The sequence below is a fragment of the Coregonus lavaretus genome (genome assembly GCF_964263955.1).
Source record: "Coregonus lavaretus genome assembly, chromosome: 24".
Classification (NCBI taxonomy): Eukaryota; Metazoa; Chordata; class Actinopteri; order Salmoniformes; family Salmonidae; genus Coregonus; species Coregonus lavaretus.
In genome coordinates, this window is record NC_140011.1 from 795625 (window position 1) to 867713 (window position 72089).

The window sequence follows — 72089 nt, forward strand, 5'->3', positions numbered from 1 at the left end:
GGCCGTGTGTTTTGGGTCATTGTCATGCTGGAATACCCATCCACAACCCATTTTCAATGCCCTGGCTGAGGGAAGGAGGTTCTCACCCAAGATTTGACGGTACATGGCCCCGTCCATTGTCCCTTTGATGCGGTGAAGTTGTCCTGTCCCCTTAGCAGAAAAACACCCCCAAAGCATAATGTTTCCACCTCCATGTTTGACGTGGGTATGGTGTTCTTGGGGTCATAGGCAGCATTCCTCCTCCTCCAAACACGGCGACTTGAGTTGATGGCAAAGAGCTCGATTTTGGTATCATCTGACCACAACACTTTCACCCAGTTCTCCTCTGAATCATTCAGATGTTCATTGGCAAACTTCAGACGGGCCTGTATATGTGCTTTCTTGAGCAGGGGGACCTTGCGGCCGCTGCAGGATCTCAGTCCTTCACGGCGTAGTGTGTTACCAATTGTTTTCTTGGTGACTATGGTCCCAGCTGCCTTGAGATCATTGATAAGATCCTCCCGTGTAGTTCTGGGCTGATTCCTCACCATTCTCATGATCATTGCAACTCCACGAGGTGAGATCTTGCATGGAGCCCCAGGCCGAGGGAGATTGACAGTCTTTTGTGTTTCTTCCATTTGCGAATCATCGCACCAACTGTTGTCACCTTCTCACCAAGCTGCTTGGCGATGGTCTTGTAGCCCATTCCAGCCTTGTGTAGGTCTACAATCTTGTCCCTGACATCCTTGGAGAGCTCTTTGGTCTTGGCCATGGTGGAGAGTTTGGAATCTGATTGATTGATTGATTGATTGCGTCTGTGGACAGGTGTCTTTTATACAGGTAACAAACTGAGATTAGGAGCACTCCCTTTAAGAGTGTGCTCCTAATCCCAGCTCGTTACCTGTATAAAAGACACCTGGGAGCCAGAAATCTTTCTGATTGAGAGGGGGTCAAATACTTATTTCCCTCATTAAAATGCAAATGAATTTCTAACATTTTTGACATGCGTTTTTCTGGATTTTTTTGTTGTTATTCTGTCTCTCACTGTTCAAATAAACCTACCATTAAAATTATAGACTGATCATGTCTTTGTCAGTGGGCAAACGTACAAAATCAGCAGGGGATCAAATACTTTTTTCCCTCACTGTACACTTCAATGCGACTTTTGACATTATCGATCATAGTCTGCTGATGGAAAAATGTATGTGTTATGGCTTTACACCCGTTGATATATTTTGTTTAAAGACTTACCTGTCTAACAGAACATGGAGGGTGTTCTTTAATGGAAGCCTCTCCAACATAATCCAGGTAAAATCAGGAATTCCCCAGGGCAGCTGTCTAGGCCCCTTACTTTTTTCAATATTTACTAAAATATGCCACTGGATTTGATTAAAGCCAGTGTGTCTATGTATGATGATGACTCAACACTATACTCTTCAGCTACTACAGTGAGTGAAATCACTGCAACACTTAACAAAGAGCTGCAGTTCATTTCAGAATGGGTGGCAAGGAATAAGTTGGTCTGAAATATTTCAAAAACTAAAAGCATTGTATTTGGGACAAATCATTCACTATACCCTAAACCTCAACTAAGTCTTGTAATAAATAATGTGGAAATTTAGCAAGTATAGGTGACTAACCTGCTTGGAGTAACCCTGGATTGTAAACTCTCAAAACATGTTCATACAACAGTAGCTAAGATGGAGAGAAGTCTTTCCATAATAAAGCACTGCTCTGCCTTTTTAACAACACTATCAACAAGGAAGGTCCTACAGGCCCTACAGTTGAAGTCGGAGGTTTACATACACTCAGTTTTTCACAATTCCTGACATTTAATCCTAGTAAAAATTTCCCTGTCTTAGGTCAGTTAGGATCACCACTTTATTTTAAGAATGTGAAATGTCAGAATAATAGTAGAGAGAATGATTTATTTCAGCTTTTATTTATTTCATCACATTCCCAGTGGGTCAGAAGTTTACATACACTCAATTAGTATTTGGTAGCATTGCATTTAAATTGTTTAACTTGGGTCAAACGTTTCGGGTAGCCTTCCACAAGCTTCCCACAATAAGTTGGGTGAATTCTGGCCCATTCCTCCTGACAGAGCTGGTGTAACTGAGTCAGGTTTGTAGGCCTCCTTGCTCGCACATGCTTTTTCAGTTCTGCCCACACATTTTCTGTAGGATTGAGGTCCGGGCTTTGTGATGGCCACTCCAATACCTTGACTTTGTTGTCCTTAAGCCATTTTCCCACAACTTTGGAAGTATGCTTGGGGTCATTGTCCATTTGGAAGACACATTTGCGACCACCAAGCTTTAACTTCCTGACTGATGTCTTGAGATGTTGCTTCAATATATCCACCTCATTTTCCTTCCTCATGATGCCATCTATTTTGTGAAGTGCACCAGTCCCTCCTGCAGCAAAGCACCCCCACAGCACGATGTTGCCACCCCCGTGCTTCAGGGTTGGGATTGTGTTCTTCGGCTTGCAAGCATCCCCCTTTTTCCTCCAAACATAATGATGGTCATTATGGCCAAACAGTTCTATTTTTGTTTCATCAGACCAGAGGACATTTCTCCAAAAAGAACGATCTTTGTACCCATGTGCAGTTGAAAACTGTAGTCTGGCTTTTTTATGGCGGTTTTGGAGCAGTGGTTTCTTCCTTGCTGAGCGGCCTTTCAGGTTATGTCAAAATAGGACTAGTTTTACTGTGGATATAGATACTTTTGTACCCGTTTCCTCCAGCATCTTCACAAGGTCCGTTGCTGTTGTTCTGGAATTGATTTGCACTTTTCGCACCAAAGTACGTTCATCTCTAGGAGACAGAACGCATCTCCTTCATGAGCGGTATGACAGCTGCGTGGTCCCAAGGTGTTTACACTTGCGTACTATTGTTTGTACAGATGAACGTGGTACCTTCAGGCATTTGGAAATTACTCCCAAGGATGAACCAGAATTTTTTTTCAGAGGTCTTGGCTGATTTATTTTGATTTACCCATGATGTCAAGCAAAGAGGCACTGAGTTTGAAGGTAGGTCTTGAAATACATCCACAGGTACACCTCCAATTGACTCAAATTATGTCAATTAGCCTATCAGAAGCTTCTAAAGCCATGACATCATTTTCTGGAATTTTCCAAGCACAGTCAACTTAGTGTATGTAAACTTCTGACCTACTGAAATTGTGATACAGAGAATTATAAGTGAAATTATCTGTCTGTAAACAATTTTTTGAAAAATGACTTGTGTCATGCACAAAGTAGATGTCCTAACTGACATGCCAAAACTATAGTTTGTTAACAAGAAATGTGTGGAGTGGTTGAAAAACGAGTTTTAATGACTCCAACCTAAGTGTATGTAAACTTCCGACTTCAACTGTAGTTTTGTCGCACCTGGACTACTGTTCAGTCTTTTGGTCAGATGCCACAAAGAGGGACCTCGGAAAATTACAATTGGCTCAGAACAGGGCAGCACGGCTGGCCCTTAAATGTACACGGAGAGCTAACATTAATAAAATGCATGTGAACTTCTCATGGCTCAAAGTGGAGGAGAGATTGACTTCATCACTACTTGTTTTTGTAAGAAGTGTTGACATGCTGAATGCACCAAGGTGTCTGTTTAATCTACTAGCACACAGCTCGGACACCCATGCATACCCCACAAGACATGCCACCAAAGGTCTCTTCACAATCCCCAAGTCAAGAACAGACTATGGGAGGTGCACAGTACTACACAGAGCCATGGCTACATGGAACTCTATTCCACATCAGGCAACTGATGTGAGCAGTAGAATCAGATAAACAAAACAGATAAAAATACACCTTATGGAATAGCGGGGACTTTGAAGAGACACACACAGGCACAGACACACATACAGCGCATTCGGAAAGTATTCAGACCCCTGGACCTTTTACACATTTTGTTACGTTACAGCCATATTCTAAAATCGATTAAATTGCTTTTTTCCCCTCATCAATCTACACACAATACCTCATAATGACGAAGCAAAAATGGGTCTATAGATGTTTTTTGAAAATTTAAAGAAATAAAATAATAATGGAAATATCACATTTACATAAGTATTCAGACCCTTTACTCAGTACTTTGTTGATGCACCTTTGGCAGTGACTACAGCCTCAAATATTATTGGGTATGATGCTACAAGCTTGGCACACCTGTATTTGGCGAGTTTCTCCCATTCTTCTCTGCAGATCCTCTCATGCTCTGTCAGGTTGGATGTGGAGCGTCGCTGCACAGCTATTTTCAGGTCTCTCCAGAGATGTTAGATCGGGTTCAAGTCCGGGCTCTGGCTGGGCCACTCAAGGACATTCAGAGACTTGTCCCGAAGCCACTCCTGCGTTGTCCTGGCTGTGTGCTTAGGGTCATTGTCCTGTTGGAAGGTGAACCTTCACCCCAGTCTGAGGTCCTGAGCCCTCTGGAGCAGGTTTTCATCAAGGATCTTTTACTGAGGACTGGCTTCGGTCTGGCCACTCTACCATAATGACCTGATTGGTGGAGTGCTGCAGAGATGGTTGTCCTTCTGGAAGGTTCTCCCATCTCCACAGAGGAACTCTGGAGCTCTGTCAGAGTGACCATCGGGTTCTTGGTCACCTCCCTGACCAAGGCCCTTCTCCCCCGATTGCTCAGTTTGGCCGGGCGGCCAGCTCTAAGAAGAGTCTTGGTGGTTACAAACTTCATCCATTTAAGAATGATGGAGGCCACGGTGTTCTTGGGGACCTTCAATGCTGCAGAGATTTTTTGGTACCCTTCCCCAGATCTGTGCCTCGACACAATCCTGTCTCAGAGCTCTATGGACAATTCCTTTGACCTCATGGCTTGGTTTTTGCTCTGACATGCACTGTCAACTGTGGGACCTTATATAGACAGGTGTGTGCCTTTCAAAATCATGTCCAATCAATTGAATTTACCACAGGTGGACTCCAATCAAGTTGTAAAAAACTGTTTTCGCTTTGTCATTATGTTGTATTGTGTGTAGATTGATGAGGAAAACATTTTATTTAATCCATTTTAGAATAAGGCTGTAATGTAACAAAATGTGGAAAAAGTGAAAGGGTCTGAATACTTTCCGAATGCACTGTACACATGCACTCTACATACACGTACACATGGATTTTGTATTGTAGATATGTGATAGTACAGTAGTGGCCTGAGGGCACACACTTACTGTGTTGTGAAAAGTGTTATACAATGTAAATATATACATATAACTGCCTTAATGTTGCCAGGAAGAGTAGCTGCTAATGGGGATCCTTAATAAATACAAATACAAAACTCCTATGCTGTCAAGATCTCCCCAGAACACTGCATATTTTAACCTTAGAAATAAATAAACATCTCAGTTAGCTACTTCGCCCACCTTAGCCATTTGATTCCTGGTTAATTGAATGAAGGAATTATTTTATAAAGACATAAGTATTTGGTTGTAATTGTAATGTTGCAGGGTGGCCAACCATCCTCCAGGATATTCCAGGAGCTACTGGGTGTGCAGGCTTTTACTCCAGCCCTGCTCGAACACACCACATTGTAAAAAATCAGCTGCTCAACAGGACCTTGATAAGCTGACTTTGGTGTTTGAGCAGGGTTGGATCATAAACCTGCACACCCATGGCCTAACAGTGCAGTTATTTTACTTTGTGGGGGGTTAAGTGCCTTGCTCAAGGGCACTATGGCAGGAAATTGTACATGGGATCAGAGACCAGCAGTGGTTCCTTGCATCATTCAACACAATTTTCAGTCACCTTTTTGTCCCATGGCGTTACAGACCATTTTATATTTTTAGAAAAGTGACTTGAGCTTTAGGACAAGTAAAAAATAAGTCCTACTTGTCCAAAGGACAAGTGGCTAAAAAAGGTTAAATGTCAAGCCCTGCATTACCAAGCATTTCACACACATTATACAGATACTTTTAGCACTTGGTCTATAGCAACTTCCCACAAGAATAGACTTTAGGGTGAGGCAGGTGAACCTGCAGCCATATTACTTCAACAGCATTTGACATGAGATCCTCTCTAACCTTTACAGGAATACGGCTCCGAACATATACAGCAACACCTCCCCTATAGCCATTCCTGTGTCTTTTCTGTAGGTATCCTTGTATTGCTACTGCTGTATCATCTAAGGGATTATCTAAGCAAGTTTCAGAGATGGCCAGTATATGAGTGTTATCCAATGTTAGCAAGTTATTGATTTCATGAACTTTATTTCTAAGGCTACATATCTTAATATGGGCTATTAATAGACAAGACATAATATAATAAAAACAATAAAAACCACATTGTCTGGCTTATACAGTCAATCAGGCACTTGTGAGTCTCAATTGGTATGTGTTTGTGTGTGATGTTGGGCTGAAGCTACTGACCCGGACGCTTGGCTCTCTCACTCTTCCCAGGCTTTTGGGAGGGAGGGAGGACAACGATCTTGTCGTAGCGGATGTAAGCAATGTCCCCACACTCTCTGGCAGCTTTCATAGCTGGGATAAGTTAATTCTGCCTCTGGCGCACAGCTTCGGAGAAGTCCTCATTAAGGAAGATGTTGGTTCCACTAAAGTCCTTGGCTCTCTCCAGAACAGCCATCTTGTCCTTAAACTTTAGGAACTTGACCACTATCGGCCTGGGTCTGTCATCTGGGCTGGTTACAGGTTTTCCAGACCTGTGGGCGCCCTACCTCAATCTTCCTATGATCGATTTGCAGCTTTTCGGTTATCATTTTTCTCCCTTTCTCTTCAGACTGTCCCGGTCTCATGTGGAGACTCTAGTATGCCATCCACAACAATGTGGATTGTCCCTCTAGATAGTCTGTTTTCCCAGTCATTTGATGCATGGATTACAGTTTGTTGTCATCTTGCTGCAAGTCTCTTTCAGGACATCCACCTCTCCCTGGGAGAACTTCGAACTGTTCATAAGATCTTGGACCTTTCTGGTCAGATCGTCCATTCTTTTGTTAGTGGAGTCCACCAGTATTTGGACCATGCACTTTAAGCAATTTTGATGTTGCTGTAACAATTGGTTGTAGACATATTTTTGTTGATTTAAAAGATTACGCACCTGTGATAGCAAAACACTGTCCTCTCCATTACTTCCAACTTCTTTAGCTTTGGGCGGCATGATGGTAGCAACGTAGGCTAACGCTGGTACTCAACACAATTCCAGCCAATTCAGCTCACAGGGCCGATGGAAACAGCAATAAACAGCAAGAATTTAAACAGCCACAAGCCCCGGGACTATCCGTGGTCCCAGCCACAAGGGCTAACCACGTCGCGGGCTGTGTTCAAACTGTCAAGGAAACCTTCACCAAGCAGCAGCTCTTCAGACTTTAGGGTTTGGCAGTATCTGGGGACAGATAGTAGCGGTCTCAGCAACTGAGGCTAACCGCGACACGGGATCCAAATTAAACAGGTAGGCTAGTAAACATTTTTTTCCCAAGGAAAAACTTTCAGAAACATTCAAAACAACAAACCGAGTTCTCTCTGGTTCCGCTTTTTTACTTCCAATTTCATGGTTACCTACAGACAAGTACTTTGACACTCAGGATGGGTATATGACATGTACCTAAACAACTTCCACCAGACAAATACACTGAATTGCAATATTTTTCTTCAATAGCCTCCAGAACTGACCTTTTTTTTCACATTCATCAATCTTTTCAGTGATGGAACAAACATTCAGTCCAACATTGAAATCTACACCCCCCCGGCCCCAACAAAAGGGGCCTTGCAACAAAGCCATAAAGTAGTGTTCTTTCTCCAGCCCATTCAGAACATCTGTCCATATCTTGAAGGGGGAGGGCGTCTGAATTCCCCATTCTGCTGCAGGGGGGTACTGTCTCTTCCCTCTGGTGAGAGGGGGAAGAGGGTTAAGGGTGGTGGTAGTGATTAGGGTTATTGATGAGGGTTGCTTTAGGCATCGTCGTCAGAGGTGTCGCTGCTGCTGGTCTCTGTCTCCTCCGTGGTGTCGGTGGCCATTTTGAGGTTGCTGGTCTTCCACACGGCCAGGGAGTCTATGGGAGGGCTGTTCTTCAAGAGGCCATTTCTCCTTAGACCGTTCTTCTGCAGCTGGAGAGGAAAGACGACAATCGGGTGGGGTGGGGTGAGGTTAGGGTGGGTGGGGGACTGGTTTCAGCACAAGGGGCTTGAAATTAGAAATGTAAGCAGCAATGAACTTGGAAATGGCTGTCAGAAAGCATTCAGACAGCTGGAGTGTTAACAAATGCCATGACAGGTGACCGTCAATATGATCATTGAAACTTTTTTAAAGGCGTTTTTTCAGAAATGTAAGAATGGTTATTGTAAACTATCATGATTTGTTTAATGAGGGCACATCACGTGACAAGGTAATGAGTGCTTTATGACAAACGAGCTCAGTAACAGATGAGTACTATGAAGGGAGTGGCCAATACTGTAGTATGAATGGGTGGAAGAGTAACTACCTGTTCACTGATAGCCTGGAACTCCCTCATTTCGTCCTCTGTCAGAGGGGCACACGTCTCATCATTGTCACTCTCCTCCTGCCAACCCATCTCTTTCAATAACCTGGGAGAGAGCGAAAGCCACCATTAAAAGTGAACCTTGAGGATTTCTAATTTTTATAAATTGTGCCTCTGCAATCATGAGCCAGACAAAAGGGGAGCACGCTTCACCACACCTACTTGCTATGTTGCTCCTCCACAACAACACTACTAGCCCCAACCACTTCACTATATGCAGATCTAAAGGGGTCGGATATGTGTGATGTGTGCAGTGTGTGAAACATGGCTCCATCTAGCCATCCAATGGGCTAAATGGAAGCTTCTGCCATATGGTTTAAAAAAAAAATCTATCCAGTTGCTTCAGATCAGCAAACTCCTGACAGAAGATAGGAACTAGCAAGCTAGAAGTGTTACTGTTGTCAGAACAGGCCAGTGTTTACCTATGCTCTGCCTCCAGAGAGCTGGACAGCACCTCCTGCTGGGGGAAGGTGGAAGAGCACAGCACCTGTTGCTTCATGGTTATTGTGGTCGTGTTGCCGTTTTCCTGAGAGACGCTGTGCTCGCACCGGTTCTGGTTCTCGTCCCCGCGGCCCACGTTGCTGTTCTGCAGATAGAAGCCCTCGTCAACCTGAGCGTGAAGAGGGCAAAGGTCAAGGCTGTGTCATATTTCACAACTTTCAGGGCTTGACATTAACTATTTTAGCCACTTGTCCAGCAGTCATGACCGCAGTACAATTCCACATGACCGTTGAGTCACGGTACTCTCCCCTTATGCACTCTGGAAATGCTTTGGTAGTACTGAATTTGCAAAAGACCATCAGGTCCTAATGGCCTGGTATACAGGGCTCTTTTGTCCCTCTAACCACTCTGACATCATTGCAAACGCAATCGAAAATCACAAACACTTCAAACAGTATGCTGCTTTCAAAACTCACCTCAATGTGATGATCAATTTGATGAAAGAAGTACAACAGCAATGGACAGTACTTTCTAAAGATGATGATTAATTCTAAACACCCATAGGCATATTAGAGCTAATGCATAGGCTTATGAGCCAAAGACAGAAAAAACCCTGAATTAAAATTATAATTGTGCCTTACACAATACATAGCCTAACACATATTACGCATGGCAGAAAAACATGAACCAAATCAAATCAAAATTGTATTTGTCACATGCGCCGAATACAACAGGTGAAATGCTTACTTAAAAGCCCTTAACAAACAATGCAGTTTTAAGAAAGAATACCTAGAAAAAAAAAGAAAAAAAAAAGTAACAAATAATTAAACAGCAGCAGTAAAATAACAATTGCGAGGCTAAAAGTTTTGAGAATGACACAAATATTACCGTATTGGTCCGAATATAAGACGGCCTTTTTTCCCCTCGAAATAGGTCCAAAAAAGTCGGGTCGTCTTATATTCGGGGTCTAGTATTCAGAGCGCAGTTTCTCTTCTTCGGCGCTCCCTTTAAATGTCAATACACATTCGCGGGCACAGATGGCGCCAAAAATTCGTTCCGGACGGAGGGAAGAGGCGTCCTTAACAACCAGCCCGTTACCGGTGTTTAAAGATGGAAAGACAGGCTGACCATTTAGAGACAAGTGGCTCAAAAGTGGGCCAGGTCAATAAACAACAGCGGAGGAGCTATGATGCCAATTTCAAAATAATGGTTGTCAATAAGGCAGAGTCATCTAACAACTGCCAAGCTGCCAAGACATTCGGGGTCACTGAGTGTAATGTAAGAAGATGGCGAGCAGAAAAACAACGTCTAAAAGATGCTAACAGTCAGCGAAAATCCTTCCGTGGTCCTCAAAGTGGTCGTTTCATTGAGGTTGACCGGAGGGTTTTTGAATATGTCAGGGAAAAAAGAAGTGAGGGAATGCCCATTACCAGAGCTGTCATCCAGGTTAAGGCCCTGGAAATCGCCAGAGAGCTCAACATCACTGGATTTAAAGCCAGCCTCGGCTGGTGTCGTAGGATGATGCGGCGTAATGGACTGTCACTTAGACGGAGAACGAGTTTGGCCCAACGCCTGCCGTCAGACTTCGGAGAGAAGCTGCTTTCGTTTCAGCGCTTTGTTATCAACCTGAGGAAGAAGCACTCCTACCCGCTGGATCAGATCGGCAATGCTGATCAGACACCCGTTTATTTCGACATGCCAACATCGGTGACTGTCAATAGAAAGGGAGAAAAGTCTGTGTTGGTGAAATCAACGGGCAACGAGAAGAGCCGCGTCACTGTCATGTTGACATGTCTCGCTGGTGGCAGCAAACTCCCCCCGTATGTCATTCTTAAGCGTAAGACTGTGCCAAAGGACCCAATGCCAGCTGGCATTATTGTGCGCGCCCAGGAGAAGGGCTGGATGGAGTCGGGGCTTGTAGTGGACTGGCTAAAGGTTGTGTGGGGCGCACGCTACGGGGGACTGAGGAAGAGGAGGAACATGCTCGTTCTGGATGCGTTCCGCGGACATCTGACTGAGCCCGTGAAAAGTCAGGTGCGAGCAATGAACGGGGATCTTGTGATCATACCAGGGGGAATGACAAGCCAGCTACAGGTGTTGGACGTAGTTGTGAACAAGCCTTTCAAGGATAACCTGCGAAAAAAATACACAGAGTGGCTCCTGTCTGGCAACCACGCACTCACACCGACCGGGAAAATACAGAAGCCGTCAGTCCGTCTACTGTGTGAATGGATCCTGCATGCATGGGATGCTATTCCCTCACAGAGCATCATCGATGGCTTTAAAAAATGTTGCATCTCAAATGCATTGGACGGCAGCGAGGACGACGTGCTTTGGGAGGAGCCGGTGGAAGCGGAGCAGCTGGGGAGCGATGACAGCGAGAGCGAACACAGCGGGGCAGAGGACGTGTGTGAGGGATAGAGAGACATCGGAGGAGAAGTTTGGCGAATTTTTGTTAAGTTTAGTTAAATGTGTGGCCTGTATTTTCTCTGTTATTTAAAAATGTTGCTTTATTATTGCTTGATATTAATTTTGAATCATACTGTACATAGTTTGCCTTTGTGTTTAATTCACTGTGTTTTTAATATTGTTATTTTAAAATAAAATGAAGTTCTTTGTTCGGCAAATCTAGTCTGCAAATCTGTTTTTCTAAATGTTTGTGTTGAAAAACGGGGGGTCGTCTTATAATCAGGGTCGTCTTATATTCGGACCAATACGGTAATGTTCACCAGGTCTGCTGCCTGAGATTTTTGGATGGCAATTTGCATATACTCCAGAATGTTATGAAGAGTGATCAGATGAAATGTAATTAATTGCAAAGTCCCTCTTTGCCATGAAAATGAACTTAATCCCCAAAAAACATTTCCACTGCATTTCAGCCCTGCCACAAAAGGACCAGCTGACATCTTGTTAGTGATTCTCTTGTTAACACAGGTGAGAGTGTTGACGAGGACAAGGCTGGAGATCACTCTGTCATGCTGATTGAGTTAGAATAACAGACTGGAAGCTTTAAAAGGAGGGTGGTGCTTGAAATCATTGTTCTTCCTCTGTTAACCATGGTTACCTGCAAGGAAACACATGCCGTCATCATTGCTTTGCACAAAAAGGGCTTCACAGGCAAGGATATTGCTGCTAGTAAGATTGCACCTAAATCAACCATTCATCGGATCATCAAGAACTTAAAGGAGAGAGGTTCAATTGTTGTGAAGAATGCTTCAGGGCGCCCAAGAAAGTCCAGCAAGCGCCAGGACTGTCTCCTAAAGTTGATTCAGCTGCGGGATCGGGGCACCACCAGTGCAGAGCTTGCTCAGGAATGGCAGCAGGCAGGTGTGAGTGCATCTGCACGCACAGTGAGGCGAAGACTTTTGGAGGATGGCCTGGTGTCAAGAAAGGCAGCGAGGAAGCCACTTCTCTCCAGGAAAAACATCAGGGACAGACTGATATTCTGCAAAAGGTACTGGGATTGGACTGCTGAGGACTGGGGTAAAGTCATTTTCTCTGATGAATCCCCTTTCCGATTGTTTGGGGCATCTGGAAAAAAGCTTGTCCGGAGAAGACAATGTGAGCGCTACCATCAGTCCTGTGTCATGCTAACAGTAAAGCATCCTGAGACCATTCATGTGTGGGGTTTCTTCTCAGCCAAGGGAGTGGGCTCACTCACAATTTTGCCTAAGAACACAGCCATGAATAAAGAATGGTACCAACACGTCCTCCGAGAGCAACTTCTCCCAACCATCCAAGAACAGTTTGGTGATGAACAATGCCTTTTCCAGCATGATGGAGCACCTTGCCATAAGGAAAAAGTGATAACTAAGTGGCTCGGGGAACAAAACATCAACATTTTGGGTCCATGGCCAGGAAACTCCCCAGACCTTAATTCCATTGAGAACTTGTGGTCAATACTCAAGAGGCGGGTGGACAAACAGAAACCCACAAATTCTGACAAACTCCAAGTATTGATTACACAAGAATGGGCTGCCATCAGTCAGGATGTGGCCCAGAAGTTAATTGACAGCATGCCAGGGCGGATTGCAGAGGTATTGAAAAAGAAGGGTCAACACTGTAAATATTGACTCTTTGCATAAAATTTATGTAATTGTCAATAAAAAAAATTGACACTTATGGAATGCTTGTAATTATACGTCAGTATACCATAATAACATCTGACAAAAATATATCAGAACACTGAAGCAGCAAACTTTGTGAAGACCAATACTTGTGTCATTCTCAAACTTTTCAAAACTTTTGACCACGACTGTACAGTGGGTACCGGTACCGAGTCAATGTGCAGGGGCACCGGTTAGTCGAGGTAATATGTACATGTAGGTAGAGTTAAAGTGACTATGCATAGATAATAAAAAAGGAGTAGCAGCAGCGTAATGTAAAAAGGGGGGCAATGCAAATAGTCTGGGTAGCCATTTCATTTGATGTTCAGGAGTCTTATGGCTTGGGGGTAGAAGCCTCTTGGACCTAGACTTGGCGCTCCGGTACCGCTTGCCGTGCGGTAGCAGAGAGAACAGTCTATGACTAGGGTGGCTGGAGTCTGACAATTTTTAGAGCCTTCCTCTGACGCCGCCTGGTATAGAGGTCCTGGATGGCAGGAAGCTTGGCCCCAGTGATGTACTGGGCCGTACGCACTACCCTCTGTAGTGCCTTGCGGCCAGAGGACGAGCAGTTGCCATACCAGGCAGTGAAGCAACCAGTCAGGATGCTCTCGGTGGTGCAACCCCCCACAAAGTAAAATAACTGCACTGTTAGGCTATTGTATGCAACACATGGTTAACCCTCCATCTGGAGAGCTACTGGGTTTGCAGGCTTTTGATCCAGCTTTGCTCCAACACCCAAGTGAGCTTATCAAGGTCATGTTGACCAGCTGATTTTTTACAATGTGGTGTGTTAGAGCTGGGCTCTAACAAAAGCCTGCACACCCAGTAGCTCTCCTGGAGGATGTAAAATATTGCAACATTAAAATGATCAACCAAATACTTTTAAATGTCTTCATAAAAAATAATTCCCTCATTCAATTAATCAGGGATCAAATGGCTAATGTAAGGTACTTCAAAGCAAGGTAGCTGACTAAGACATGTTTACCTTTATCCTTGTAAGGCTAAAATATTCAGGTTTCAGGGGAGATCTACTAAAAGCAGGGCTTGACATTCAGGTAAATTTGCTGTGGCACACCAGGTCAGTACCAAGTCAAAACTACTGGCCCGAATGAGAAAATTACTGGCCAGGCCAAGATCACAGGAAATAAGAGTTATGCACCCAGAATTTCAATCGAGGGTGATTTCATTTTCATTTACAGTCTGGGCAAGTACCTTATATTATACCCAACCATAAAATCTGATATTTACACTAATTGTTTGGAAAACAAAAATAAAACCATCCCTCCTCTCAATGATGACATTTAGCCTAATTAACATATTAAAAACTGTTTAAAATATAATATTGCCCTCCAGAAATGAGCCCAATAACATATTGATGAAAAGTGATATCTTTAGGGCCTATACATGGTCCGTATTATTAGGCAGGGGTGCTATTTTAGCAATAACCATTATCACCTGTAGCCTGATGCAGCATAGTGGCTACATGGCTGAAGCATGGGGTTGCTCATCTGCATTGTTTACCCCAATGGGCTAATCATTAACTAGACCAGACTCTAAATATGATCTTGATGCTTGTTTAATTGTTTAATGTAAATAAAATTAAAATAAATAAATCCCACAATCATGTGATTTTTACAGTGTATTTATAAATACAGTGTAATTGTGTGAACTTTACAATGAATATAGGCCTACCGTTTATGCGCTCGAATGGTGAGTGGATGACCTCTCCCGCTGTGATTGTATGCCTGTATACACTCAGATTGTAAAACGCTGCCAAATGTGCAATATCTGGAGTTGAGAAATAAATCAAACATCACTGGAAGGCTGGGATCCCGCTTTTTTCCAATAATTGCCATCAAAACTGTGATGGCTGTCTTTTCCAGTGCGTGTGATTAATAAACTGAACAAAAATATAAACTAAACATGTAGTGTTGGTCCCATGTTTCATGAGCTGAAATAAAAGATCCCAGAAATTTTCCAGATACACAAAAAGCTTATTTCTCTAAACGTTTGGCACAAATTTGTTTATATCCCTGTTAGTGAGCATTTCTCCTTCGCCAAGATAATCCATCCACCTGACACGCGTGGCATAATCAAGAAGCTGATTAAACAGCATGATCATTACACAGGTGCACCTTGTGCTGGGGACAATAAAAGGCCACTCTAAAATGTGCAGTTCTGTCACACAACATAATGCCACAGATGTCTCAAGTTGAGGGAGCGTGCAATTGGCATGCTGACTGTAGGAATGCCCACCAGAGCTGTTGCCAGAGAATTGAATGTTAATTTTCTTCCATAAGCCGACTCCAACGTCATTTTAGAGAATTTGGCAGTACGACCAACCGGCCTCACAATCGCAGACCACGTGTAACCACGCCAGCCCAGGACCTCCACATCCGGATTCTTCACCTGCGGGATCATCTGAGACCAGCCACCCGGACAGCTGATGAAACTGTGAGTTTGCACAACCAAAGGATTTCTGCACAGTCAGAAGACTTCTCAGGGAAGCTCATCTGCGTGCTTGTCGTCCTCACCAGGGTCTTGACCTGACTGCAGTTCGGCGCCACTGGCACACTGGAGAAGTGTGCTCTTCACAAATGAATCCCGGTTTTAACTGTACCGGGCAGATGGCATTGTGTGGGCGAGCGGTTTGCTGATGTCAACGTTGTGAACCGAGTGGCCCGTGGTGGCAGTGGGGTTATGGTATGGGCAGGCATAAGCTACGGACAACAAACACAATTGCATTTTATCGATGGTAATTTGAATGCACAGAGATACCGTGACGAGATCCTGAGGCCCATTGTCGTGCCATTCATCCGCCACCATCACCTCATTTTTCAGCATGATAATGCACAGCCCAATGTAGCAAGGATCTGTACACAATTCCTGGAAGCTGAACATTTCCCAGTTCTTCCATGGCCTGCATACTCACCAGACATGTCACCCACTGAGTATGTTTTGGAATGGGTGGCCAGTAATATACTTGTCCTGAACATCTCTAAAACTAAGAGCATTGTATTTGGTAATGAATGGTGTGGCTGTTGAACAAGTTGAGGACACTAAATTACTTGGTGTTACCTTAGATTGTAAACTGTCATGGTCAAAACATATTGATTCAATGGTTGTAAAGATGGGGAGAGGTCTGTCCGTAATAAAGAGATGCTCTGATTTTTTTTAAAGCAAGTCCTGCAGGCTCTAGTTTTGTCTTATATTGATTATTGTCCAGTCATGTGGTCGAGTGCTGCAAGGAATGACCTAGTTAAGCTGCAGCTGGCACAGAACAGAGCAGCACGTCTTGCTCTTCATTGTAATCAGAGGGCTGATATAAATACTATGCATGCCAGTCTTTCTATGCTAAGAGTTGAGGAGATACTGACTGCATCTGTTCTTCTTTTTATAAGAAACAATGTGTTGAAAATCCCAAATTGTTTGCATTGTCAACTTACACAAAGCTCTGACACACACACTTACCCCACCAGACATGCCACCAGGGGTCTTTTCACAGTCCCCGAATCCAGAACAAATACAAGAAAGCGTTCAGTATTATATAGAGCCATTATTGCATGGTACTCCATTTCATCTCATATTGCACAAATAAACAGCAAACCTGGTTTCAAAAAACAGATAAAGCAACACCTCATGGTACAACACCTCTCCCCTATTTGACATAGATAGTTTGTGTATATATTGCTATGTAGGCTACGTGTGCCTTTAAAAGTTTTTTATGTAGTTCTGTCCTTGAGCTGTTCTTGTCTATTAATGTTCTGTATTATGTCATGTTTAATGTTTTGTGTGGACCCCAGGAAGAGTAGCTGCTGCTTTTGCAACAGCTAATAGGGATCCTAATAAAATACCAAATACCATGTTTGGGATATTCTGGATCGACGCATTCGACAGCGTGTTCCAGTTCCCACCAATATCTAGCAACTTCGCACAGCCATTGAAGAGGAGTGGGACAACATTCTACAGGCCACAATCAACAGCCTGATCAACTCTATGTGAAGGAAATGTGTTGCGCTGCATGAGGCAAATGGTGGTCACACCATATACCGACTGGTTTTCTGATCCACGCCCCTCCTTTTTTAAAAGATATCTGTGAGCAACAGATGCATATCTGTATTCCCAGTCATGTGAAATCCATAGATTAGGGCCTAATGATTTTATTTGAATTTACTGATTTTCTTATATGATCTGTAACTCCGTAAAATCTTTGAAATTGTTGCATGTTGAGTTTATATTTTAGTTCATTATTAGCTTTGGGATTTATTCTGTTTTTTAAACAATTATATAGACTACAGCAGTGGTCACCAACCTTAGTGATCTTGACTCAGATTTCAAAATCAAAAAGTAGGCAGAGATCTACCACCCAGATAATTTTTTTAAACATTACTTTTTAAAAATGTAACATTAACCTAATAAAAACCGTTCTGTAGGAAAGAGGTTTGTGCAGTAGGCCTAATACATTATCACATCATATGCTTGGCCTGCCAATATTGTTATTATTAGACTATATTATATTTCAAGCTTTAATGACAAAATAGATCAGTTGGTGTAGCACTTGATGGTCATGGTGCTTTCAAGTCAACAGGGAACTCGGGGGAAAAAACAAGATCAATTCATGACGTCAGTGATCTTCAGGTCGGAAAGTCAGAGGTCTAGAAAGACCCCAGAGTTTCCTACTTGGAATTCCGAATTGGATGATCGTTCAAAACTATTTTTCCCAGTCGGATCTTGTTTTTTCCGAGTTCCCAGTTGTCTTGAACAGTCGGAAATTACACAGCATTAGTCTCAGCAGAGGGAGGCAGAGAGCAGCAGTGTCTGCCTCTCACGGTCCCTGCGCTCTCCTTCCTTTTGTGGTGGAGAAATTACAAGATTATGTTATAATACTGTTTATGCATTGAATGGTTGTTTTATGCAATAGAATAGGGTTGTTAGAATTCTCTCATCTGTGTCTGTGTGAACTGAGAGGAGCCTCTGAAGCTTGGGCTAGCAACTGATTAAGTGATGGCTAGGTGATAAATCCAACAGCCACATTCCATTCTATGATTAGTGGTGTGTGAGCGGGAGATGTCGCTGGTCTGACTGAGCCTGCATTTCATAGACTGGACTGGTGTCTGTGTGTATAAGGTATCAGGGACAAGATCTGTTATGAATAGTTGATAAGAACCTCGTCTTGGGGGCCAAACCCTGGTTTCCATACAATGAGAACAGTCTTCACAGCAGATACTGTCTGCTGTGAATTATTCATTGCTTTCATACAAATCCTAACCTTTTGACCCATTCCACACATATGTTGTTTGTCATGGACATTCAGGAGGATGTACGTTGCTATAAAAGGTGTAACCCGAATCTGCTCGTGGCGCTCTCGGCATTACATTTCAGAGTGTGGGATCTCCCCTATTTTACCTAGATAGTTTGTGTGTATGTATTGATATGTAGGCTACTTGTGCCTTTAAAAAAATGTTTTATGTAGTTCTGTCTTTGAGCTGTTCTTGTCTTTTAATGTTTTGTATTATGTCATGTTTCATGCTTTGTGTGGACCCCAGGAAGAGTTGCTGCTGCTTTTGCAAAAGCTAATGGGGATCCTAATAAAATACCAATACCAATTATTGCAATAATTAATAGATATTAAAGAATGATTGTTTGAAGAAATAACAAAGTCTCTCTCCTTTGATTAGAATAATTACCACAACAATTTGGTGATGAGGAGGGAATGATAATCTTCATTTTGCTGATTGCTCCCGGGGATATCCAGGTTAACCGTGCACCGGAGTTGCATTAGATGCAGCCGGGGAAGCCATACTCCACTAGATGGAGCTGATTGGATCCCCACCTGGCTGGGAGCGTCGGCTGAATGGATACATCATTTCGAACAGAATTAGATGAAGGGTGAGACTGATTTCTTTCAATAATTAAACTTGAAAGTGCACAGAATTAATAGTACTAATTGAACATTGTTAATGTTGAGTGGGCAGTTTAGGTGAAAATGTTGAGTGGGCAAGAAAATAAAAATGTCACGTACCTAAGTGTTACCCTTATCCTAGGTTGAAAAGAGAAGTATAGTCTCTTATTTACCTAGGTAAGAAGTGGGCAGTTAGGAGAAAAGGGTGTTCATTGTCTTTAAAGTATTCCTGAGGGACGTGGAGTAGGTTTGGAAAAGATAAAAATGTATCTTATTATGAACCCTAGGAATGTCGGCGATCTTCAATTGAGGGGAACAGGTCGCGCATACCGGTGTATCTGACTTCTAGACATTGTATTTCGGCCAGTCTTTTAGGGTATGGTCCGGCTATTGTATCTTGGTGGGACCGATCCCTGCAGGTTTCCCAAATTTGGAAACCTTAGAGGAGATTTATGATTATGGGAAAATTGGTTATGGTAAAATGTTAATGTAATAGATTTGACATTCCAAATTTGGGCCCTGTTATAGAAGAAAATATTCCTGCATGTTATACAAATATTGATTAAGTGTGTTTGGGAATAGCATTGTGTGAATGTGATATGAGAGTTGTGTGAATGTGGAAATAAGTCTTAATCTGTGGTTTGGATAATAAGATATAGAAACGTGTATAACAATCTTATTTAAATTTAGATAAGTTATCTTGGGGCTCCGTCCATCACTGCCCATCATTGAATATCACAGGGTGGTATTGAGCGCGGGACGTTATTTTAGACAGTAGCGGCATGTCTATAGCTTCTGGGAGGCTACACTTTGCCGTGGTATGTTGAGACCCGTTGAGGATCCCATGACCTGCCGGGCAGCATCCGGGAAACCAAGGTTTTTGGGTTCTGATTGAGAGTCATTGACAACGCACATGGAGTGGTGGGTGTGAGTAACTAAGATTTCTAACGTTTTATATGGATTCTGTGAATATATGAAAACGTGACAAATTGTATGTGTATAATCTATTCCTACAGATTTGATGAAGTAATAATGACACGTATAATATTCATATACCAACTTGTGCACCCATAAGTAGATGTACGTAAGGGGTGTACAAAGTATTCTGAGAGGTTCAGAGTGGTCCGTTTATGGATCATTTGATAAAGACAAGGTTAGAGCATTATCTGGGAAATGGTCTCAGAAAACTGATTGGCGTATGTCCACTTTTGGTAAAGTATGGGGAATTAACCGATGTAACTATAAAATGCTTATGGGATTTTCTCCACCCGGGTAATACATTAAAACACAAAACTGCCCATAAGGCCTGGAAATTAGTTTTTTTCCGCCGTATGAGGAGTTGATATATTTATCGAATAAACCCCTTTTCCATACAGTTACAGCGAAATAAGGTGGAATCTCTACGTAACTTATAACGTAGTACAAAGCCTAACTTAGGGTTTCCAAAATAATTATCATTGCAGAGCGCATGTGGTGTAATAAAGGAATTTCATTATGTCGCAGGGGAAAAGATAATCCGCTTTTATTAAACTCTCCAGATCTGTTTCCAAATCAATGAATGTCGATTCAACTCGTTGACTGCAAATGTATTCCCTTTGAGTAAGTGTTAGTCTTTGCAAAGAAACACTTGGACGAACTTTAAGGCTGTTTTCTGGTAATGGTGTCATTATTATGTTCCAGATGTAAAGACAACAAACCATTGTAATTGGATTTACTTGTCATTTCAATAGGCATAGGGTCTATCTTACTGACAAAAATCTGGGTTTCTGATTGTAATTCAACTATTGGTATGTTTTGCTTAGATCTAGCAGCCAGTGTTTGTTTTAAGATATACAGTGGGGAGAACAAGTATTTGATACACTGCCGATTTTGCAGGTTTTCCTACTTACAAAGCATGTAGAGGTCAGTAATTTTTATCATAGGTACACTTCAACTGTGAGAGACGGAATCTAAAACAAAAATCCAGAAAATAACATTGTATGATTTTTAAGTAATTAATTTGCATTTTATTGCATGACATAAGTATTTGATCACCTACCAACCAGTAAGAATTCCAGCTCTCACAGACCTGTTAGTTTTTCTTTAAGAAGCCCTCCTGTTCTCCACTCATTACCTGTATTAACTGCACCTGTTTGAACTCGTTACCTGTATAAAAGACACCTGTCCACACACTCAATCAAACAGACTCCAACCTCTCCACAATGGCCAAGACCAGAGAGCTGTGTAAAGACATCAAGGATAAAATTGTAGACCTGCACAAGGCTGGGATGGGCTACAGGCCAATAGGCAAGCAGCTTGGTGAGGAGGCAACAACTGTTGGCGCAATTATTATAAAATGGAAGAAGTTCAAGATGACAGTCAATCACCCTCGGTCTGGGGCTCCATGCAATATCTCACCTCGTGGGGCATCAATGATCATGAGGAAGGTGAGGGATCAGCCCAGAACTACACGGCAGGACCTGGTCAATGACCTGAAGAGAGCTGGGACCACAGTCTCAAAGAAAACCATTAGTAACACACTACGCCGTCATGGATTAAAATCCTGCAGTGCACGCAAGGTCCACCTGCTCAAGCCAGCGCATGTCCAGGCCCGTCGGAAGTTTGCCAATGACCATCTAGATGATCCAGAGGAGGAATGGGAGAAGGTCATGTGGTCTGATGAGACAAGAATATAGCTTTTTGGTCTAAACTCCACTCGCTGTGTTTGGAGGAAGAAGAAGGATGAGTACAACCCCAAGAACACCATCCCAACCGTGAAGCATGGAGGTGGAAACATCATTCTTTGGGGATGCTTTTCTGCAAAGGGGACAGGGCGACTGCACCGTATTGAGGGGAGGATGGATGGGGCCATGTATCGCGAGATCTTGGCCAACAACCTCCTTCCCTCAGTAAGAGCATTGAAGATGGGTCGTGGCTGGGTCTTCCAGCATGACAACGACCCGAAACACACAGCCAGGGCAACTAAGGAGTGGCTCCGTAAGAAGCATCCCAAGGTCCTGGAGAGGCCTATCCAGTCTCCAGACCTGAACCCAATAGAACATCTTTGGAGGGAGCTGAAAGTCCGTATTGCCCAGCGACAGCCCCGAAACCTGAAGGATCTGGAGAAGGTCTGTATGGAGGAGTGGGCCAAAATCCCTGCTGCAGTGTGTGCAAACCTGATCAAGACCTACAGGAAACGTATGATCTCTGTAATTGCAAACAAAGGTTTCTGTACCAAATATTAAGTTCTGCTTTTCTAATGTGTCAAATACTTACGTCATGCAATAAAATGCAAATTCATTACTTAAAAATCATACAATGTGATTTTCTGTATTTTTGTTTTAGATTCCGTCTCTCACAGTTGAAGTGTACCTATGATAATAATTACAGACCTCTACATGCTTTGTAAGTAGGAAAACCTGCAAAATCGGCAGTGTATCAAATACTTGCTCTCCCCACTGAACGATTTAGCTGCTTGCTTGGGTCAAATTGAAAGGCTAATTTGTTCAACATGAATAGCTGGACAATATCGAGGTAATCATTTTTTGTGTTGCCTAATGGTTTGCTGGTGGAAACTACTGAGAATGGGGGTCGTAATTTAAATCACTACATTGAATATTAATACTATGGATATATATTGAATGTATGCTTGTCGACAATAGTCAGTGTTTGTTTTATTACCTGTTGTCTACTCAGAAGGGACTATTACCTATATCTAATGCATTCTAATAATAGTGGACAGGCAATTGTGGTAGAGCTGCGACCATGATCATAATTAATAACTAAACATGGGTATTAATTATTGCATGATAATACAAGGCTATAATACAATTAATTTAAGTTGTGGGCTGAAAGAGGCTCTAGTATTGTGAACTATTTTAGCACCCATCGAAATGTATATTTTTCCTTATGGATTGACTGATGTATTTTATAAACTTGGCGCATTACATGTTAATTTTAAACTCATGGACATTTCATGAGTGTGAAGCAGAAAGAGTAGAGAAAGTTGTCAAGTTATTTTTTAATTTTTTTAATCCTTACGTTAGAGGTAAACACAGAACGTTGTTTGAGAATGATTTATGTTATAAATTTTTTATACTGGAAAGAATAGAAGAGTTTCCATGTTTTAGTCCGCTGGTGAAAGCGAGTCATGCTCGCTGGGCTCTATGAGGCTGTAAAGGACGAAGTGGGTTAAGTTTGTTGTAGTGGTACAGTGGGGCAAAAAAGTATTTAGTCAACCACCAATTGTGCAAGTTCTCCCACTTAAAAAGATGAGAGAGGCCTGTAATTTTCATCATAGGTACACGTCAACTATGAAAGACAAAATGAGAAAAAAAAATCCAGAAAATCACATTATAGGATTTTTAATGAATTTATTTGCAAATTATGGTGGAAAATAAGTATTTGGTCAATAACAAAAGTTTTGTCAATACTTTGTTATATACCCTTTGTTGGCAATGACACAGGTCAAACGTTTTCTGTAAGTCTTCACAAGGTTTTCACACACTGTTGGTGGTATTTTGGCCCATTCCTCCATGCAGATCTCCTCTAGAGCAGTGATGTTTTGGGGCTGTCGCTGGGCAACACGGACTTTCAACTCCTTCCAAAGATTTTCTATGGGGTTGAGATCTGGAGACTGGCTAGGCCACTCCAGGACCTTGAAATGCTTCTTACGAAGCCACTCCTTCGTTGCCCGGGCGGTGTGTTTGGGATCATTGTCATGCTGAAAGACCCAGCCATGTTTCATCTTCAATGCCCTTGCTGATGGAAGGAGGTTTTCACTCAAAATCTCACGATACATGGCCCCATTCATTCTTTCCTTTACACGGATCAGTCGTCCTGGTCCCTTTGCAGAAAAACAGCTCCAAAGCATGATGTTTCCACCCCCATGCTTCACAGTAGGTATGGTGTTCTCTCAGCATTCTTTGTCCTCCAAACACGACGAGTTGAGTTTTTACCAAAAAGTTATATTTTGGTTTCATCTGACCATATGACATTCTCCCAATCCTCTTCTGGATCATCCAAATGCACTCTAGCAAACTTCAGACGGGCCTGGATATGTACTGGCTTAAGCAGGGGGACACGTCTTGCACTGCAGGATTTGAGTCCCTGGCGGCGTAGTGTGTTACTGATGGTAGGCTTTGTTACTTTGTTCCCAGCTCTCTGCAGGTCATTCACTAGGTCCCCCCGTGTGGTTCTGGGATTTTTGCTCACCGTTCTTGTGATCAATTTGACCCCACGGGGTGAGATCTTGCGTGGAGCCCCAGATCGAGGGAGATTATCAGTGGTCTTGTATGTCTTCCATTTCCTAATAATTGCTCCCACAGTTGATTTCTCCAAACCAAGCTGCTTACCTATTGCAGATTCAGTCTTCCCAGCCTGGTGCAGGTCTACAATTTTGTTTCTGGTGTCCTTTGACAGCTCTTTGGTCTTGGCCATAGTGGAGTTTGGAGTGTGACTGTTTGAGGTTGTGGACAGGTGTCTTTTATACTGATAACAAGTTCAAACAAGTGCCATTAATACAGGTAACGAGTGGAGGACAGAGGAGCCTCTTAAAGAAGAAGTTACAGGTCTGTGAGAGCCAGAAATCTTGCTTGTTTGTAGGTGACCAAATACTTATTTTCCACCATAATTTGCAAATAAATTCATAAAAAATCCTACAAAGTGATTTTCTGGATTTTTTTTTCTCAATTTGTCTGTCATAGTTGATGTGTACCTATGATGAAAATTACAGGCCTCTCTCATCTTTTTAAGTGGGAGAACTTGCACAATTGGTGGCTGACTAAATACTTTTTTTCCCCACTGTATGACTAAGTTGAATGCGGAGATGTTCTTTGACGATTTCTAATAATTAGTACTTAATTCTATAGTTTGGGTAACACCAGTGATTAAAGCAAACAAGTTAATGTATTCTAAAATGATAATCTGTTTCCATTACGTGGAACAGTGTAAAGTAATTGATGTGGATTACAGTTAGTTTTGACTATTACGCTGATGAGACAGCACGAACTTGTTGAAGGTTCTAGATTTGTTAATTAATAGGTTTCTATTTTTACAAAATCAATGCAACAGGTTACAATAATACGATTTCTGGAAAGGGGTTCTGGGTTTGTTTATTTTAGAAAGTGTTTGTTCTGCTTAACGGGACGCTGTACCATCTGATGTGTTTTAACTTTACCTTACGGGAAATTAGATTGGAGTTAATATTGGGAGTAAGTGTTAGTCAAGTTTTTAAGAAGCAATTCTGTCAAGCAACAGCATTGGGGCTACCAAACCTAAAATTACCTTTTAAAATGTTTGTTCATGAACATGAAGGGCATTGTGGTGTGGTGGATACGGAAAATCTTGGGGAAAAGAGAGACCAGTCAGATAAATGTCGTTGTGTCTAAATAAGATTACATAAACATTGGGGTGGATTAAAACAAACAATTAATGATTGGAGGGAGTACAGTGGACTAATCATTATCATGTTTTGTTTGTAATTACAACTTTTGGGTTGCTGATTAAGATGTAGCAGAGTGGATATTAACGAAATGTACACTTTCTCTTCCAGGAGAGGGGTTAGTCATTATCGCTCTCTTTGAAATGTTTCCCGAGACTGGTCTTGGGGAGAGCAGTTAGTGAAATTCGGCAGTTTTGTAAGTATAAAGGTATCCGTATTCTGCCGTAAAGGGAGCGCCCAAATTAAATAAGGCCTGCCCATTTTTGTTTGTTTTTGCAAATACCCACACACAACACACTTGTTATGAATATATGTTAGTGGTGTTAATTTAGTGACTCATTTTTATTTATTTATTATTTAATCACGATGTGAGTCGTGTCAAAATGGAGGTGTTACTGGTCCTCTGAAGGTTTTTGGATTGAAGTTTTACACACCTTGAGTGATATATAGAAGTGTATCGAGTGATATATGAAGGAGTGCATTGTTGTGTTGTTTGTTCTGTTTCGATACAAATCTCACCAGATTGGGTCTGATGGATGATCGAGATTACTCCCTAAGGATTAGCGGTCTAACTTCCTGATCCTGTGACTCTGCGGTGAGGTCAACAGTGTGATAGCGGAGTACAAGCCAATTTAAAAAATAGTTTCAACAGAACGTGTTGTTATTCTTGTCTTAGAAATTTGTATTAAGAATATTGGTAAAAGTAATAATTTGTCATACAGTCAATGCTTGTCTGGATTCCCTGAATCAGAAATGAACTGAACTAAACTGTTGTTCTGATCTGTCCTCTCCCGAGGTTATGGTGAAGGTGACTACAGATGGTATCTAGATGCATAAAAGGGATCATTCGGCCAAAAACGGTCTGAACCTCAAAACCCCCTCTGACCGGCTGAAGAAAATGCCGTTCAGTATGGTCCTGCACCACTTCTACCGTGAGACCTGAGTCCGAGCCAGCAACCTGTACACAGCATCCAATCGAAGCTATCAACTGCCTTCTCTCTCATACCTTTTCTCTCAGGAGTGCGACAGGAGTCCACGTGTGGTGAGCATGACGAGAGATCAGTTCCAAACTTCTCTCATGTTGCTGGTATACTGGTTGGCAAATGGACAAGACGTAATGGGTGGTAAAGGTAGTGGGCGGCCCAGGTGAGACAATGAAATTGGGACTTATCATGGGCCATCCACTTTGAACTACAATGCTATCTGAAGAAGAAAATGAAGAGACACCAGAAGATTGAGTGCCGGGGAAGGAGGGTGTTGGTCAACTGTGCCCATAACTGCTTTAGGCTTGTCTAAAATTGTTTATTTTGGGGTATCAGGTTGATTGTGGAGGACTACACACTGCTAAACTTACAGTAATTTAGATTAAGAATGCATTAAGATTCTGATCTGTAATTATGTTAATATAAATGTACATTCAGTGTCGATGTGTGCTAAGTTGAGGGTTTTAACTTTGAGTGACAGGACCAATGTGAATCACTAGGCATTGTCATTCTACATTTGGTTTGGATAACTAAAATAGGGTTTTGATTATGATTTGGAAACTGAATGATTTTTTGAAAACTGACTAATTGATTTGAGTAAGTTTTTAGTTTGTTAATAATCATATGAGTGAAGCAATTAATATGTTATGGATTGATTGTTTTGATTGTTGTTATGCTATTGTGACGCGGGTAAAGAAGTTGTGTACTAAAGATATTGACACTATTCTCAGCATGTCCTGGTGAATGGAGAGGGTGAACTCTGATCCTGAGAGTGAAACTGATCCTAATCTATTTGACCTATATACATGACCAAATTACATTTTTTATTTTAATCATAATACTCAGGAACTATAGCAGGTTTATGCTAATGAAACAGAGTCCATAGGTGTTGCCTTATAGTGGATTCATGATGCTTGTCCTGGGTCATTTTCATTAGGCCCTAAACAGAATAAATGTTACTTAAACCGGGAGTCACTACCTGGATTTGTCCAACAAATACGCACATTTTAGTTTCTACAGATGGTGTTATGGGGATGGAAATAGTTATTTCCACCATGCTGACCAATGGGAGCGTGCTCAGTATCAACATGATGATTGTGTTTCGTACTGATGAAAAATGATTTACATTGCTGAGAATTTCTTAACGATATTTTAATGTTTATATCGTTCCCAATTAAGGATAATTTTATGTTAAGGTAAAAAGCTCAATGAACCAACGGATGGTCATTTATAATGGTAATATAAATCACACACAAAAAATGTCCCTTTTTCAGGACCCTGTCTTTCAAAGATAATTCGTAAAAATCCAAATAGCTTCACAGATCTTCATTGTAAAGGGTTTAAACACTGTTTCCCATGCTTGTTTAATGAACCATAAACAATTAATGAACATGCACCTGTGGAACGGTCGTTAAGACACTAACAGCTTACAGACGATAGGCAATTAAGGTCACAGTTATGAAAACCTAGGACACTAAAAGAGGCCTTTCTACTGACTCTGAAAAACACCAAAAGAAAGATGCCCAGGGTCCCTGCTCATCTGCATGAATGTGCCTTAGGCATGGTGCAAGGAGGCATGAGGACTGCAGATATGGCCAGGGCAATACATTGCAATGTCCATATTGTGAGACGCCTAAGACAGCGCTACAGGGAGACAGGACGGACAGCTGATTGTCCTCGCAGTGGCAGACCACGTGTAACAACACCTGCACAGGATCGGTACATCCGAACATCACACCTGCGGGACAGGTACAGGATGGCAACAACAACTGCCTGAGTTACACCAGGAACGCACAATCCCTCCATCAGTGCTCAGACTGTCCGCAATAGGCTGAGAGAAGCTGGACTGAGGGCTTGTAGGCCTGTTGTAAGGCAGGTCCTCATCAGACATCACCGGCAACAACGTCGCCTAAGGGCAAAAACCCACCGTCACTGGACAAGACAGAACTGGCAAAAAGTGCTCTTTACTGACGAGTCGCGGTTTTGTCTCACCAGGGGTGATGGTCGGATTCACGTTTATCGTCGAAGGAATGAGCATTAAACCGAGGCCTGTACTCTGGAGCGGGATCGATTTGGAGGTGGAGGGTCCGTCATGGTCTGGGGCGGTGTGTCACAGCATCATCGGACTGAGCTTGTTGTCATTGAAGGCAATCTCAACGCTGTGCATTACAGGGAAGACATCCTCCTCCCTCATGTGGTACCCTTCCTGCAGGCTCATCCTGACATGAACCTCCAGCATGACAATGCCACCAGCCATACTGCTTGTTATTTCCTGCAAGACAGGAATGTCAGTGTTCTGCCATGGCCAGCGAAGAGCCCGGATCTCAATCCCATTCAGCACGTCTGGGACCTGTTGGATTGGAATGTGAGGGCTAGGGCCATTCCCCCCAGAAATGTCCCAGAATATTTACACGTTAAGTTTGCTGAAAATAAACAAAGTTGACAGTGAGAGGATGTTTCTTTTTTTGCTGAGTTCACTAGTGCAATAGTGTGGGGTCGACCAGCCTCAGTATTGCAGAGCACTCACCCTATTCACGTGTGTGTGTGTGGTGTGACCTGCTGCCTTATAAGGTTTGAATACGTGTATTAATGTATTTTAAACCTTGTAATTTTCTTTTAAGTTGAGAAGTCTCAAAATGGGGATTGTGGTGGAGAAATTACAAAATTGTTATAATACTGTTTATGCATCGAATGGTTGTTTTATGCAATAGAATAGGGTTGTTAGAACTCGCTCATCTGTATTTGTGTGAACTGAGAGGAGCCTCTGAAGCTTGGGCTGGCAACTGATTAAGTGATGGCTAGGTGATAAAACCAACAGCCACATTGCATTCTATGATTAGTGGTCTGTGAGAGGGAGATGTCTCCGGTCTGACTGAGCCTGCATTTCATAGACTGGATTGGTGTCTGTGTGTATAAGGTATCAAGGACGAGATCTGTTATGAATAAGATAAGAACCTCGTCTTGAGGGCCAAACCCTGGTTTCCATACAATGAGAACAGTCTTCACAGCAGATACTGTCTGCTGTGAATTATTCATTGCTTTCATACAAATCCTAACCTTTTGACCCATTCCACGCATCTGTTGTTTGTCATGAACATTGAGGAGGATGTACTTTGCTATAAAAGGTGTAACCCGAATCTGCTCGTGGAGCTCTCAGCATCACACTTCAGTGTGAGATCGGCCAGCTTCATTATTGCAATCATTAAATCATCAATATTAAAGAATGATTGTTTGAAGAAATAACAAAGTCTCTCTCCTTTGATTAGAATAATTACCACAACACTTTCCTCAGGTGAGACTGACCAGAGAGAGTGGACCCAGTCTTCCACCTAATAGCGAAACTGGAGTCGCACCGCATCTGCCTCATGCACAGATTCATGTTGTTCCTATGACCTGAGAAAGTGAAATATTCCTCGATATTAAAATAGACACGACGAGCTGCTAGTAATAATAAAAACGCAGGGCTATCGATACACTTGGCTACTCATTTATTGCAGCTGCAGGACAAGTGGAAGCGCGTTTTATGTTTAGTAATTTGTGCTGACAGTGCTGAATAAAAACTTAGACATGAACTCACTCATAAAAACAGCAGCTCTTTGCTGTATTCTTTGACAGCCTCTCTCTGGTCATGTTTTTAAAAGTGATGAAATCTCACGTATCAAACTTTGCTGTGGCCGAGGAAGCTGTTGGCACAGTGATTTGAGCTATCCGATCGGCCAGCGCAGTAGGCACACTTGATTTAGCCACAGATCCCAAAATGGGAACAGAAGTCCAGTGCGCAGGGCTTCTGAATCAAGTGCACCTACCGCCAACAGCGCCAAAAAAAAAAAAAAAGAAAGGAACGCAAGCCTTTTTCATTGGCTTTTCTACAGAAATGTTTGGTGATCAACTAGGAATGCCTTGAAGAGCGACCGGTTGGTGACCACTGGACTACAGAATATAATTATTACAATATTTTTACACTGGCAAAAGCGGTGCCTGTCAATACAATAGCCCCTAACAATTCTACTCCGATGCACTCTGCAGAAATTGGGAGAACAGCGCACAACATGTCGCATGCAGAGGACACTTTGATACACTTGTGATCGGAGTAATTGTTTGATAGTGACAATTTTTACTTGTCCATTCGGACAATTTAAATCTATATTCTACTTGTCCAACATTTTTTTTTTACCTGTCACAGACAAGAGTACAATGTTGAGCCTGACTTTTCATTGACATAACCATTTCAAAATGATACAATTATGGGTGGATGACTGAGTCGGTTGTCATACAGATGCATAAGGCATCAAAGACGGCGTTATGATCGCAGTCTAAGGGTAACTGTTACAAAAACTAATTATTTGTATGCTAGCCATTCAAAGTGATGTCAGTTAAGTTGGTCTGATACATACACCTTTAAACCTTTTTCTCTGTACATTTGTTGATGAGGAAAAGTAGAGTTTCTCTGTGCATGACGTGCACGCAGGCACGCACACACCTTGCAGTTATGATGGAGGTCCTCCTCGTCCACCATGTCCTGTTTGAGGGCTTTGAGGAAGTGGCTCTTGCGGTCCAAGCGCATGCGTGTCAGACGCATCATGAGCCGCGGCTGACTGCCCTTGTTCACTGGGGACGATGAGCTGGAGCGACTCGCCTAGAAAACAGCAATTAGTCAATCAATTATTGTGTGGGCTATTCCCCACAAAAATATATGCATTTGTTGAAGCTCAATGTTACATTCAAATCTCCCTATCATCATATCTAAGCCAATATGACACCAATGTTGATGAAAATTCGCAAATCACCTTGATTGGAAATACACAGCACACCTCTCGTCATGAGCTGTCCGGCCGATACAGAGAACCACATACCAGGTTTTTTACCAGGGCGTTAGCAATTGAGTTTGAGTATTTTCTGCGCCTACCTATTTTCAAATTCTAAAGTGAACATTGGATTAAAAGAAAAATCTGATTTACTTAGTTTGTAGATGCAACAGTTTTTATAAAATGTTTTAGCTCTCACGTGCTGATTTCTGTCCACTAAGAACCAACGATGTGCTAACTTTTTGTAGCATTTCTGACAATGCTAACATCTTTTCAGCTGAATCTCAGAGTTCTAAAACAGGGACCAGTAACTTGGTTGCTGCGCAACAGCAGCAGCTAGCTAGCAGCAGAAAGCAAGTATTCAGACCTTGACTTTTTCCACATTTTGTTCACTTACAGCCTTATTATAAAATGGATTAAATAAACAAATTTACTCAATCTACACACAATACCCCATAATGACAAAAGAGAAAAAAGGTTTTTAGAAATGTTTGCAAATGCATAAAAAAATGAAAACAGAAATACCTTATTTACATAAGTAATCAAATCCTTTACTATGAGACTCGAAAGTGAGCTCAGGTGCATCCTGTTTCCATTGATGATCCTTGAGATGTTTCTACAACTTGATATGAGTCCACCTGCAGTAAATTAAATTGATTGGACATAATTTGGAAAGGCACACACCTGTCTATATAAAAGGTTCCACAGTTGACAGCGCATGTCAGAGCAAAAACCAACCCATGAGGTCAAAGGAATTGTCCATAGAGCTCCGTCATTATGGGCTATTGTGTGTAGATTTATGAGATAAAAACGATTTAATCAATTTTAGAATAAGGCTGTAACGTAACAAAATGTGGAAAAAGTCAGTGTCTGAATGGTTTGGCGTACAAACTATCAAGCCCTCTATGGAAAGATGAGACTCCCACGAACACGTTGGTGTACGGGACTCGTCTGAAGTCGGTACAGCCGATCTGCCAAATTCTGTCTGTAGCGTCTGAACAGTTTGGGCTACACAATAATATGACCCATCTGTGGGAAGGTGAGTCTCTCAAGAACACGTACATGTCGATTGCTTTGCTCTAGGATGCCCACAAGCCTCTCATAACTAGTCTGAAGGTAGCTGGGTACCATCTTTAAAAAATGAATGGAAGTACAGTATCAGTGAAGTTTGGACACACCTACTCATTTCAGGGTTTTTCTTTATTTTTACTATTTTCTACATTGTAGAATAATAGTTTAGACATCAAAACTATGATAACACATATTGAATCATGTAGTAAACAAAAAAAAGTGCTACACTTTTTTCGTTGCAGTAAACTACTTCTACGGTGAGGGAAAAAAGTATTTGATCCCCTGCTGATTTTATACGTTTGCCCACTGACAAAGACATGATCAGTTTCTAATTTTAATGGTAGGTTTATTTGAACAGTGAGAGACAGAATAACAACAACAAAATCCAGAAAAATGCATGTCAAAAATGTTATATAAATTGATTTGCATTTTAATGAGGGAAATAAGTATTTGACCCCTCTGCAAAACATGACTTGTTGGCAATCACAGAGGTCAGACGTTTCTTGTAGTTGGCCACCAGGTTTGCACACATCTCAGGAGGGATTTTGTCCCACTCCTCTTTGCAGATCTTCTCCAAGTCATTAAGGTTTCAAGGCTGACGTTTGGCAACTCAAACCTTCAGCTCCCTCCACAGATTTTCAATGGGATTAAGGTCTGGAGACTGGCTAGGCCACTCCAGGACCTTAATGTGCTTCTTCTTGAGCAACTCCTTTGTTGCCTTGGCCGTGTGTTTTGGGTCATTGTCATGCTGGAATACCCATCCACGACCCATTTTCAATGCCCTGGCTGAGGGAAGGAGGTTCTCACCCAAGATTTGACGGTACATGGCCCCGTCCATCGTCCCTTTGATGCGGTGAAGTTGTCCTGTCCCCTTAGCAGAAAAACACCCCCAAAGCATAATGTTTCCACCTCCATGTTTGACGGTAGGGATGGTGTTCTTGGGGTCATAGGCAGCATTCCTCCTCCTCCAAACATGGCGAGTTGAGTTGATGCCAAAGAGCTCGATTTTGGTCTCATCTGACCACAACACTTTGCCCCAGTTCTCCTCTGAATCATTCAGATGTTCATTGGCAAACTTCAGACGGGCCTGTACAGTGAGGGAAAAAAGTATTTGATCCCCTGCTGATTTTGTACATTTTCCCACTGACAAATAAATGATCAGTCTATAATTTCAATGGTAGGTTTATTTGAACAGTGAGACAGAATAACAACAGAAAATCCAGAAAAACGCATGTAAACATTTTTATAAATTGATTTGCATTTTAATGAGGGAAATAAGTATTTGACCCCCTCTCAATCAGAAAGATTTCTGGCTCCCAGGTGTCTTTTATACAGGTAACGAGCTGAGATTAGGAGCACACTCTTAAAGGGAGTGCTCCTAATCTCAGCTTGTTACCTGTATAAAAGACACCTGTCCACAGAAGCAATCAATCAATCAGATTCCAAACTCTCCACCATGGCCAAGACCAAAGAGCTCTCCAAGGATGTCAGGGACAAGATTGTAGACCTACACAAGGCTGGAAAAGGGTTACCAGACCATCGCCAAGCATCTTGGTGAGAAGGTGACAACAGTTGGTGTGATTATTCGCAAATGGAAGAAACACAAAATAACTGTCAATCTCCCTCAGCCTGGGGCTCCATGCAAGATCTCACCTTGTGGAGTTGCAATGATCATGAGAACGGTGAGGAATCAGCCCAGAACAACACAGGAGGATCTTGTCAATGATCTCAAGGCAGCTGGGACCATAGTCACCAAGAAAACAATTGGTAACACACTACGCCGTGAAGGACTGAAATCCTGCAGCGCCCGCAAGGTCCCCCTGCCCCTGCTTTTGTTGTCTCTCACTGTTCAAATAAACCTACCATTAAAATTATAGACTGATCATTTCTTTGTCAGTGGGCAAATGTACAAAATCAGCAGGGGATCAAATCCTTTTTCCCCTCACTGCATATATACTTCCATTTTTTTAAACTGGTACCGGGCTAGCTTTTCATGAGTCTTATAATAATATGCCATTTAGCAGACGCTTTTATCCAAAGCGACTTACAGTCATGTGTGCGTACATTTTTACGTATGTGTGGTCCCGGGGATCGAACCCACTACCCTGGCATTACAAGCGTCATGCTCTACCAATTGAGCTACAAAGGACCAGTCTTGTGAGGAATGTTTTTATCTCAATATCAAAACATTTCTGGGTAACAATTAAGTACCTTACTGTGATCTTTTTCAATTAAAATAGCTTCTTAGCTAAGATCAATTTCTCAAGCAAGAATTTTGCTAGGACTGTCTGTGAGTGGTCTGAGTGGGGAGGGGAAAACTGAAAAATAGCCGTTATTGGCAGAAAGGTTTTGGAACTCTTAATGGTCCATTGTCAACAGGCAGGCCAAAACTCCATCCCACCACAACAGGCTGAAATATATTTTCAAACAGCTCTTACACTAAAAGGGAATTATCATAATTTTATAGTACCATTTCAATCTCAGTGTGGAAATGTATATATAAAACACAGGAAAATCCCTTATTTGACTGCAATGGGCCTTTAAGGAGACTTTAAGGGACTTTAAATGTTTTATGCAACCGGGACCTGACAATCTCACCTTAACTGGAAGACTGACAGAGTTTGGGATGGGGGCCTTGTAGATGGAGGGGCCGTTGCGGGACAAGGCTTGTTGTTGTTGGGGCGTGGCCGTGCAGGACGTTGCTGTTGTGGGCTCCTCCTTGGAGACGCGTTTGATCACCATCATTTTAGAGCCCCTGGATTGAGGGTTGGGCGGGTGTTCTGAACAGACAGAGCAGAATGAAAGATGGAACACCTTTTCAATTTGCCTTATAAGTACTTTTTTTTTTTAAAGGTACAGTTTTCATAATAATATATTAATTAAATAGGTATTAAGACTATTTGGTCCAAAAAGGGCAACTAAAGGAGAAAACTGCATCAAAGTCAAATCAAGTTGGAGAATGGAGAGATAATACACTGGTAGCTCACCCCATACTCCAGTGGCAACAGCTTTATGGTTAACCTCTCGTTCTGCATTAGGATTGAGTGAGGGCTGAAAGAAAAACAGCATGCATCTTAGTACACTAGCATGTTGTTGAGTAGGATACATCTGAGACATGGCAAAAACAAAGGGTTTGGAAAGAATAAGATAAAATTCACAATCTATATCTTTGAAAAACACTAACATAATATTAAAGATGAGGCATTTGGGGAAGAAAGACTGATGAGTGTTTCCTGAAGGGAGGATGGCGTGAGCATATGCCAAACCAATAGGTCAAGGCTGATTCCATTTGAGTCAGATTGGGTGATAACTAGGGCTGTGGCGGTCATGAAATTTTGTCAGCCGGTGACTGTCTTGCAAATAACTGCCTGTCTCACAGTAATTTACCATTAATTAACATAAACAAATTTAGCATCTCCTGGCTTCAATGCATAGCCTACAAGCCACTGATGCAGACCGTAGGAACATCTACATTTAAAAAAGTCTAATAAATCCATTTAATATAGCCTACACCATCACAATAAATCCATTATTTATTTTAGACAGGTCTAAAGAAATATGATATGAAGAAAATGTAGCCTATTTCAGAAGAACAGAATAGCATATTCTGAGTTGTACTTATGTTAGGCCCTGATCTAGCTATGCCACATGGCTTTGGGCTACACAGTTCATTTAGCAGACAAGATTTGCTTAGAATTCCGTGGCATTATTTTATAGTATGAAGAATACAATTGAACATTGCTGAATAAAATAGAAAGGATATTTTCTCCAAAAGATTTCAGAGGGAGTGCGCACATGCGGTTATTCTGTGTTGAGCAAGGAAACAGGTCCTCCTATATGCTTAATTTATAGTTATTTGTGCAACTTTAGTTGTGATACAAACATTAGGCTATACACATGGCCAGAAGTATGTGGACACCACTTCAAATTAGTGGATTCAGCTATTTCAGTCAAACCCGTTGCTGACAGGTGTATAATATTGAGCACAACGCCATGCAATCTCCATAGACAAACATAGGCAGTAGAATGGCCCGTTCCTAAGAGCTCAGTGACTTTCTATGTGGCACCGTCATAGGATGCCACCTTTCCAACAAGTCAGTGTGTCAAATTTCTGCCCTGCTAGAGCTGCCCCGGTCAACTGTAAGTGCTGTTATTGTGAAGTGGAAACGTCTAGGAGCAACAACGGCTCAGCCACGAAGTGGTAGGCCACACAAGCTCACAGAACGGGACCGCCGAGTGCTGAAGCGCATAAAAAATTGTCTGTCCTCGGTTGCAACACTCACTACCATTGTTCCAAACTGCCTCTGGAAGCAACGTCAGCACAAGAACTGTTCGTCAGGAGCTTCATGAAATGGGTTTCCATGGCCGAGCAGCCGCACACAAGCCTAAGATCACCATGCGCAATGCTATGCGTCGGCTGGAGTGGTGTAAAGCTTGCCACCATTGGACTCTGGAGCAGTGGAAACGCGTTCTCTGGAGTGATGAATCAAGCTTCACCATCTGGCAGTCCGACATACAAATCTAGGTTTAGCGGATGCCAGGAGAACGCTACCTACCCCAATGCATAGTGCCAACTGTAAAGTTTGGTGGAGGAGGAATAATGGTCTGGGGCTGTTTTCATGGTTCGGGCTGGGCCCCTTAGTTCCAGTGAAGGGAAATCTTAACGCTACAGCATACAATGACATTCTAGACGATTCTGTGCTTCCAACATTGTGAAAACAGTTTAGGGAAGGCCCTTTACTGTTTCAGCATGACAATGCCCCGTGCACAAAGCAAGGTCCATACAGAACTGGTTTGTCGAGATCAATGTGGAAGAACTTGACTGGCCTGCACAGAGCCCTGACCTCAACCCCATCGAACACCTTTGGGATGAATTGGAACGCCGACTGCGAACCAGGCCTAATCGCCCTACTGCAGTGCCCAACCTCACTAATACTCTTGTAGCTGAATGGAAGCAAGTCCCAACATCTAGTGGAAAGCCTTCCCAGAAGAGTGGAGGTTGTTATAACAGCAAAAAGGGACCAACTCTATCTTAATGCCCATGATTTTGGAATGATATGTTCGACGAGTTTTTGGTCATGTAGTGTACATGTCATCTATGCACTTAAAAAGCGAATGGAGGACGCTTTTCCAACGGTTCATTTTCATGCCAGCCAGGTAGGCAATACTCCTGTTGTAAAGCAAAGCAATGTGCTTAATATTTGGAAAGTTGAGAAATAAATATAGTAAGCCTATAGAAAAAGCTGATGGGATCCTCTTAGAGGCCATCAAAACTGTTTTCTCATGCAATTGCATAGCCTATAGAAATGTTGCGCAACACAAGCTCATGGGCTCTCATGAAGTGTTTGATTTGATTTTCGATTGTACTTGCATTGATGTCAGAGTGATTAGAAAGACAATAGATCGCTGAGTACCAGGCCATTAGCAAGTTTGGTAGGCTACTAATGACCATCAGCAGCATCAGAGCGCAGTTTTGGAGAAGCCTAGTTATCGTGACTAAACGGTCACATAGAATTTGACTGTGGTCATGACTCATGACCGCCGGTGTGGCGGTAATACGGTCACCTTAACAGCCCTAGTGATAACTTTAAAACATTGTTTTTGTTTAGGACTACTTGATGGGTCGTAAGAAAAAAGCCTAAGGTAGTCACAACCCCATTAGGCTGCCTTACTACACCACTCACAAAGTCTTCAGCTTCAAACTGCTTGCGTTTGTCCCCGTCGTCCCTATGGCCTCGCTGGTCCTCCGGCAGGCCTTTGCTCTTGGAGCGGGGCGGGGGTCCGCCTTGCTGAAGGGGAGAGCATGAGCTCGAGCCCTCGCTGCCATTCCGGACTCTCCATCCGTTCCTGGAGTAGCCTCCTGTGAATCAGACAATTTGGCTTTACCAATGAGTATAGAGTGTCCCTCTATCTCACAGAGACAAACGCATGGATGGATAGATACTGGAAGTATGATAGGTAGATAAAGAATAGATGGGCTGCGAGATGGACAGACAGCCAGACAAGTAGGTGGTTGACTGAGAGGCACATAAAGGTGTCAAACCAGCTCTTGATTAGTTAATTCTAGCCAACATTAATATATGTTCTACTTCAGACATTAGTTAGTTCCATACCCTCAGTGTGTCTGTTGACAGACTCTGAGCCATCTGATGAGTTGTGTCGTTTGCGACTCACATCCCCTTGGCTGTCCAGACGTTCGGCAGGAGACTCGAAAGGCTTGTCATAGACCTGAGAGGGCTAACACACAGACAGACTGTCAGGCTGACAAATACTCCATACAACAATCACGTTTTATACGTGTGTCTGAAATGAACAGAAGACAACATGTGTGTCTACACAAGAGGGCAGGCAGTATATCTTGTGCACATACACACAGCCAGAGAGACAAGACACACATTGGACTGGACATAGGCTACACACAAACACTACGGTACCTGGGCTGATAAGGGTGCTGTGGGAAAATTAAGCCAGGCTGGAGTGAAGTCATGCTGCGCCATTTAGGTTTCCGTCTCCAGTGAGGTAGGTAAGACATCAACACCTCATTTTTCCAGCCCCTAAATGAGAGCAAGAGAGCGAGAGAAAGAGGCGCTGTGGCGTGTTAGAGAGAGAGTGTAGTAGCTGAGCCATCTCCAGGCATCATGAGTGTGTTTATGGGCATTAGGCCCAATGATTTCTCAACTGAATTCTCTTTCAAGTGGCACACTACTAACTAACCAACCGATACAATGCAACGTGACAGAATGGAGTTTTTCCTGCTCCAGTCCCTTTCGCTTCCCATTAGGCGTAGCAGACAGCAGAGATAATATTCATGTGGACAGGAGAGTGTCATCCAACCCTTGCGGAACATGAAACAGAGTTCAATGGAAGTCTGAGCTGATGCAGCAGAGTGCAATTCATCAGTTCAGTGCCTGACTGATGGAGATAGGTAGGACCATGACAGCGTCACATCAGGAGGTTAGCAAAAGGTTATCTCAGGGTTGGTCATCAGTTAGCAGTCTTACAAATACACAGTTGTGGATGGAAATGTAAAATACTAGAATAGGCTACTACTGGCTGACAAAATTACAACAATTCAAACATGAACCTGAGATGCTGTGTGTGAGAAATAGCCAAGGCTTATATTCCTCTGGGCATGTGTCTCTACTATAGGAAATGCATCCTGCTATCGGAAAACAATGCTTTGTTCAACTATGTTATAGATATTTAATTAACTCAATGTTCTAGACTGTGAAAAGTGTTGTGTTTTTGTGCCACACACAGAGCAACATAAGCATGGTGACAAGAGACCAAAGCATAGAAGGGACCTCTATGTGAGAAAAATGATTATTCATTAACTGCTTTCAACTGTGAGGTGTTTTGATCCCTTCAAAACCAAAACATGAGAAAACAAGGAAATCTGCAATCGCATTTCAAAAGCCAGACAGTGTTTGAATTATTCTCAACACGACCGTCTAGTCAGATCCCAAGCCGTCAGTCACAATCGAGAGACAACCAGCAGCATTTTGTTCCTTTCACTAGAGACCTACAGTGGGGTCCGACATTATTAGACCCTTGATAAAGATGAGCAAAAATGACTATAAAATAAATAATTCAAATACTGAGCTATATTGTATGCTAAAATGATTATACATAGTAATAATAACAATTATTGACACTCCTGTTTTCAATACCTCACCTTGCGAGGATAACGGCACTGAGCCTTTTACTAAAATGTTTTATGAGTTTCAGAACATTATTGGGAGGGATCTTAAGAGAATTCCTCCATACACAATCCTTCCAGATCCTTGATATTCTTCGTCTGCACTTACAAACCAGCTATGGAGGACTGAGCATAGGCGTCTGCCGCGCTGTAATCCCAAGATTATCCCAGTGTTTTCCTTCTCACAATCAGTTCTTATCCAGTTAATCTGCTCCCCACATGTATCGTGCAGATAGGGTCATTTACAAAATGTTTTTACATGTAATTCCAGTTCCCAGAATGATGAAGAGTCCTTCAGAGATGTTGAAGGAAATCCAATGACATTCTCGTCCAATTTTACAAAGGAGACATTGGGGTGGATTTGCTCTGAACCCTTTAGGAAGGATTCAGTGATTTTGCTGGGGGTTTGTACTGCCCTGATACCATTAAAATTATTATTAATTTTTTATCAGACAATAAAAATGTTAGTGTGATCACATGTTGCCAAAAATAAAGTTAGCTAGCTAACAGTAACTACAGCTTTCAATCATGTGTGTGTACATGATGCATTTTTCAGAAACATATGGAAGACTTGTAAAGAGGAAGAGGAGACTAAAGCAGGTCAGTGCATTACGTATGTCCACATAATATCACAAAGTCTCAAATAAAATGCAAAATAAAATAGTACTTTGTAATTCCACAAAACCAGTCCACATGTTCAGATGCTGCTTATCCCATGCAACACGGATGTTGAGCCAATAGTAGCAAGTCCTATGTCTCTCTTCCTTGACAATTGGGATATCCTATGAAGTGAGGCTGTTCACCTGTGATCCAAAAGAGAAAGCATGATAGCAAGATAGTCAGCTAAGACAGCATCAAACACATTAAGGCTGATTACCAGCTAAGGGCAGAAGTTAGCAAAGAGACTAGAAAATCACATTATGCTACAGCTAGCTAACTGAGAGCATCAATATTTGACAACATTAGCTAGTAGACTATAGCACAGATAAAATGGGAAACCTAAGGGTTAGTTGAGTGTCTTTGACTATAGCATGTGCTAAGTTAGCGATATAACGGTAGGCTACCTAGCATGTTATTCACTCTACAGACAATACATGTTAAAACACCAGGTAATGTTAGACCATAGAGATAGAGGACTCATCTTTATATCTGTTCCATTATAGCGTCTGTGACAGCATGTGAAGCGCCATTGAGGCTACAACCCATAGGAATCCCCACCCAATTGACTACTGAAAAAATGTGGAAGCATGGTGAAAGTGCTCAATGGCTTTGCCCATGCTAAAACAGCCTTCTGGCCACTAGAGGCCTCTATCATTCTCTCTCTTTTTTATGTTTTATTATACAAAACATTCACATACAAATGACAGCATACAAAAGCACAACAACATCACACCTGCCCACAGACCCCATCATCTTCATTTTCGATAGGTCGTTAGGAATAAAACGGTGCAGAGCGTTCAATTTGGCTTCTGGGGAACAAGGAGAGCTAAAACCATTGACAACTATGTGCCGTTTTCAAGGGATTGTTAAATAAACGTTTGGTTTTAATATCATCACCTCTTGAAGAGCGTAGTCACAACAACACATTTCTGATTATTCCACATTTAGCTATATCATCAGAATTATACAGCAAGTAACTGCATGCTTTTCATGTAAACATCAATTGATCATGTATTTTCAGATACATGAGGGTAGCCTATCCAATTGGCATGTAGCTAGCTAACTAAGCAAACAACATGTCATTTAGCTTGCTTCATCAGAGATTAGGCTTTTGGAAGGAGCGTGACATCTGCAAGTCCTCATCCTGGTATAGTTGTCATCCGGATTACTGTCATCACCACTATAGATGGCAAGAAAATATAGCAATTTAGTTTATCCCCTGAAAGTTCGCTTGTTAACTAGCCATATTGACATGATCTGTTATTAGCTAGCCAATCTGACATGGTCCTTCAATCAATGTAGCCTATCATGTCTGTCCGCAGCAACAGTGAATAAACACTCTTAAAAACAATGTTGAAAAGGGGATAATGTTAGCCAACTTCACTAGTAGGCCTACGTTGGTTGGAGAAAAAAAAGTACATTAGGTCTGATTACCACTATGTTTAGCCAACTGTACAAAGTTTGTACCGACAGCTTGCAAAGTAAACATTATCAGCTAACAGTAATGTTACATCAGCAAATGTGTCCTTCTGCTGCTTGACAGGCCGAGCCTACAAAGGATGGGAAGTTAATCTAAACCACTCATACTTGTTAGGTATAGCACACTTTTATTTTATATCACTCAAATATCTAGCCTGAAAACCTGACATTGAATTGCAGAGAATCAGGAAAGTTTCCTCTCACGACCTCTACAAGCCAGAATGCTGAATAAAATGATACTTTACCTGTTGTCCGTGTGGTTTGTCTTTTTGCAGGCAGGAATGTTAGACAAAATATCCAAAGAGTAGTGTTATCAACCCGACCTTCAGTATGCTGGTCTGTATATCGTTTGCGAGGAAATGTGCTTCGGTCGACTACATTCGGCTATTGTTTACATATTGTACATCACGTGCAATGCGTCAACAGATTGAAAATGCAAGCGACAGAACCTACCGGCGCCGCAAAAAGTCAGGTAAACAACACTTTCCTTTGGATACCCCATATCCACCTCCTACTGCCAAAACAACCAACATCATGTACAACCGGTAAAGTAAGTATAAATATAATTTTATTCAACATTCTGCCTTGTAGAGACTATTGCGTCTTTTTTACAGCGACTTCTTTCAGATTGATATCATGGAGTAACCATGGTAACATTCTGATATCTAGGCAATGAAATATCCAATTAATGGTGGCCAATATTGAGAAAGGTCGTGAGGCTACCCTCACATATGTGAAATGACATGATCAATTGATGTTTACTGATCATAAAGGATGCAGTTACTTGATGTATAACTGATGATAGCACTAAATGTGCACAATTGCTTTGCATAGGATACTCGGAAATGTGTAGTTCTGACTATGCTCTTCAAGAGGTTATGATATTACAACCAAATAGTTATAACATTTATTTAAAAATCTCTTGAAAACGGCATGCAGTTGTCAATGGTTTTAGCAGAGCTGGGGGCCTCCTTGCCACCCAGCAGGCAAATCTAACACTCTGCACCTTATTGTGACGTTTTATTGATAACGACCTATCCACCTCATTTTCTAATGCTTTTAAAACACGGAAGCCAAACGCGGACACTATGAATACAACTTCCTCCGCGCTCGCGCATTATCATAATTCATATGCGCACCACTAGAAATCCCTACATTAGCATGTTTCTGTTAGCTGATACATCCTGAAAAAAATACACCATATTACCCGCCTGCTAATGAGCCTGGACCTTGTAGGCTAAACTGCCGAGAAAAAACCCATAACTGATCCAAATGGTTGCCCAATCAGGCAGGCTAGATGCAGTTATTACTAAATGAATATGCATTGAAAATGCCAGGCTTTTGAGCAGTTATTCAAATGACATAGGCTATTCACTGCAGTTTACAGTTAGACTAGAGTTCTGTACTCACTTGAAAACATTAACATTCTTCATTACATTGTGTTGTTGTAGCCTAGGTAGGAAACATTTCTTGGCCCTAAAAAACTGAAACAATAGGGTAGCTTTTCGAGCTGGTACCCGGGGACTGGGAGGGAGCGCACATAGCTTAGCCTACCTATGATTTTGTTATCTGATTAACTTGGTTCTTTCGATCTGTAAATTGACTGTAAATATTCACTGCAGTATTAAGCCTAACACTGAGCTTATGAATTATGGGCTAATATGCATACGCTTCCAATTTAGGCTATAGGCTACATCTCGAGCCTGTTGTTCTGATACGCAATTACGCACCTGGCCTCTCCGCTGCCACGGCTATTCCTCTTAAATGTTATGCAGTCCCAGGAAAAGCCAGACTACAAAAGCTTGTGGGACACTTATTTTGACTTATTTTCTTTAGCCTCCTAATAGCCTATTGGACAAGAGATGCACGCTTGCTCTTGCTTGCTGAATGTAAAATAGGCTACAGCATTAAGAACGGGTGGGGAGTTGGAAAGGAGAAGCCCATATTTTCGTATAGTAGGCCAATCTTAACTCTAGGCTACATACAGTGGGGGGAAAAAGTATTTAGTCAGCCACCAATTGTGCAAGTTCACCCACTTAAAAAGATGAGCGGCCTGTAATTTTCATCATAGGTACACGTCAACTATGACAGACAAAATGAGGGAAAAAAATCCAGAAAATCACATTGTAGGATTTTTAATGAATTTATTTGCAAATTATGGTGGAAAATAAGTATTTGGTCAATAAAAAACAAGCAAGATTTCTGGCTCTCACAGACCTGTAACCTCTTCTTTAAGAGTCTCCTCTGTCCTCCACTCGTTACCTGTATTAATGGCACCTGTTTGAACTTGTTATCAGTATAAAAGACACCTGTCCACAACCTCAAACAGTCACACTCCAAACTCCACTATGGCCAAGACCAAAGAGCTGTCAAAGGACACCAGAAACAAAATTGTAGACCTGCACCAGGCTGGGAAGACTGAATCTGCAATAGGTAAGCAGCTTGCTTTGAAGAAATCAACTGTGGGAGCAATTATTATGAAATGGAAGACATACAAGACCACTGATAATCTCCCTCGATCTGGGGCTCCACGCAAGATCTCACCCCGTGGGGTCAAAATGATCACAAGAACGGTGAGCAAAAATCCCAGAACCACACGGGGGGGGACACCTAGTGAATGACCTGCAGAGAGCTGGGACCAAAGTAACAAAGCCTACCATCAGTAACACACTACGCCGCCAGGGACTCAAATCCTGCAGTGCCAGACGTGTCCCCCTGCTTAAGCCAGTACATGTCCAGGCCCGTCTGAAGTTTGCTAGAGTGCATTTGGATGATCCAGAAAAGGATTGGGAGAATGTCATATGGTCAGATGAAACCAAAATAGAACTTTTTGGTAAAAACTCAACTCGTCGTGTTTGGAGGACAAAGAATGCTGAGTTGCATCCAAAGAACACCATACCTACTGTGAAGCATGGGGGTGGAAACATCATGCTTTGGGGCTGTTTTTCTGCAAAGGGACCAGGACGACTGATCCTTGTAAAGAAAATAATGAATGGGGCCATGTATCGTGAGATTTTGAGTGAAAATCTCCTTCCATCAGCAAGGGCATTGAAGATGAAACGTGGCTGGGTCTTTCAGCATGACAATGATCCCAAACACACCGCCCGGGCAACGAAGGAGTGGCTTCGTAAGAAGCATTTCAAGGTCCTGGAGTGGCCTAGCCAGTCTCCAGATCTCAACCCCATAGAAAACCTTTGGAGGGAGTTGAAAGTCTGTGTTGCCCAGCGACAGCCCCAAAACATCACTGCTCTAGAGGAGATCTGCATGGAGGAATGGGCCAAAATACCAGTAACAGTGTGTGAAAACCTTGTGAAGACTTACAGAAAACGTTTGACCTGTGTCATTGCCAACAAAGGGTATATAACAAAGTATTGAGAAACTTTTGTTATTGACCAAATACTTATTTTCCACCATAATTTGCAAGTAAATTCATTAAAAATCCTACAATGTGATTTACTGGATTTGTTTTTCTCATTTTGTCTGTTATAGTTGACGTGTACCTATGATGTAAATTACAGGCCTCTCATCTTTTTAAGTGGGAGAACTTGCACAATTGGTGGCTGACTAAATACTTTTTTTCCCCACTGATTAGAAATCCCTGGCCACTTTAATAAATGGAACACTAGTCGCTTTAATAATGTTCACATATCTTGCATTACTCATCTCATATGTATATACTGTATTCTATACTATTCTACTGTATCTTAGTCTATGCTGCTCTGACAATGCTCGTCCATATATTTATTTATATATTCTTAATTCCATTGCTTTACTTAGATTTGTGTGTATTGGGTATATGTTGTGAAATTGTTAGATGTTAAATATTACTGCACTGTCAGAGCTAGAAACACAAGCATTCCCCTACACTCGCAATAACATCTGCTAAACACATGTATGTGACCAATAAAATTTGATTTGATGTAAAGCGGAAGTCTAATCCATCACTTCTGTTGTTTGGCTGTGCCCATGGCAACATTTGAAAATGAGGTGGATAGATGGTTTTTCAGTACAAGAACACACTGACGCTTCGATCACACCAACAGCGTCATTGCATTGTGGTACACCAGAAGTACATTAATTTCCAATGGAAACCTGCGTCTGCCTTGCAGCATTGCGTTGCAGAGGCAGTTGCAGTGCGTTCTGTGTGGTGCATACGTTGGATTTATCAAATGTATGCGTAGACGGCTTGACAGAAATGGTAGCAGAAGGTGAATGTTGAACTTTTGTTGCACACATATCCAGATGATGCTGTGTAACATTTTGCGCAATGACACTATCGGTGTTGATCAAGGCCTGACACTGAGTACACCTACAGTGTTATTGCGCAAAATGGTACATAATCAGCATAATCTGGATATGCATGCAACAAAAGTTCAACAATCACCTTTCTGTCAAGCCGTCTATGCATAAATTTGATAAATCCAACGTATGCACCACACAGAACGCACTACAACTGCCTCTGCAACGCAATGCTGCAAGGCAAACGCAACGTTCCATTGGAAATGAATGTACTAAAATGCAATAATGCCTCGATCACACCAACAGTGTTTTTGACATTGACAAGGTACTGGTACCCCCTGTATATAGCCTCGTTATTGTTATGTAATTTTATTGTGTTATTTTTTACTTTAGTTTATTTAGTAAATATTTTCTTAACACTTTCTTGAACTGCATTGTAAGTAAGCATTTCACCGTAAGGTATACATACACCTGTTGTATTCGGCTCATGTGACAAATAAAATTTGATTTGAATTTGATTTGTTACCATTTCTGTCAAGCATGCAATTTGAAGCATTCTTTCGATAAATCCAACGTATACACCACACAGAACAACTACAACTGCCCCTGCAAGGGAAACGCAGCGTTAATGTACTTTTGGCGTACCAAAATGCAATGGCACTGTCGGCGACAGCAGGCGCGTGTATCAACTATGCAAAAGACAGCCCTCCAATATGTTCCCATTTAAGCCTACATTTACATAATTATTACTTATAAACAAAAACACTTTTGGGGTTCTTATACGCTTACAATGTTGTTTTGATTATTGATTGAACGGTCGCAAATAGTATATTTGTTAATTGTTTGTCATCTTTGCAAAATACCTATTTTGGACGCAGCAATTGTTAGCTAGAATGCTAACGGTAATTGCCATAAGCTGTAGCAAAATCTAGCCAGAGCTATTTTACTGGTTGAAGTTGATGTTTTTAAGTATAATGCAGTTGATTTGCGATGACACAAACATTATGTTTAGAAGGACATTCATACGAGCCTTAAATTGCAATTATAATCCAAATGTAGTCTGAAAGGACTCAACATGAGTAAATGGTGGCTTTTTTTTGCTGGCGCTCTATGAGAACTCCCGTGTTCTGCCACACCAACATTGCGCGCTTCACTCTCGTGCGGCAATGTTTACAAACACAGAAAGGGGTTCATGCCTTACAATAGTTAGCGGATGTTTAGCTAGCTAGCGCACTCAACTCTTGAACGTCAACTAGCTAACTTAGCTGACTAGGGAGCTAGCCAAATAAGCGAATGTTACTCCCTGTTATTGATTTGTTCTGTGACTAATTCCACAATACTTACCTTTCAATGATGTCAACGCTCTCCCGATAACTTCGCTAGAGTTAGTAGATACATTGCAGTCATTTACTTCTTGCTAACGTTAGCTAGCTAGCGTCGTTAGCTTGTAGGTAACCTGCCGAATCAGTCACAGCTTACTATCTCGTGCCCCCTTTGACAGTTGTCATTCGCTTTTTTGTTATTTCGTAACAAATGGCCAAGACGCTGATATTTATTTATCAGACTTTCCACATTTATCATCTCATTAACTTATTAAAGTGTTTGCAAATTCATTGCTTTTAAAAATAAATAAAATTGCCGCTTTTGCTTCTCTCCGTCCCAAAATGGCGCTGCTACAGCAATGTTTCGCGAGAATCTCGTTGGAGCTACGATCACGAATATCCTACCAACAGGACATTAAAAACTCTAATATCTTATATTTCACTGAGTCGTGGCTGAACGACAACATGGATAACAAACAGCTGGCGGGGTTTACGCTGCATCGGCAAGAGAGAACAACGGCCTCCGGTAAGACAAGGGATGGCGGTCTGTGTATATTTGTAAAGAACAGCTGGTGCACAACATCTAATATTAAGCAAGGTTTTGCCTGCCTGAGGTAGAGTATCTCATGATAAGCTGTAGATCACACTATTTTTCGTAGCTGTCTATTTACCACCACAAACCGATGCTGGCACTAAGACCGCACTCAATGAGCTGTATAAGGCCATAAGCAAACAGGAAAACGTTCATCCAAAGGAGATGATTACAGGAAAAGAAGGACCGAGCAAGCCCCCATTCTCATTGACGGTGCTGTAGTGGAGCAGGTTGAGAGCTTCAAGTTCCTTGGTGTCCACATCACCAACAAACTATCATGGTCCAAACACACCAAGACAGTCGTGAAGAGGGCACAACAAAGCCTATTCCCCCTCAGGAGACTTGGCATTGGTCCTCAGGTCCTCAAAAAGTTATACAGCTGCACCATCGAGAGCATCTTGACTGGTTGCATTACTGCCTGGTATGGCAACTGCTCAGCCTCCGACCACAAGACACTACAGAGGGTAGTGCGTACGGCCCAGTACATCACTGGGGCCAAGCTTCCTGCCATCCAGGACCTCTATACCAGGCAGTGTCAGGGGAAGTCCCTAAAAATTGTCAAAGACTCCAGCCACCCTAGTCATAGACTGTTCTCTCTGCTACCGCACGGCAAGTGGTACCGGAGTGCCAAGTCTAGGTCCAAAAGGCTTCTTAACAGCTTCTACCCCAAAGACATAAGACTCCTGAAAAGCTAATCAAATGGCTGCTGCTACTCTCTGTTTATTATCTATGCATAGTCACTTTAACTATACCAACATGTACATACTGTAAAAGTGGGGGAGAAATGAGAAACAGATCCATTCTGGATCTGACCATCATTCACCTATTACACCAGGTGTATTCGTTTACGTTTGTATTAAAGAAACGCCATGTATCGATCACTGTCAGTTTACTGCAAAATTAGGTGATGATGTCAGTATTCTGAGATCTTTGAGCTTTTCTAGGTGGAAATCTATCTAAAGAGTTATCAGGTGTTTCATTAAAGTCTCCAGCTATTATAAGCCATGCATTTGTATACTTGTTTTGCAGATCTGTAAGCTTATCAGCAAGATTTTAAAAAGAAAAGTATTATTTGAGGTGTGAGAATTGTACCCATTAACATTGCATTCAATAAAACAAGCATTATCTAGTTTGGAGGTCAATATAACTAATCTCACATCTTTGGACACACAAGACTATTAAATATCACCTCTAAACTTATGAAGCAAAATCATAGTACCAGCTGAGTGGTTAGACCCATTGTGATTTCCAAAAACTAGAATCTAAATCGCAGGAGTGAGTCTCCTGGAGTAAAATGAAATCTGCTTTAGATTGTTTACAAGAATGAAATCTGCATTAGAGTGTTTACAAAATAAAAAAACGGATTTTATTTTAGTTATGTTTCGTAAACCCCTGGCATTTACAAATACAACATTTAGTGCATTGAATTCAAAACTTTGCATAACCTGACAATAGACAATAAAAAAAATAAGAAAACAAATACAGTGTAGTGATATGAATAACTAGTTAACTAGTTGAACTAGTAAACTAGGTAAGGAAATCTGAGCTTAGAGAAAGAACTGGACTACCCTAAATCGAGGTAGTTTTGATCAATATGGGGTGAATGTAAAAATGACAATCGACTTATTACTCAAGAGTAATTTAGCTAACTCTTAGCGTTTTCATTTGACTTAGAAAGAGTAAGACCACATCTCTTTCAAGTAATTGTAGCTATACTGAACAAACATATAAACGCAGCATGTAAAGTGTTGGTCCCATGTTTCATGAGCTGAAATAAAAGATCCAATACATTTTCCATACGCACAAAAAGCTTATTTCTCTCAAATTCTGTGCACAAATTAGTTTACATTCCTGTTAGTGAGCATTTCTCCATTGCCAAGATAATCCATCCACCCGACAGATGTGGCATATCAAGAAGCTGATTAAACAGCATGATCATTACACAGGTGCAACTTGTGCTGGGGACAATAAAAGTAGCTAATTTAGCTAGATCTTCTGTCTGGCTGGTGCTTATTGACTGAGTAGGCTAATAATGACTGCAGTTACTGTAAATGGTTACCTATCTGGCCCTTTGCATAGCTATTTCTTATACAACAATATCCATTTAAGCTACAGACAATGCTGATATTGTGTGTGTGTGTGTGTGTGTGTGTGTGTGTGTGTGTGTGTGTGTGTGTGTGTGTGTGTGTGTGTGTGGGTTCAGAATGTGCCAGCAGGAGAAGGACACAGTATGGCATCTGAGCAGAACATCATGAACTTCATCCAGTACAGTAAGTTAAAATCAGCCTTTTTATTGGTGTGGGTATAATTCACAAACTTCCTTTCCTGCTTACTGAAAGGCAGACGTAGAAAAGGCATAATATTGAGGATACTAAATGAATTGCTACAACAATTGGCTTACTTTTCTGATGTACAGTATACCTACCACCTTTCAGGGGTGCTGATGATCAATTATACGGAGAAAGTCTGATATTACTTGATTACAGATTTCCCCCATACTCTCTTTCCTGCTCTCTCATTCACAGGACCATTCACACATTCCAGTCACTCAGCCATATCCAGAAGCTCTCAAGGTCATACACTACTTCCTCCTACAACACCCTGATGAGAAGCATAAGCGTGGCCCCATGACTGTAAGTTTGCATATCTCTCTAATCCTGCTGTACCCTACTGTGCTGAGACAATCTGACTCTAGAACAGTATTAGGCTATTTTTAAATGGAATGCTCAACAGTGATAATTGATCTCTCTCGCTCTCATTCTCTCTCTGCCATCCTCACAGTTCTCTCACTCAGATGATATGTAGGCTGGTTGATGGCACCTACAGGCAATGTTCCCTCTAAGCTGAGCTTGTGCTAGACTGCCGTTCAGCTCCCAGGGACTGCTGCGCAGAGTGCAAAATAACTATCAGCCCACAGAGAGATGCACGAGATTGAACTTCACTCAACTTTCTAGAGTTTTCCCTGTTAGTTAACACTATCAATGTTTCCCTTTACTATGGCAATTGTGATCGAATCAACACAATATTAGCCACTTTCAATGCAACATACCGAAACAAAACAAACTATGCAAGAGATTTTGTTGTAGGCAGAACGCATGGGAGTAGGATTCTATTGCATTGACACACACTACTCAGCCCGTACTCTACACAGACCAGTGCGGCATAACCAATCAGAGCTGCAGTAGGCCAATATGCAAATAGACCATTGTGATATATGTGTCATGATTTAACTGGATAGAACCCAAATGCAGACAACTACACCAAGCCAGAGAAGGTTTAACAGGTTTATTTACAATGTACAATAGTCCAGGTTTCCAATAGCAGGGGAAGAGCAAGTCCAGGTTATAGGGAGGGTAACAGATCCAGGTCAGGGCAGGGGTGGTACCGTAATGTCCTAGTGTCCGTGATGAGTCCAAGAGGGAGGTCCGGTAGTGGAAAGCAGGATGGTGGTGGCAGGAGTGAAGCGGAGGCAGGAGTCAGGTTCCAATAATCTGTGGCACAGGAGAAAATAAAATAGAACAGGCCAAAAACACAAAGAGCGAAAACAAACAGGTTGAGTCGACAGCGAGACTAACATGGTCGTCTTGACTATGATCTGACGATGAGTGGCAAGTTTGACCGGGTCTTAAAGGCTGAGGTGATTATGGTGAATGAGCTGCAGCTGGAACCCTGACTCCCGCACACCAGACTTCACTCCTGCAATCAAGGACAGACAGAAGGGAGGGGAGAGCAGAGAGAGAGCTACCTAGCAGCAGTAGGCCTAACAATATGGATCTGTGCCATTTACTTTGAACTGGACTGTGTTTACAGCTGTGGTCGTGAGTAGATGCGTTTGTTTTGAGATCAAAGCAATCCCTCCGTAGCTGGCTTCCGGGTTAAGCGAGCGGGTGTTAAGAAGTGCGGTTTGGCAGGTCATGTTTTGGAGGACGCATGACTCAACCTTAGCCTCACTTTCGAAGGGAGCCAACAACTACAGGTTAAACTGAAATAAAGCATACTACTTAATGGCAAATGAACCTGGTAAACATCTCGCAGCCCTCACAAAACGAATACACGCCAAACTAGTTATAATTTTAAAAGATAAATGTCTTACTTAGAAACAACGCGATTAATGACCATTTTCAAAAGCTTATATGAAAATATAAATCAGAATTAGACGACAATGGTCAATTATCAGCAGACAAAAAATTATCACTAAAAACAGAGATCACCCAAAAATAAATATTAGACACTGTTAAAACATTAGCGCGAAGAAAAGCACCAGGAATGGATGGCTTTCCCATAGAATTCTATTGAATATTTTGGGACAATGTAGCACCCCAATGACAACACACGTCACTCAAATCAGTTCTTCCTAGTACCATGTATCAAACCGTTATATTAAAACATCATCAAAATCTGGAGAGTGCCCTGCTGATTACAGACCCATAAGTTTAACAAATTTTGACAATAAAATAATAACAAAGCTCATAAGTAATAGAATGGCAAAAGTCTTACCAGACTTGATACATATCAATCAAACATGGTTGATTAAAAATATACACCTATAAACAAATACAAGAACATGTTTCAGTTTAAAACAATACGCAAAAAAACAAGAAATAGATGTATCAATAATGGCTGTTGATGCCTTAAAGGCTTTTGACCGTCTTGAATTGTCTTTTTTTATTCAAAACTTAGGAAGCTTTCAACTTTCCAGCTGAAATAATACATTTCATAAACAATATACACAAATAATACATTGTCTGATGAAATTGCTTTAGAAAGGGGCACAAGACAGGGATGTCCTCGCTCCCCCCTCCTGTTTGCACTGGCAATCGAACCGCTTGCAGAAATAATTAGACAGGACCCAAACGTAACAGGTATCAGTATTGGTAAACATGAATATAAACTACACCTATTTGCAGATGATCTCCTGATATACCTGAACAATATTGAAAACTCAATGCCCACCTTACAATTATTTTTTTCAGAATACTTTAAAATCTTAGGATAGAAAAGTAACGTGGAAAAAAAAACAAATAATGGCAATAGGAAAAAGAAAAATAATAACTCATGATATACAGCAATCCTTTAAGTGGACAACAAAAAATATCAAATACTTTGAATGCTTAATAAGTGACAACAAATATATAAAGATAACTTTATCCCATTACTCAACATTATGAAAGCAGATCTAATTAAATTAATTAAATCTTCCCATAAGTCTTACAGGTAGAATAAACCTCTTCAGAATGGCATGGCTCCATACGTTTTTATAGTTATTCTCAGTAATACCGATTACACAACACTAAACAATACATTAATTGCACTATAACGATGACAAATGGTGACCAAATACTGTTAGGGCATACATAAACAATCCCAACAGCAGAGTCCCAACAGCAGTTATGGATGATTTTCTATTTATGGATGATTTTCTAGTACATATGTTGTAGAATTAAACACCTATATGCCTTAAATGCTTATGGATTGAGAACCAGTTGAAGGGTTAAAACAGAGCAGAGACATTTCTTTAGTGCAAACGCTGTGCTTTTGATAACTCCCTGCAGCTGGTCTGGGTATGTCAATGACATGTGATGGAGATACAACTCCTTGTGGTGGCTGTGTGGAGATTGGAGTAACAATGGAACTAGTGTTATCATTTGTTTGTGCTTATGACCTGACACATAGCCACATACACATAGTCACAAGGAAAAACCATAGCGGCTCAGGGTCCTGGGAGGATGCTTTTTGGGATTGGCTTAAATGTATGTGGTTGAGAATGGGTTATGGCCATGACATGTTTAAACCATGTTTAAGTATTAATTGATATGTTTTATAATGTGTTATGAAATGATAAAGGTAAAACAGAATGAACATGATTGATACTTTGTACTCCAGATGCATGTCTGGATAGTGAATATAGTCAATACAGAGTGTGATTGTTCTTTAACGTACGTATGTATATAATTTTTTGAGTCACGCCACTAATAAGAGACAGAAGCCCCACTTAGAGAAATGCACGTAGCCTCGTGAGTAGCCAACATGTGATACTGAAAATTTTTATTCATTCACATTGTTGAATTTGCGATTTCCAAGTTGTTGTGTAGTGTTTATGTCCAATGGCCGATGAGCACCGATACGTTTTATCTATAATTTCTCTTCATATGACAAGGATTGAAAAGGATTTTTCAGTAGATTGCCGTCTTAAAGTAATGATGGACTGTTGTTTCTCTTTGCTTATTTGAGCTGTTCTTGCCATAATATGGACTTGGTCTTTTACCAATTGGTCTATCATCTGTCTGTGTGTTATTTCTGAGTTTTGATGTCTTCACTATTATTCTACAATGTAGAAAATAGTAAAACTAAAGAAAAACCCTTGAATGAGTAGGTGTTCTAAAACTTTTGACCGGTAGTGTATATATATATATATATATATATATATATATATATATATATATATATATATATATATATATATATATATATATATATATATATATACACAGTGCCTTCGGAAAGTATTCAGACCCCTTGACCTTTTCCACATTTTGGTAGGTTTCAGCCTTATTCTAAAATGTGATTAAATTGTTTATTTTCCTCATTAATCTACACACAATACTCCATAATGACAAAGTAGAAACAGGTTTTTAGAAATTTCTGTGAATTTATAAAAAATAACACTGAAATATCACATTTACATAAGTATTCAGACCCTTTACTCAGTACTTTGTTGAAGCACCTTTGGCAGCGATTACAGCCTTGAGTCTTCTTGGGGATGACACTACAAGCTTGGTACACCTGTGTTTGGGGAGTTTCTCCCATTCTTCTCTGCAGATCCTCTCAAGCTCTGTCAGGTTGAATGGGGAGCGTTGCTGTACAGCTATTTTCAGTTCTCTCCAGAGATATTCGATCGGGTTCCAATCCGGGCTCTAGCTCGGCCACAACGACCTTATACTTTCCGAACGCACTGTATATATTTTAGCTAAACAGGTGAGGCTCAAAACAGGTGGGGCTCTGCCCTGAATGACGCGTCACCACTGGATCCATCGGTAGGCCTATAGTGCACTTGATTTGCTCTCCGGGCCCCCCTTGGAAGGCAGAGTTTGTACCTTCAGACACATGAAATGGTTCAAAATGCCAACAGTTCGCCTATCCGGTGCGCAGGGCAGCTGAATCGGCAGCACCTACCGCCAACAGCCAGAGACAAAAAAAATAAAAAAAGAACACAAGGTTTTGCCATTGAGTCTTTTACAGAAATGTTTGGCGATCGACTAGGAATGCCTTGGAGATCGACTGGTTGGTGAACACTGCTCTAGAAAGTTGAGTGAAGTTCAATCTCGTGCATCTTTCTGTGGGCTGATATTTATTCTGCGTGTTGCGCGGCAGTCTCTGGGCTACTGCGCACCCGAGCGCAGCTTAGAGGGAACATTTGTGTTCACTCCCCTGTATTTTAGATTTTGACAAATAAACATTATTTGGATTATCTGAATGTCTAATATCTGTTTGATGCTACAGAGCCCTATACAGCTTCTATAAATATATTCTATGAATCCATAAAGGGAGACAACTTTCGAAGATTGATAGAAAATATCCTTCTTTTTTTTAAATGGTGGTTCTACATGGTCTTATGCTGAGCCATACTGGCTGAGTTTACACAGGCAGCCCAATTCTGATATTTTTTCCACGAATTGGTCTTTTGACCAATCACATCAGATATTTTTCAGAACTGATGTGATTGGTCTGAAGACCAATTAGTGAAATAAATATCTGAATTGGGCTGCATGTGTAAACACAGCCATAGTCCTTTATCCGGCTTCGGTACACTGGCAATGGTGTTTTGCATGGTGGGCTGTGGAAGCTGAGACTCTTTGTGCTTGTGGCAAATGGTCTTGCACTGTCTGCGGTGTACGGCCAGCTGGATAAGACTCTGCCTGAAGTGGTGTAGGGCTCGTAGACCTTAACCACCAACTGTTTGGACCTCTTGCAGCATATTTGCTGGTACTGCACATCTCCTGGAAAGACGTGGTTGTGGTGTTACCAGTTTACACTTTTTGTGGAAGGGACATAGGGCAACACGCCTTTGTTGGTAAAGGTGTCAACCGATGGGGACTTAAGTGTTGAGACAGACTAGTGTATTGTTTAGGGACAATGAGCGACACTGGGAGCTGCTTTTGAGAGGAAAGATCAGTCAACAAAGTGAATGGGTTGGGGTGCTGCAGAAGGTGTGAAAAGTCTTAGGAGGGCAGTTCTTACACAGCATGTATTGTTGTGTATGGTAGATTGAGGAGAAATGGCACCTTTCAATCGTTCTCATACACGACAATACATTTACTGTCTCGAAGCACAACCCTGCACAATCAAAAAAAACTTTCTCATCTCAAAGACCTATATTTAAACCTCCCCCAGCCCATTGACTTTGACAGATCATTCTTGTCAATAGTAGCCCTTGGCAGGGAATTGTGTTTTGAGAATCTGCAGAGAGATGGTTTTGTTATTACTGTTGTAGTCTTCATTGTACACCTTTCAGTGTCCCTGGCTGGTTTTTGTCCCTGGTAGATTAATTTGGATTTTAAGAATAATTACTAAAGGATTTCACCCCAAATACAGTATAAATGTTAGAATTATCATGTGGTGTCAACCCACTAACAGAGGGGGCGGTACTAAACATTCAAGGGTGAAGGGGAAGGCGGAAACTGTTTAGAAAAGCCACCTAAAGGTGGGAGGAGTCAAGTTCAGGAGGTATAAAACCGTATGTTTGTGTTTTTGGCGTCAGAGCTCTCCATGAATACAAATACAAAAAATCCTTCTTCGTGGTTATGGACCTTGAATCATTTATGATTAAAACCAGAGCCTTACAACCTCTGGTAATGATTCAAGCTTAGGTTGAATTAGAGATAGAAATTCACATGACAGTCCCACAATCTTGTTGTGCTCCATAATTGCAAGGTGTGTCCCCTCCCTCATGGTTGTGTACACAAAATTCCACCACTTTGGGGAAATTTTCAACAGGACACTGTGGAAGGACTCCAGACAACCTAAGGTTTACAAAGAGAAAAGGTAAAAAGAGAAAAGGGGTAGACTAAATTGATTACATGGTCTGTAAGGTACTCTGGTCCTCAGGCTACATCTAACCACCTGTAACCCCATAACGCAAACACAAACACATACAAACACTACCCAATTCGCATCACTTCTCAGCTGTCGTCGAAATGGATTCCCTATCAGTTCAGCCTGAAAATCCTTCTGATAATCTTTGGTCGCCGTAAACATCATTCTTGATAGCCACAAGTCACTGGCAGCATTGGGGTAAATCTCTGGTAGGTAGAACGGTGAAAGATAACTCATTTTCGTGCTTGTTTGTAATTAGCACAACCAGACACAGGACACCACATGGGCATGATGACAAACGTTAGAAGTTCTGAGATTACTGTGTGTTGCTCGTTCAAAGTAAATAATACCATCATCCAAGTTTGTGGCCACGCCCCCTCTACCTAGCAGGGTGGTATCTGCATTTGCTATGAATGCTGGACTTTGTGGTTCGCAATGAGCAGCCGAATACACAGGAAGTCGAAACTTCCTGAATCTACCAGTAAAATGAAAATGTGCTCGTTCTAGCTTGTGGTTTGGATAATTTTGATGTTTATGACAAAAATGTAATGTTGTTAACATAGTCATGACTATATGCCGTGGCAGAGCCAGGGTGAAATTTCCCTTTTAAACCAGGGAATGCTGTGAACTCTCTGCCTGGTTGGGTTTTGAACAGCTCTGCCACCCTGACAACCTCCACAAGGGCTAGAATCTCCTCAGTCTGGCGAGCAGCATGATGGATGCCACTAGACTTTGAAATCTCTAACTCAGCGTCTGTGGTGTCCATCAAGTCCTTGAGGACACCAATAGATTTGCGCATCCTGTCTGCTGCTTGCTCAATCATGTTTGGACCTAGGCCCTTCAAAAATGACTTCAAGAAGTTGTTGAGGTGTTCAAGGTGTAAGTCAAGGGGGATATTATTTCCCATTCCCAATCCAGAACCTGTTCCAGGTAAGACTGTGTGCCAACCGAGGGGAAAGAGTGGCATTGACTTGCAAGGTCAGTAGAAGGGTACTGTAGGCATATTGGCTATGACCATAGGCCTTGTAGAACAACAGAGTTATAATGTATAACCTAAAAAACCTCTCAACAACATCTCCCTCCTTCATGTGCATCCTGCATGTTGGACTAGAAGAAGCCAAAGCTGAGTCTTGCCTCAGTATGTTGTTTTTTGGTGTCCCCCTCACTAAACCTGGTTGCATCTGGCACTTATGTTTTTTCTCATGGTTGTCCCTTACTTGTAGACATTTCTGCAACCTGGCATTCAGCATGGGAGATGCTTCCTCTGTAGAGGTTTGCCCCTGACGCCACTTGCAATGTCAGTGATGTCACCAAACATGATGAATCTGTCCACGATTTGTGACACAGAGCATTACAGCCAGCTCCTCTTCACATCAGGTGAACCACTACTGACGTGGTTGGGAATGAAACAGTCTGGGACATCTGTTGAGAAAAAAAGAAAAAAGTGTAATAACAACAATGATAAATACATATTTGTTAATGCAATAGACATGACAAAAGAGCTATGATATTTCAACAACATTGAAGAAATAATCTAATTACATGGTAAAGCAATTCTAAAGGTATCATCTCATTGTTTTCTAGAATAAGAATAAGTTATCAGATATGTTGGACATTTTTAAGCATTTAATTTTTATTTATGCACTACTAGCTAGCTAGATCAGCACACCTACTCTAAGACACTTTATGCATATGGGCCCAGGACATGAACTGGCACTGGTGTTATTTAGTGACCATGTTTACTCACCCTCTTTGGCAATGGATCAGATTTCACCCAGCTTTGCAAAACTCTCTCTAAAGGCTGGCTCCCCTTTTGCACCCTCTCCCCTGGTTGAAATAAAATGAGATCCAACGTAAGTCTAGATCAGAAAGTCTAATAATAACATACATAGTTATGGACTTGCAAACAGAATTCATCATACTGTCCATAACGTTAGGTTAGAGCAAGGCATATGGCTAGCTACTGTAGCTAGCTAGCTTATTGTCTTTGAGAAGGTCTGTTACTTATGCACTACATTTAAGTCATTTTGCAGACGCTCTTATCCAGAGCGACTTACAGTTAGTGAGAGCATACATTCTTTTTTATACTGGACCCCCGTGGGAATCAAACCCACAACCCTGGCATTGAACCCAGCTACATCCCTGCTGGCCATTCCCTCCCCTACCCTGGGCCAATTGTGCGCCGCCCCATGGGTCTCCAGGTCACGGCCGGCTATGACAGAGCCTGGATTTGAACCAGGCACAACTAATGGCACAGCTGGCACTGCGGTGCAGTGCCTTAGACCACTGCGCCACTCGGAGTCCAATTAATGTTTAACATAGCGCAGACTCATTTGATATCAAATTATGTAGTTATATTTACCATTTGTATGTCGTGTGAACCTGATCCACAAAAATCTTAATGAGGTTCTCTAACGTTACACTGTTGATGCCAGCATATTCCGCCACTTCAGCAACCAAGATTCTGGGCTACCAAAAACAATCTGGCAACGTCCATGGAGGCTGTCCATCGTGGTCCTCTGTAGCTCAGCTGGTAGAGCACAGCGCTTGTAACGCCAGGGTAGTGGGTTCGATCCCTGGGACCACCCATACACAAAAAAGTATGCACGCATGACTGTAAGTCACTTTGGATAAAAGCGTCTGCTAAGTGGCATATTATATTATATTGTGTCCGCGTCATGTACACTGAGCTGCATAGCAGTGATCCCCAGCTTCGCAGCCCCTCTGATCTGGTCCTCCATGAGGATGACCAACAGTGAGAATTGGGTTCTCGATCCATCCCAGCGGAGCTAGCTGGTAAATCAAGCTCTTGCCGAATCCAGTCGGGAGAAGCGTAAAAACATATTCTCCCCTGATAAAAGCCTTCAATGCAGTTATTTGCTGTTCTTTCAATGGAGTTATGACCTCCAGTTCTTTAAAATGAAAGTGTATATATATATATATATATATATATATATATATATATGGCTGCCGAAGTGCTATCAACATATCGACTGTTGTACTCGGGCTGCTAAAATTCTCGACCATTGCTATTCGAACTTCCGGGATGGTTATAAGGCCCTCCCCCGCCCTCCTTTTAGCAAATCTGACCACGACTCCATTTTGCTCCTCCCTTCCTATAGGCAGAAAATCAAACAGGAAGTACCCGTGCTAAGGACTATTCAACGCTGGTATGACCAATCGGAATCCACGCTTCAAGATTGTTTTGATCACGCGGACTGGGATATGTTCTGGGTAGCTTGCGAAAATAATTTAGACTGATCCTCAACACTGGGGCCCCACAACGGTGCGTGCTCAGCCCCCTCCTGTACTCCCTGTTCACCCATGACTGCGTGGCCAAGCACGCCTCCAACTCAATCATCAAGTTTGCAGACGACACAACAGTAGTAGGCTTGATTACCAACAATGACGAGACAGCCTACAGGGAGGAGATGAGGGCTCTGGGAGTGTGGTGCCAGGAAAATAACCTCTCACTCAACGTCAACAAAACAAAGGAGATGATCGTGGACTTCAGGAAACAGTAGAGGGTGCACCCTCTGATCCACATCGACGGGACCGCAGTAGAGAAGGTGGAAAACTTCAAGTTCCTTGGCGTACACATCACTGACAAACTGAAATGGGCCACCCACGCAGACAGTTTGGTGAAGAAGGCGCAACAGAGCCTCTTCAATCTCAGGAGGCTGAAGAAATTTGGCTTAGCACATAAAACCCTCACAAACTTTTACAGATGCACAATTGAGAGCATCCTTTCGGACTGTATCACCGCCTGGTACGGCAACTGCACTGCCCGCAGAGCTCTCCAGAGGGTGGTGCGGTCTGCCGAACGCATTACCGGGGGAAAACTACCCGCCCTCCAGGACACCTACAGCACCCGATGTCACAGGAAGTCCAAAAAGATCATCAAGGACATCAACCACCCAAGCCACTGCCTGTTCACCCCGCTATCATCCAGAAGGCGAGGTCAGTACAGGTGCATCAAAGCTGGGACCGAGAGACTGAAAAACAGCTTCTATCTCAAGGCCATCAGACTAAATAGCCATCACTAGCACATTATAGGCTGCTGCTGCCTATAGGAATCACTGGCCACTTTAAGAAATGGAACACTAGTCACTTTAATAATGTTTACATATCTTGCATTACTCATGTCATATGTATATACTGTATTGCATAATATTCTACTGTATCTTAGTCCATGCCGCTCTGTCATTGCTCATCCATATATGTATATATTCTTAATTCCATTCCTTACTTAGATTTGTGTGTATTGGGTATATGTTGTGAAATTGTTAGATATTACGTGTTAGATATTACTGCACTGTTGGAGCTAGAAGCACAAGCATTTCGCTACACCCGCAATAACATCTGCTAAACACGTGTATGTGACAAATAACATTTGATTTGATTTGATGAGGTAGTCACCTGGAATGCATTTAAATTAAGTGGTGTGCCTTCTTAAAAGTTAATTTGTGGAATTGATTTCCGTCTTAATGTGTTTGAGCCAATCAGTTGTGTTGTGACAAGGTAGGGGTGGTATACAGAAGATAGCCCTATTTGGTAAAATACCAAGTCCATATTATGGCAAGACCAGCTCAAATAAACAAAGAGAAATGACTGTCCATCATTACTTTAAGACATGAAGGTCAGTCAATACGGAAAATGTCAAGACCTAAGACACATCTCAACATCAACTGTTCAGAGGGGACTGTGTGAATCAGGCCTTCATGGTCGAATTGCTGCAAATAAACCACTAATAATGGACACCAATAAGAAGAAGAGACCTGATTGGGCCAAGAAACAAGAGCAATGGACATTAGACTGGTGGAAATGGGTCCTTTGGTCTGTGTCCAATTTTGAGATTTATGGTCCCAACCACCGTGTCTTTGTGAGACGCGGTGTGGGTGAACGGATGATCTCTGCATGTGTAGTTCCCACGATAAAGCATGGAGGAGTAGGTTTAGGATTAGTCGGACGGCAGAGTGAAGGAAAAGTAGCCAACAAGTTCTCAGCATATGTGGGAACTCCTTCAAGACTGTTGGAAAAGCATTCCAGGTGAAGCTGGTTGAGAGAATGCCAAGAGTGTGAAAAGCTGTCATCAAGGCAAAGGGTGGCTATTTGAAGAATCTCAAATCTTAAATGTATTTTGATTTGTTTAACACTGTTTTGGTTATTAATATGTGTTATTTCATAGTTTTGATGTCTTCACTATTATTCTACAATGTAGAAAATAGTAAAAATAAAGAAAAACCCTGGAAAGAGTAGGTGTGCCCAAACCTTTGACTGGTACTGTATATATACACTACCGTTCAAAAGTTTGGGGTCACTTAGAAATGTCCTTGTTTTCGAAAGAAAAGCAATTATTTGTCCATTAAAATAATGTCAAGTTGATCCGAAATACAGTGTAGACATTGTTAATGTTGTAAATGGCTTATTGTAGCTGGAAACGGCATATTTTTAATGGGATATCTACATAGACGTACAGAAGCCCATTATCAGCCCACCATCAGTCCTGTGTTCCAATGGCACGTTGTGTTTGCTAATCCAAGTTTATCATTTTAAAAGGCTAATTGATCATTAGAAAACCCTTTTGCAATTATGTAAGCACAGCTGAAAACTGTTGTGCTGATTAAAGAAGCAATAAAACTGGCCTTCCTGAGACTAGTTGAGTATCTGGAGCATCAGCAATTGTGGGTTCGATTACGGGCTCAAAATGGCCAGAAACAAATAACTTTCTTCTGAAACTCGTCAGTATATTCTTGTTCTGAGAAATGAAGGCTATTCCATTCAAGAAATTGCCAAGAAACTGAAGATCTTGTACAACGCTGTGTACTACTCCCTTCACAGAACAGAACAAACTTGCTCTAACCAGAATTGAAAGAGGAGTGGGAGGCCCAGGTGCACAACTGAGCAAGAGGACAAATACATTAGAGTGTCTAGTTTGAGAAACAGACACCTCACAGGTCCTCAACTGGCAGCTTCATTAAATAGTACCCGCAAAATACCAGTCTCAACGTCAACAGTGAAGAGGCGACTCCGGGATGCTGACCTTCTAGGCAGAGTTGCAAATAAAAAGTCATATCTCAGACTGGCCAATAAAAATAAAATATGGGCAAAAGAACACAGACACTGGACAGAGGAAGATTGGAAAAAAGTGTTGTGGACAGACGAATCGAACTTTGAGGTGTTCGGATCACAAAGAAGAACATTTGTGAGATGCAGACCAAATGAAAAGATGCTGGAGGAGTGCTTGATGCCATCTGACAAGCATGGTGGAGGCAATGTGATGGTTTGAGGGTGCTTTGGTGGTGGTAAAGTGGGAGATTTGTACAGGGTAAAAGGGATCTTGAAGAAGGAAGGCTATCACTCCATTTTGCAACGCCATGCCATACCCTGTGGACGGCGCTTGATTGGAGCCAATTTCTTCCTACAACAGGACAATGACCCAAAGCACAGCTGCAAACTATGCAATAACTATTTAGGGAAGAAGCAGTCAGCTGGTATTCTGTCTATAATGGAGTGGCCAGCACAGTCACCGGATCTCAACCCTATTGAGCTGTTGTGGGAGCAGCTTGACCGCATGGTAAGTAAGAAGTGCCCATCAAGCCAATCCAACTTGTGGGAGGTGCTTCAGGAAGCATGGGGTGAAATCTCTTCAGATTACCTCAACAAATTGACAACTAGAATGCCAAAGGTCTGCAAGGCTGTAATTGCTGCAAATGGAGGATTCTATGACGAAAGCAAAGTTTGAAGGACACAATTATTATTTCAATTAAAAATCATTATTTCTAACCTTGTCAATGACAACATTTCCGATGCATTTTGCTATATTTCCTATTCAAACTCATTTAATGTATGTTTTCATGGAAAACAAGGACATTTCTAAGTGACCCCAAACTTTTGAAAGGTAGTGTATATACAGTGACTTGTGAAAGTATTCCCCCCCTTGGCATTTTTCCTATTTTGTTGCCTTACAACCTGGAATTAAAATGATTTTTGGGGGGGTTTGTATAATTTGATTTACACATCATTCCTACCACTTTGAAGATGCAAAATATTTTTTATTGTGAAACAAACAAGAAATAAGACAAATAAAATGAAAACTTGAGCGTTCATAACTATTCACCCCCCCAAAGTCAATACTTTGTAGAGCCACCTTTTGCAGCAATTACAGCTGCAAGTCTCTTGGGGTATGTCTCTATAAGCTTGGCACATCTAGCAACTAGGATTTATGACCATTGTTCATGGCAAGTTAGATGGGTTCTGCAGGTGTACAGGAATCTTTAAGTCATACCACAGATTCTCAATTGGATTGAGGTCTGGGCTTTGACTAGGCCATTCCAAGACATTTAAATGTTTCCCCTTAAACCACTTGAGTGTTGCTTTAGCAGTATGCTTAGGGTCATTGTCCTGCTGGAAGGTGAACCTCCGTCCCAATCTCAAATCCCTGGAAGACTGAAACAAGTTTCCCTCAAGAATTTCCCTGTATTTAGCGCCATCCATCATTCCTTCAATTCTGACCAGTTTCCCAGTCCCTGCCGATGGAAAAACATCCCCACAGCATGATGCTGCCACCACCATGCTTCACTGTGGGGATGATGTTCTCGGGGTGATGAGAGGTGTTGGGTTTGCGCCAGACATAGCATTTTCCTTGATGGCCAAAAAGCTCAATTGGTGCTCCGTGGGATGTTCAAAGTTTAGGATATTTTTTTATAACCCAACCCTGATCTGTACTTCTCCACAACTTTGTCCCTGACCTGTTTGGAGAGCTCCTTGGTCTTCATGGTGCCGCTTGCTTGGTGGTGCCCCTTGCTTAGTGGTTTTGCAGAATCTGGGGCCTTTCAGAACAGGTGTATATATACTGAGATCATGTGACAGATCATGTGACACTTAGAATGCACACAGTTGGACTTTATTTAACTAATTATGTGACTTCTGAAGGTAATTGGTTGCACCAGATCTTATTTAGGGACTTCATAGCAAAGGGGGTGAATACATATGCATGCACCACTTTTCTGTTATTAATTTTTTTGAATTTTTTGAAACAAGTTATTTTTTTCATTTCACTTCACCAATTTGGACTATTTTGTGTATGTCCATTACATGAAATCCAAATATAAATCCATTTAAATTACAGGTTGTAATGCAACAAAATAGGAAAAACGCCAATGGGGATGAATACTTTTGCAAGGCACTGTATAAACATACACACACAAACGACAACATAATAGATGCACAAGGAAATCCACAACGTCACCCCCGCCCAGACCCACCTGCTCACACCCCCCATCTCCTGCGCCCGCATAACTCTCCGCCACATGGCCTCAAACTGCACCAATTTCTTCTCTCTCCGTCGCCCACGCACTTTCAACATTTAGACAATAAAGCATTTTATCTTTCCATTGTGTTAACGATGATTTCCAGGTTTTAAGTATACATTTCTTCAAGATGATTGACAAGAAAAGTATCGTCTAAAACATCGGGTTTCTCATTGCACCCTCACATGCCATGTCTTGAAATATGCAGACAGATACAATACTTTTCTTTTTAATTTACATTGTAATACTTCTGACAGCCAACTTTCTAACTCCGCCCATAACTTTTGGACTTCATAGCATTCCTAGAAGGCATGGATCATTGAGTCATTGTTACTTTTACACTTACAGTGGGGAAAAAAGTATTTAGTCAGCCACCAATTGTGCAAGTTCTCCCACTTAAAAAGATGAGAGAGGCCTGTAATTTTCATCATAGGTACACGTCAACTATGACAGACAAAATGTAGGATTTTTTATGAATTAATTTGCAAATTATGGTGGAAAATAAGTATTTGGTCAATAACAAAAGTTTCTCAATACTTTGTTGTATACCCTTTGTTGGCAATGACACAGGTCAAACATTTTCTGTAAGTCTTCACAAGGTTTTCACACACTGTTGCTGGTATTTTGGCCAATTCCTCCATGCAGATCTCCTCTAGAGCAGTGATGTTTTGGGGCTGTCGCTGGGCAACACGGACTTTCAACTCCCTCCAAAGATTTTCTATGGGGTTGAGATCTGGACACTGGCTAGGCCACTCCAGGACCTTGAAATGCTTCTTACGAAGCCACTCCTTCGTTGCCCGGGCGGTGTGTTTGGGATCATTGTTATGCTGAAAGACCCAGCCACGTTTCATCTTCAATGCCCTTGCTGATGGAAGGAGGTTTTCACTCAAAATCTCACGATACATGGCCCCATTCATTCTTTCTTTTACACGGATCAGTCGTCCTTGTCCCTTTGCAGAAAAACAGCCCCAAAGCATGAAGTTTCCACCCCCATGCTTCACAGTAGGTATGGTGTTCTTTGGATGCAACTCAGCATTCTTTGTCCTCCAAACACGACGAGTTGAGTTTTTACCAAAAAGTTATATTTTGGTTTCATCTGACCATATGACATTCTCCCAATCCTCTTCTGGATCATCCAAATGCACTCTAGCAAACTTCAGACGGGCCTGGACATGTACTGGCTTAAGCAGGGGGACACGTCTGGCACTGCAGGATTTGAGTCCCTGGCGGCGTAGTGTGTTACTGATGGTAGGCTTTGTTACTTTGGTCCCAGCTCTCTGCAGGTCATTCACTAGGTCCCCCTGTGTGGTTCTGGGATTTTTGCTCACCGTTCTTGTGATCATTTTGACCCCACGGGGTGAGATCTTGCGTGGAGCCCCAGATCGAGGGAGATTATCAGTGGTCTTGTATGTCTTCCATTTCCTAATAATTGCTCCCACAGTTGATTTCTTCAAACCAAGCTGCTTACCTATTGCAGATTCAGTCTTCCCAGCCTGGTGCAGGTCTACAATTTTGTTTTTGGTGTCCTTTGACAGCTCTTTGGTCTTGGCCATAGTGAAGTTTGGAGTGTGACTGTTTGAGGTTGTGGACAGGTGTCTTTTATACTGATAACAAGTTCAAACAGGTGCCATTAATACAGGTAACGAGTGGAGGACAGAGGAGCCTCTTAAAGAAGAAGTTACAGGTCTGTGAGAGCCAGAAATCTTGCTTGTTTGTAGGTGACCAAATACTTATTTTCCACCATAATTTGCAAATAAATTCATAAAAAATCCTACAATGTGATTTTCTGGATTTTTTTTCTCAATTTGTCTGTCATAGTTGACGTGTACCTATGATGAAAATTACAGGCCTCTCTCATCTTTTTAAGTGGGAGAACATGCACAATTGGGGGCTGACTAAATACTTTTCTTCCCGACTGTATGTTGAAATTAGATTGATGTAACAACCTGTTTGTCAGGTTAAGTCATTGTATTTGAGTTCTACCCTAATTTCAATGTTTACAACGCCGGTTGAAATGAGATGAGACATAGATTCCACACAATAGGTTGACAAATGACATTAAAACAACATTGATTCAACCAGTGTGTGCCCATTGGGATGGAGCTGGTTGGCAGCCATATTGGAAAATGTATACCCTATGGTTAAATCAGTAATGGCTAGGCATCATTATTTAGACTTTATTTACATTTTGGTGAACTCATAACGAAGGCATTTTGCGAAAATGGGTTACCTGTACCTCTTTGCTGGACGTAATGGATTCCTATGGGATTTCATATAGGGTGCAATGTACGGGGCATTTCCCTAGAGTCCTGGCATAATCAAAAAATCCCCATCAAAATCCGTCTGCTTAAGCTAGAGAGATATTTGCATGGGCTGCATCTCAATACACCACATCCGCCGATGTCGGCCTTCCGCATCTGCAGTGGAAGGTGGCAGAACTACAGCGGTGTTTGTCAGACCAGGAGACATCCAGAAAATCGGTCTTCTCTTTAAAAAGTCTGTAGCTTCCGAACCGTTTGGGCTACAGACTAATATGACCCCTCAGGGCCGGCTCCAGGCATAAGCAACATAAGCGGCCGCTTAGGGCCTCAGGTCGCTAGGGGGCCCCTGAACCTTACTGTTGAGAGTTAGAATAATAGAATATACAAGGTGTAAGTTCGAAATTTGGTTGTGCATCAGCAATTTTGCTCTTGTTATGTCAGTCACTGACAGTCACTCAATTAGCTATGTCAGCTAACACTTTTTTGATTGGTAAGTTAGTCTTGCCAGCTATCTAAACTTATTGTAATCATGGCTGAATACTGACCGGTATGCAGGGCACGTGGCCAGGGGCTCTGATCTCCAGGGGGCCCCCGATCATTGTTTTTGTTAGCCACTCTCACTCAGATATCATTAACATGGCATAAGTCATGGCAAAATGTGTAGAATTGCAGGAAATTAGCTTTAGAACTGCAAAAATGTCTCTCAACCCCATGGCAAAATGTGGACAATTGCAGGAAATTTGCTTTAAAACTGCAAACATTTCAGATATCATTAATGTGGCATAAGTCATTTGTAGATTTGCATGAAATGTGTTATAGAATTTCAACATTTTCTCTCCGCCCCATGTCTGGATACGTTATTCAATGTGTTTCTATGGGATAATAGCAGTAAGGCCAATATTTTTTACATACCTACAGGGGTCCTAAAATTCAAAATCAAATAGAAAAATTATCCATGGTTTGACCATCTTGAAACAATTCCATATTTTAACTAGGGTTAATGTTAACACAACTTATATAATCAGATTGCATATAATTTTAATTAATATAAATCAGTGAATGCTTCTAGAACATTTAAGTGTTAATGTAATATACATTTACATTTACATTTTAGTCATTTAGCAGACGCTCTTATCCAGAGCGACTTTACAGTTAGTGAGTGCATAATTTTTTCTTTTTCATATATATTTGATTCGGCTACAAAACTCTGCAATTCAGGCAGCATTTTTGACATATTTCTACCATTATTCTAGTAATATTTTGCTAAATACATATAACTCACAACCCTGTGCCATCATTTTGCATGTTCCTCACTGTAACACACATTTTCAGCCTTTATTGGCTTATTACATCAAATATTTTCTTTTTTATGGCTTTGAAAAATCTATTCCGTTCCTCCCCATTGAAATGAATGGCGGACCATTTGAAAATAGGCTGCTGTGACTGATTATATACTAAATCTATGATGACTATGAAACTTTTCCAATGGGTCTCCTTGTTCTGTGTGAAATTTGGTGTAGTTATCGTATAGGGTACCATGTGATAATAGAGCACATCTCAATACTGCCCATTCTGTCTCAATATAACCCAAAATGCGTAAAGGTATGACCTTTCACCCTCCAAGGTGGGCCCATGGAGATGTCATTAACATTCCAATTCTTTCATACCTTAATTTGTGTTGTATTATGAAGTTAATAACATATCAATTGCCTTATTTTGCAAAGTTTGTTCCCTGATAATACAAAATTACATTTCATAGCCTCAATCCTGTTGGCCCAAATAACCAATGCCAGTGATAACCACATTTAGCTACCTCCCATAAGTGGTTATCATACCAAAACATCCTTCCATGACGTTGACTGACTAGGTGAATCCTGGTGAACGCTATGGTCGCCTTATTTTTAAACCTTGAGACAATTGAGACATGGATTGTATGTGTGCCATTCAGAGGGTGATTGGGATAGACAAAATGTAAGTGTCTTTGAACGGGATATGGTAGTAGGCGCCAGGCGGTTTGTGTCAAGAACTGCAACGCTGCTGAGTTTTTCACGCTCAACAGTTTCCTGTGTGTATTAAGAATGGTCCACCACCCAAAGAACATACAGCCAACTTGACACAACTGTGGGAAGTACTGGAGTCAACATGGGCCAGCATCTCTGTGGAACGTTTTCGACACCTTGTAGAGTCCATGCCACAACGAAATGAGGCTGTTCTGAGGGCTAGGGCTGTGGCGGTCATTACATTTTGTCAGCTAGTAACTATCATGCAAATAACTGCAGGTTTCACAGTAATATAACTTTAAATAACAAAAAAATATGTAGTATCCCCAGGCTTCCATGCATAGCCTACAAACCACTGATGCGGACCTTTGGAACATCTACATTTTCAAAAGTCTAATAAATCCATTTAATATAGCCTACACCATCACAATAAATACATTATTTATTTTAAGCAGGTCTAAAGAAACATTATGATATGAAGAAAATGTAGCCCATTTCAGAAGCACATAATATCATATTCTGAATCGTTTTGTGGTGTTACAAGGTGGGATTAAAATTGATTTAATTGTTAGTTTTTTCAACTATGTACACAAAATACTCTGTAATGTCAAAGTGGAAGAAACATTCTATCATTTGAAAAAAAAATATATATATATATATATATATATATATATACAGTGGGGAAAAAAAGTATTTAGTCAGCCACCAATTGTGCAAGTTCTCCCACTTAAAAAGATGAGAGAGGCCTGTAATTTTCATCAAAGGTACACGTCAACTATGACAGACAAAATTAGAAAAGAAATCCAGAAAATCACATTGTAGGATTTTCAATGAATTTATTTGCAAATTATGGTGGAAAATAAGTATTTGGTCAATAACAAAAGTTTCTCAATACTTTGTTATATACCCTTTGTTGGCAATGACACAGGTCAAACGTTTTCTGTAAGTCTTCACAAGGTTTTCACACACTGTTGCTGGTATTTTGGCCCATTCCTCCATGCAGATCTCCTCTAGAGCAGTGATGTTTTGGGGCTGTCGCTGGGCAACACAGACTTTCAACTCCCTCCAAAGATTTTCTATGGGGTTGAGATCTGGAGACTGGCTAGGCCACTCCAGGACCTTGAAATGCTTCTTACGAAGCCACTCCTTCGTTGCCCGGGCGGTGTGTTTGGGATCATTGTCATGCTGAAAGACCCAGCCACGTTTCATCTTCAATGCCCTTGCTGATGGAAGGAGGTTTTCACTCAAAATCTCACGATACATGGCCCCATTCATTCTTTCCTTTACACGGATCAGTCGTCCTGGTCCCTTTCCAGAAAAACAGCCCCAAAGCATGATGTTTCCACCCCCATGCTTCACAGTAGGTATGGTGTTCTTTGGATGCAACTCAGCATTCTTTGTCCTCCAAACACGACGAGTTGAGTTTTTACCAAAAAGTTCTATTTTGGTTTCATCTGACCATATGACATTCTCCCAATCCTCTTCTGGATCATCCAAATGCACTCTAGCAAACTTCAGACGGGCCTGGACATGTACTGGCTTAAGCAGGGGGACACGTCTGGCACTGCAGGATTTGAGTCCCTGGCGGCGTAGTGTGTTACTGATGGTAGGCTTTGTTACTTTGGTCCCAGCTCTCTGCAGGTCATTCACTAGGTCCCCCCGTGTGGTTCTGGGATTTTTGCTCACCGTTCTTGTGATCATTTTGACCCCACGGGGTGAGATCTTGCGTGGAGCCCCAGATCGAGGAAGATTATCAGTGGTCTTGTATGTCTTCCATTTCCTAATAATTGCTCCGACAGTTGATTTCTTCAAACCAAGCTGCTTACCTATTGCAGATTCAGTCTTCCCAGCCTGGTGCAGGTCTACAATTTTGTTTCTGGTGTCCTTTGACAGCTCTTTGGTCTTGGCCATAGTGAAGTTTGGAGTGTGACTGTTTGAGGTTGTGGACAGGTGTCTTTTATACTGATAACAAGTTCAAACAGGTGCCATTAATACAGGTAACGAGTGGAGGACAGAGGGGCCTCTTAAAGAAGAAGTTAAGGGTCTGTGAGAGCCAGAAATCATGCTTGTTTGTAGGTGACCAAATACTTATTTTCCACCATAATTTGCAAATAAATTCATTAAAAATCCTACAATGTGATTTTCTGGAAAAAAATTCTCAATTTGTCTGTCAGAGTTGACGTGTACCTATGATGAAAATTACAGGCCTCTCTCATCTTTTTAA

At 41.7% G+C, this 72089-nt stretch overlaps 1 protein-coding gene across 3 annotated transcripts; it reads right to left on the reverse strand.

Annotated features, from left to right (window-relative positions):
• Positions 1 to 7551: 7551 nt before the first annotated feature.
• Positions 7552 to 47949, reverse strand: LOC311100234 (vasculin-like). 3 transcript variants are annotated; one of them, XM_084141064.1, is made up of 11 exons: positions 47630 to 47949; positions 39884 to 40710; positions 38643 to 38762; positions 38322 to 38445; positions 37893 to 38068; positions 35196 to 35259; positions 34807 to 34988; positions 30813 to 30968; positions 8902 to 9089; positions 8423 to 8525; positions 7552 to 8048 (listed from the first exon to the last, which is right to left on the reverse strand). In XM_084141064.1, exons 3-11 carry the CDS (start codon positions 38703 to 38705, stop codon positions 7893 to 7895), a joined length of 1212 nt encoding a protein of 403 aa, XP_083997190.1. In that variant the 5' UTR covers positions 38706 to 38762; positions 39884 to 40710; positions 47630 to 47949; the 3' UTR covers positions 7552 to 7892. The 3 variants fall into 3 exon arrangements, with proteins under 3 accessions (XP_083997190.1, XP_083997189.1, XP_083997191.1); XM_084141063.1 differs by lacking the exon at positions 47630 to 47949 and adding an exon at positions 43457 to 43980 and having other exon boundaries at positions 7553 to 8048; positions 38643 to 40710; XM_084141065.1 differs by lacking the exons at positions 7552 to 8048; positions 8423 to 8525; positions 8902 to 9089; positions 30813 to 30968 and adding an exon at positions 32489 to 33295 and having other exon boundaries at positions 38643 to 40710.
• Positions 47950 to 72089: the final 24140 nt, after the last annotated feature.

Bases quoted from the DNA above. Each gene is read 5' to 3' on its own strand.
- LOC311100234 (XM_084141064.1), bottom strand. From the start codon at position 38,705: ATGGCGCAGCATGACTTCACTCCAGCCTGGCTTAATTTTCCCACAGCA. The intron at 9,090-30,812 runs GTGTGTGCGTGC...CTTCACGCTCAG, and splicing joins ACCTCCATCATAACTGCAAG to GTTGACGAGGGCTTCTATCT. The intron at 8,526-8,901 runs GTAAACACTGGC...GCTCTCTCCCAG, and splicing joins TCTCTGGAGGCAGAGCATAG to GTTATTGAAAGAGATGGGTT.